The 72,089-nt window shown below is 42.4% G+C and overlaps 1 protein-coding gene and 1 non-coding gene across 3 annotated transcripts; one reads left to right on the forward strand and one right to left on the reverse strand.

The window, feature by feature from the left end:
• Positions 1–13,961: 13,961 nt before the first annotated feature.
• LOC144323023 (uncharacterized) lies at positions 13,962–59,570 on the reverse strand. Of its 2 annotated transcripts, XM_077913206.1 has the most exons (6): positions 58,280–59,570; positions 51,573–51,766; positions 20,006–20,138; positions 18,051–18,179; positions 14,878–14,993; positions 13,962–14,729 (listed from the first exon to the last, which is right to left on the reverse strand). In XM_077913206.1, the coding sequence occupies exons 3-6, from the start codon at positions 20,066–20,068 to the stop codon at positions 14,726–14,728; spliced, it is 312 nt and encodes a 103-aa protein (XP_077769332.1). In that variant the 5' UTR covers positions 20,069–20,138; positions 51,573–51,766; positions 58,280–59,570; the 3' UTR covers positions 13,962–14,725. The 2 variants fall into 2 exon arrangements, 1 of the variants encoding a protein (XP_077769332.1); XR_013388581.1 differs by lacking the exons at positions 13,962–14,729; positions 14,878–14,993; positions 18,051–18,179; positions 20,006–20,138 and adding an exon at positions 25,532–26,647 and having other exon boundaries at positions 58,280–59,551.
• LOC144324464 (U6 spliceosomal RNA) lies at positions 18,950–19,061 on the forward strand. Its single transcript, XR_013389970.1, has one exon. It is a non-coding gene; the product is annotated as a U6 spliceosomal RNA (small nuclear RNA).
• Positions 59,571–72,089: the final 12,519 nt, after the last annotated feature.

Raw genomic sequence — 72,089 nt, forward strand, 5'->3', positions numbered from 1 at the left:
GGAGGAGGGAGAAGCAGGCTCCCCATTGAGCAGGGAGCCCAACGCTGGACTTCATCCCAGGACCCCGGGATCATGACCTGAGCCAAAGGCAGACACTTAACTGACTGAGCCCCCCAGGCGCCCCTGAAATATACATTTTAAACAGGTGAATTTTATAGATCAATTATTCCTCAATAAAGCTGTTTAAAAAAATAGAACTCACCTAATGAGACCAAAACCTGGTTCTTCCCAGCAGGAAGACCTAAACCACTGTCTAGAGAAACATTTGCCATTCCTGAAATATGGGAAAATAAACTTAGCCCCTCTGATTTCAACCCAAGGCAGCAACCATGTCTTGGACTCAACCCACATTTGTAAGAAAAGAAAGGAAAGAAAGAAGAAAAAGAAAGAAAGAAAAAAAGAAAGAGAAAGAAAGAAAGAAAGAAAGAAAGAAAGAAAGAAAGAAAGAAAAAGAAGAAGAAGAAGAAGAAGAAGAAGAAGAAGAAGAAGAAGAAGAAAGAAAGAAAGAAAGAAAGAAAGAAAGAAAGAAAGAAAGAAAGAAAGAAAGAAAGAAAGGAAGGTATACATCCTGATAGAAGGTGAAAGAGGAGAAAGCATGTCCAGGGTTGGCTCACATGGGCTCATCACACATGCTCCCAAGCAATTCATGGCCAGGGTGGTGGCAGCAGCTCTAACTGTGTGGGATTTGCAGTCACCTCAGTGGCTACAGAGAAACATGATTGTACCCTAATAATAACTTTTTATTTTGTCATTATGAAGGTATATTGCCATAGCAGGAAGAGTGAAGTAATTTTACTCAAAAGTTTGTTAGCTTGATTAAACCATTTTAAATGTTTGGGTACCTCCATTTGTATTCAGGACAGACCAGTCTACTACACAAATTTAGCTGAGCTGAGACTACAATTTGAGATATGAACCCCATTTGCCACTGTCCCTGCAAGCCACCACCCTAGATCAAGTCCCCATGCTCTTCTTGCACCTAGATATTAGAATAACTTCCTCCTGCCACCCCACCTCCACCAGTCGGTTTTCCACCAGCACCTAAAGTGGTCCTTTTAAAACAGAATCAGGGGACGTCTGGGTGGCTCAGTGGTTGAGCATCTACCTTCCGCTCAGGTTGTGATCCTGGGGTCCTAGATCGAGTCCTGCATTGGGCTCCCCACAGGGAGCCTGCTTATCCCTCTGTCTGTGTCTCTGCCTCTCTCTGTCTCTGTCTCTCATGAATAAATATATAAAATACTAAAAAAAAAAAAAAAAAAAAAAAACATAAGCCAGACATGCAGATATACTCCTCTGCTCAAAGCCCTGAAATGGCTAAAGCCAGTGTCCTCACAACAGCATCAGGAGGTGCCCTCCTGCTCACTCACTCCACACATGCTTCTCTAATAGTCCTCAAACTCCCTGAGCAGGCTCCTCCTTGGAGCCTTTGTACCTGCTGTTCCCTCTGCTTTTTTTGTTGTTGTTGTTCCCTCTGCTTTTAATGCTTTCCCCCTGCCCCCCACCCCAGATGCTACAGGGCACGCTCCATCATTGATTTCAAGTCCTTGGTAAATATCTTCTTAGTGAGAATTGCCCTGACCACCCGTTCAGAATCAAACTCTAGTACCCCTTCCAACTTCCCCACTTTATTTTTCTTCCTACTACTTACCATCATTTATCACATTATTTAATTTACAGATTTATTTCATTATCTGTCTCCCCCTTGAGCGTGGAAGTTCCAGAAGGTCTGATCCATCCACTGTTGTATCCACAGCACCTAGAACAGTGCCTGGCACATAGTAGGTGCTGGAGAAATCTTCACTGAATGGATGAATAAATTAATAAGGAAGTAGTGCTTTGTCTCAAAAGTAGCAGCTCCAACATTTAAGGGCTAAGCAGAGATGAAAGAAACAGCCAAATCAAGAAGACCAGTTCAGGGGTGAGCAAACAAGGAGAGCCGATATCCTGGAAGGCAGGTGGGCAGGAGGACCTCCCAGCAGTGTCAAATGCCACAGAGAAGCAGAGCAAGAAAAGCTCTGAAATGCAAGGCTGAGTACAAGGATTACAAGGATCTTCTGGCTTCTAGATCTCCCAATGAAACTTGCTACAGAAATATTAAGTGGAAAAAAAAAAAAAAGAAATATTAAGTGGCATTTTGGTTATCGCGACTATTAATCATACTATTACTAATTTCTCCAGTAAGAAGATCTGAACAATCTTATAGTAATATTGGCAAACAGTAGTGCGATCCTTATGTCACTTTTTGCATCTTTCTATTAACAGCTGTAGAATGCCCAGTTTCGTGGTGATTCCAAGAAGCAAGCTTAGGTCCCAGAACACACATCTTATTATGGCACCATATATATATTTATTTATTATGATCACCACTAAGTGTGGCTGGGAACACTGCAGAGCACTGTTAGATATTGTGTTCCTTCTGTGTCCCTGTTAGCTTAGGGCAGGGGTAACTTGGAGTCATAAAGCGCCTGAGCTGAACAACCATAAACAGTGATTGGAAAGTTCCTGTGTGTCAGGCACTAATTGAGTTGCTTTCTGCTTTTACATGATAAATACAATAGTTTTCAGGACAAGCTAGTGGGGAAATATTGTTATTCCAGCGTATGGCAAGAGCACAGGCCCTGAAGTCACACAGCCTGGGTTTTCATTCCCATCCTGCTTCTTAACCAGCCATGTGGCCTCAGATGTGCTTTTTAATCTCCCTGAGTTCTATAATAACATCTATCTTGTAGGAATAAAGTGAGGATGAAAACAAAAGAACACGTATAAAGTTCTCAACATGGTAGGTAGCCCACAACAGGCTCTCAGAAAATATTTGTTACAACTATTAGGGAAAATTGAACCTAAAAGAGCCTGGCTACATACTTTGCTCATAGTATTCTATCTAGTAAGTCAAGATTTGGATCCAGTCTTCTAGGCCCTAATATCATTCTTCCCCCATCTCATCACAGTTATCTCATCGTATTTTCCAGTGACAGGAGGACATCTCTATTGAATGTGAAAGTTACGCATCAAGCTGGGAGGGTCTTCTGCTTATGGTGATGTCTAGTGGGGCCTCAATCCTCTGGAACCTCTATTGGACTGGCACATCCAAAAGGGCTCACCCACATATCTGGCACCTGGACAGGGATAATGGGATACCGGGCTTATCAAAGATGCTGGGACAACCACAAAATACAGCGCCAAAGCACCAACTACCAACTTTTCAGGAAAAAGTCCTGCATACAAAACACGCACACATTTCTACCACCACCCATGTCTGCTTTATGACAACAAATAAGGTGTCAACTCCTTGAAATCAAAAACTAATCTGCATTGGTCTTTGCTGGATACCCAGAACTGTGACTAGGACATGGCACAAACTCAATAAATATTTGTGGATAAAGATAAGGGAAAGAGAGAGGGAAGAAAGGGAGAATAACTGGAAAGGAGAGGGAGAGAGGGAATGAGGAATGTCCTCCCAGGATTGTACGTTGGTATTAAAGAGATTGAAGGATGTGTTTCTTTGGACTGTGAGCCCTGCCTCTTGTGGGTGCACGTTGCACTTTGCAAACACAAAGACTATCTCCTTCCTCACCTGCCCCCCAGAGAAAAGGGCAGTATCTTACATGGACCTGCAGAAGCCGCCCGCTACCCTACCACTGTCACCATTTTCCGGCTCATCGATCAAAGAGGACAAGTACCAGAGCCTGGCCAGTCACCAAAAAGCACACTGTTGCCATCTCCTTGGGACCCTCCGGTGGACTCAGACTCAATCATATCAGAACCTCAGTTGATTCCAATGCACAGCCAAGATGCCAAGATTGAGAATAACAGCCACCTGTCTGGAGGACAGAGAACTCTTGATACATACACACACACACACACACACCTCAAAATCTAGCTCTTAGAGCCCACAGAGAAGTATACTTTTACTTCATCTGAACTCCTCTTAACATACCCTAGCTGTCCACCTTCTTCTCCACATTTTAATTTCCATTAGGTCTGTACTTATCATCTCTTCCGATTGTAAATTCCCAGAAGATTGGATTCTTGTTCCTCCAGCCTTTTGAGTACCTAAGAGCAGCTGGCATGGACTGATGCTCCACCCACTGCTGACTGTGGGAGAAAACAGCAGGCCTAAAGGAAGGCACTCTGAATGGAGGAGCTGGTCTCGCAGCAAATCCTACAAGGATTTTCCTATACAAGCTCTGCTTTTCTTCTCGGACTCCTTCTTTTCCTCTGCTCTGGCAGTGGGCTTTCCTACCCATTTCCTGGTTCTCTAGCAAAGGGGGGAGATCCTGGCTGAGAACCCAATTTCTCAGCATTGGGCTGTGTCAACCCTGCTGAGAGGCTGCTGCTTTAAATAAATGCATCTGGGCATTTCAGATTGGCAGTGCACACCCACCTTGATCCTTGCTACAGCTTCAGATCATTTGAACCAGCTCAGACTCCCACAGAGAGGCAGCTAATAAGCTAAAGGGAAAGGAGAATGTCTAACTGAATGGGGGGCAACGGGGATCCTAGCCAAAATTCCCCATCGAAGACACAAAAATCAATTTTGAATGGATTTGGACAGACAGTCCTGCCAGGACATTCCAGCGGCGTCTAAACACCAGCGGTGAACAAGAAGAATGTGTGTTGTTCTGCAGGATCGCCTGGGCTGCCAGGGAACTCGATACCTCCAGCTCCAGCCCCTGTCCCCAGGCTCTGACACCCCTCCCCCTTCCTGAGACCTTCTGGCTGCCCGAGTCACTTTAATGCATCATATTCTTCCTCAAGGAGCAAGTCTACTGCTAGCCTAAGGAGAGCTGGGTTCTTGCATTTTTGCTTCCTATTCAGCAGAGAAAATGAGTGGAGGTGCCACAGTTAGGCCCAGAGCAGGTGAATCAGGTAAAGCTCTTTGACTGAAAACTAAATCCACATGAAACCTAAGGAAACAGCTTTTTCCTCCCTCCCTCCCCCCACCCACTTCCAAGTCTTGTTAGCTGCAGCAGCTGAAGAACTGCCCCTACTCCCACCATCCTGCATGAATCATAGAAGCGTCACTATGCAAGGAATGGCAAATGTGCTTGCTCTACAATGAAGACTCCAATAGATGATAATGCCTGCTGGGAGCAGTCCTCCTGAGGCTCAGCGGAAAATTACAATTGATTAGTGATGTCTGCCATGTGCCTGGAGAGGAGTTATAGAGTGTTTGCCTTGTTTTTACCAACCACCAAGGGGAAGATCAAGGCTCTCCATTAATTAGGGAAAGAATTCCCATACAGTGGTGACTCTGGGGCTGCCGAGGTAGGTAGTATAGCTTGGGTGGGAGGTTGAAGCAAAGCTGGTTCTCTTCCGTGGGATGGGCTCTTCCTCTCTTTCCTTCTTAACTGAGGAAGTGAGATAACCGCCTTAGTCGGGGGCATCCTGCATCTCAGAGGACAAAGGCGGGAGGTGGAAGACAAGACGTAGGTGGCTCTGGGAAAACGAGCAAAGGGAATTCTCTAGACTGCCATTCTAGCTCCCTGGTCAGAAAAAAGCCACGAAAGAACAGGGCTTGGGCTCTGGTGAGAAATAACTGGTATTACCATGCTTCCCCCCCGCACAGACGTCTCTAGAATCCTAAGCAGGGTGGTGCGGGCAGCTGGATGAGGATTGAGGAATTGGAAGCATGATAATCCTTGTCCTCTCTCCTCTGCCATAGCCGTGTCCATGAGGAAGGTTCTTACTGCAAAGGAGATGGAAAGAAATGGTCATCTTATAGGGGTGGAGAGGGAGTTCTACTTTTAAACATTTTTCTTATTTATGCAAATCATACAAAAAAAAAAAACATGGTGTACAACCTACAAGCTGGGGAAAGTCTGGTTATAAGAGTCCAACCAAAAAAAACTTTTTTTCAAAGCCACAGTGAACCATAAATTGGAACTGAATTTCCAAAACAGCTTCTGTTTTGTTTGTTGGTTGGCTTGTTCTTTGCTTTTTAAAACAAAAACAATAACAAGAAGGCTGAACTGCAGTAACTTTGATGCTATCTGATAGCATTGGCCCTGCTCCGACAACCTCCCTGCTTGTCTGTGTCTGAGTAAAAATAAAATGCAAGTGTGTTATCTGGGGTAGGAAGAAGGGCATGCATTCCCATTATCACATTAACAGATTAGCTAGACTCCAAGAGCAGGCCCTGAGGAAACATGGACAGGATGTCCACATTTCTACAGGGAGGGAAGAGGGTCAGAAAAATCCTGATGGAAATAAAGAGTCTGGTACTTCAGCGAGGTGTTCTGAAGACAGGGGCTAGCAAGGCGACAATTGGCAGTAGGCTCGGTGAGGAAAGGGCAAAACTGGCCAAGAGATCTAAAAGGAGAAGTCCAGATGTGCCACTCAGGTGGCCCTTATGTCTCCATCTTATTTAGAACCAGCCCCAAAAGCCCAGTTCCTCAACTTGTCTCTGCCATGTCCGCATATAACCCATTGCTGCCGAAACTAACGACTCCTGGGATGGCCTGTTAAAAAGATACTGACTTGTCTCTTGATCAGGGATTCAATAGCTTTCCTTACTTAAAAAAAAAAAAAAATACATGTGGGATCTCCTGAGTGGCTCAGCAGTTGAGCACCTGCCTTTGGCTCAGGTCGTGATCCTGGGGTCCTGGGATCGAGTCCCATATTGGGCTCCCCACAGGAAGCCCGCTTCTCCCTCTGCCTAGTCTCTGCCTCTCCCTCTGTGTCTCTCATGAATAAATAAATAAAATCTTTTAAATAAATAAATAAAAATTCATGCACACACACACAGCAGGGGAATTTGACCCACTAAGACCCCGTAGAAAGACCTCTTTGGACAAAGTTTCAACCCAGGGTCTTTGGGCCTCCACAGGCTCCTGGGACTCCTGATGGGAGCTTTGCTGAGAACTTTCTTATGGTTTGGCAAGATTCTGTTTTCCTTCCATCAGGTATTTCCTACCTTACAAAAGGAAAAATTCTTAGCTTCTGTATTTAGAAATTTAATACCAAAAAAAAACAGAGCCCCGTACATGTGAAAGACAGAAAAACCCAGAAAACCATCCTCAGGAGGCACCTCCGCTTTGGTCAGTCAGTCGGCAAGATGTGTTGAGCATGTGGCTTTCTCTCTGCACCACACTGAGCAAGGCACGGACAGAGGAGCTGAAGGCTTGGCCCCTGAGGGCAACAAGCAAATTCCCTTCATTCAACAGAAACACACAGAGTACTTTCTATAAGCAAGGCATTGTGCTTTGGAAAAAGAAGTTCTATTAGACAAGGGCCCTATTTTCTGAAATATACACAAATCACTCTAGGAAGTGGAAAAATGTGGTAAGAGTTACAAGAGAGGTTTAGAGAAAGTGCTCAGGACCATGAGTTAAGAGGGGAATGAGCTTCCAGCTGAGGTAACCCAAAAAGACCCTGTGGAGAAGATGCCAGTTGAGTTAGGGATGGAAAGATTGACTACTCAGAGTAGATTTCTCTTGGAAATGAGGGAGAGAGGTGAAGTGATGCTAGAGCCACGATGCCAGGGTCCCAGTTCAGGCTCCCCTGTCACCCCATCAACGAGTTTCTGAGCCTCAGCTTTGCTCATCTGTGAATTAGGGCCAATAATATTTACCTCTTAGGAATAGATGAAAGGATTCAATGAGGTAATTCAGGAAAAAACTCTTGGCATAGAAAGTACTCAAGAGATATTACCCCATGATTCGCGTTTTAAAAGATGGGAATCATGAGGACTATACAAGATGGCTGATGGAAGTCTAGCTTGACAGTGGAGGAAAGGCTGGGTCACAGGTATACAACAAGAAGTTTTGATCTCCTCCCATAAGCACCATACTGAATGAGATAACTCAGAAGGAGCAATTCACAGAACCCAGGTCACACAGAGCAAAGTCATTGTCAAGGCTCTCCCCTGAGAGCCTGTCACAGGGGAACAAGAAGGTCCTTTGGCACAAATGTCACTATCAAAAAGGCCTCAGGTTTATATTTTTGTTATTACTTCCAACTGAGTTTATTCACAGAAATACAGAGAGCCACTGCCATCCATTGTGAACTTATATAAAAGTTTCATTCCATGAATGCTTGGGCATTTCTTTCCTTTTTTTTAAACCAGGTACCTCAAAAGATGGAAGTGGCCAGGCTCCACTTGACCTTTGAAAGGTCCAAGACAACTTTAGGTAGACTGAGGTCCCCAAACGAGTCCAGTCAGTGATGGGGAGTCCATTGAACAGCAACCTAAAGCAGCCATGCTCATAAGCTTCATTATATGTGGATTTGTGGAAATGAGACCACTAGGCTTACCTGCTCTTACAATAGCATAAGCAAGAGCACAGAGGCAAGAAGTCAGGTGCATGCAGAGGACAGATAATCATGAAGTCCGGTCAAATATGGAGCCCACGAAAGAAGGGAGAGACTCCAGGGCTGGGAACACAAGTGGCGACCAGATCTCGGAGGAAAGACTCAAAATTTATGCCAGCTTTTATTGGTGTTTGCTAATTTACACAACTAGCAGTGGAAGCAGAGTCATTTCTCAGTTCCTCAGTGGTCATCATTAATTCTGGGACAGCATTCTTTGTTTCCACCATCTCAAAAAGATCTGCCATCCCTTCATGTCTCTTCCTCTTCCTAGAAACTTCAGATGTTCCTTCCCATCTCCTAGATGTATTATTTGCTCAGATATCAAAGAATGAAATGCCTAAGGAGTGAAATCTGCCCATAGCCATTAAACCATTCATTGTGAAGACATCACCTGGTTTGACACCTTAGTCTTTTTAAAATTTACCAAACATCTTTCCATCTACACCATCTATTTGATCAAGTTTTATTTTTTTATCAAGTTTTAGATGTCAAGTTATAAAGAGTTTTTATTGTGAAAGGCAGTCTACAAGGTGTAACTCGGACTGCAATAGAGAATATTCTAGAATATTTCAATGGCTTGTGAAAACATGAGGCAGAATATTCAAATAAAATCCTTCCAGAAAACCTGGGATGAACAGTATGGAAGAGACATCCAGTTGCCTTCCAAACATCCATTCTCCCCTCAGAGGAAGGAAACAAGAGATTGTAATTGTTAGATTACCCACCCTCCTATATGGCTAAGCCTCTGTCCAAGAAACGTTGGTCAAAGTGTTGTATAGGATTTCCAGAAAGGTCTACTAAAGAAGCTGACTGGGATGGAGCCCATATCCTCCTGCCCTTCCGCTTTCTTTCCTTCTTCCAAGTAGAAGTACACATGTACATGACCAAAATACCAACAGCCATCCTAGGCCATGAAACAACCTTGAGGTTGAAAGTCATACAGTGACAGATGGTAGTTAGAAAGATAAAAGGTGCTGGATCTCTGGTGACCATGACACAACCATGTTAGTCCTGGACTACCTACCACTTGATTTCTTTTACAAGAAGAAATAAACTTCTGTGTTTTAAATACTGTCTTTTCTTTACTATGCATCTGTCTCAAATCCTAACTAATACAGATGGTCACTGTAGTTGTTTATACCCAACCACGTGAGAGAGGACACTCCCAAGCCCCATCCTCCCTACTTGTCAAACGTCTTTGCCAACCTACTCCTGCAATAAATACCTAGAACCAGCCAGCCCCTGAGAGGATAGATGAGAAAATATGGGGACTAATTCAGATGGTACCTGGTTCTTTGGCAAAATTCACCTTTTAGATACTTCTTCTCCCAGAAAAACATTCATGATCCCCAAATCCAAACAAGGTCTCTATTTAAGTATCTCCTTAAGCACCTACTATAACATCCCCCTATAACATGTGATTCAGATAACAATCACCTGTCAAGAGGCCAAGAGTAGAGTGGAAAAAGAAGGAATCATGGCCTGGAAGCGCTCTCAAGGGCCGGTGGTAGAGAAAAGGCCTATAAGCCAGTTATTTTGGTGTAACGTGTGAGTGACAAAATAGAGATATGTCCAAGAAGCTTCGGGAGCACAGAGAGAAGTGGTTGATATCACCTTGGCTGGGCGTTTTTGGGGAGATACCAACTGAGCTGAACATTGGAGAAAAATAGTCTCTTAAGTCATATTCTCCAGAAGGAAAGCCTGAGATAGGGATCCATGTCCAAGCAATTTACGGAGGATCGTGACCTTAGAAGAAGCCTGTAGAGTATTGAAGGAAGTTGGAAAGCACAAGGGAAGAAGAGCAAAGATGTGGATCAGTCCAGTATCAGCCTGATCCCACAGGGAGCTCTGGATTGTGAGCAGCTCACCAGGGTGAAAAGTAGCCCTCCTTGAAGTCAGGAGGTTGGGCTCTTGTAACCCAGTAGCATTTAGTCAAAGGCTGCTGGCTGGAGGGTATGACCCTCAAGGCATTTCCCTTCTGGGATACTCTCCAATCAAGGGCAAGTCTCTAGAAAAGAGAACAGCAATGGGCTCTCACAGCCACTGGGTGTGGGCGGGTGCACCAGCCAGCAAAAAAAAAAGATCAACTGCATCTATTGAGGTTGGAAATTAATCTAGGCTGGAGGAGGAGCATAAGCAAAAAGCACCCAAGTCCTGCTAGCTGTGCGTGTGGGCTGGGAGGTGGTCTAAGCTATCCTTACTAGATCATAGACTATGAGGCAGAGGGGGGCGGATAAGGCCAGGGAAATTGGCAGAACCAGATCACAGATGATTTCTTCGCCATGCTACAAGATTCTGAGTGCATTCCCTATTAATAATAATGACACCAACATGAAAAATAAGCCCATTATTTCTTTCTTTTTTTTATTTAAGTATAGATGACACACAGTGTTGCATTAGTTTCAGGTATACAACTTAGTGATTTGACAAGTTTACAGATTATACTATGTTCACCACAAATGTAGCTGCCATCTGTCGCACACACTGCTATTATATGGTTGATTGTATTCCTTATGCTCTGCTTTTTATTCCCATGACTTACTCATTCCATAACTGGAAATCTGTATCTCCCTGTCTCCTTCATCCATTTTGCCCAACTCCGCCCCTTGCCTGGTAATCATCAGTTTGTTTGTATTTATAATTCTGATTCTGCTTTTTGTTTATTGGTTTTTTTAGATTCCATATATGAGTGTAATCATATGGTATTTGTCTTTCTCAGTCTGACTTATTTCACTTAGTATGATACCCTCTAGGTCCGCCCATGTTGTCTTAAATGGTGCAAATCTCATCCTTTTTATGGCTGTGTAATATTCCATTGTGTTCCATTTTTTCCTTATCCATTTGTCTATTAATGGACACCTAGGTTTCTTCCATATCTTGGCTATTATAAATAATACTGTAATAAACATAGAGGTGTATATATCTTTTCAAGTTAGTGTTTTCATTTTTCCTGGGCAAATAAATACCCAACAGTGGAATTACTGGATCCTGTGGTATTTTTAATTTTTTGAGGCACTCCATACTATTTTCCACAGTGGATGCACCAAAGGAACAACAAGGGTTCCTTTTTCTCCACATCCTCGCCAACACTTGTTTCTTGTGATTTGATTTTAGCCATTCTGACAGGTGTGAAGTGATATCTCATTTTGATTTGCATTTTCCTGACAACGAGCAATGTTTGACCACGTTTTCTCATGTCTGTTGGCCATCTGGATGTCTTTGGAAAAATACTATTCTGGTCCTCTGACATTTTTAAATCAGATTATGTGCTGTTAGTTTTTTTGTTTTGTTTTGTTTTGTTTTGTTTTGTTTTGTTCTAGTGTTGAGTTAAGTTCTTTATATTTTGGATATTAACCCCTTATCAAATATGTCATTTGCAGATATCTTCCCCCATTTGGTACATCATCTTTGTTTTCTTTTTTTTTTTTTTTTTTTGTATATGTTTTCATTGGAGTTCGATTTGCCAACATAGAGCATAACACCCAGTGTTCATTCCATCAAGTGCCCCCCTCAGTGCCCATCACCCAGTCACCCCATCCCCCGCCCACCTCCCTTCCTACATCTTTTGTTTTTATTGGTGGTTTCCTTTGCTGTGCAAAAGCTTTTCATTTTTATTAAGTCCAGATAGTTTATTTTGGCTTTGGTTTTCTTTTTATATTGACCAGATAAATGTGGGTTTATTTCTAGGTTCTCTATTCTATTCAATTGATCTATGTATCTATTTTTGTGCCAGTACCATACTGTTTTGATTACTATAGCTTTGTAGTATAACTTGAAATCCAGAATTGTGTTACCTCTAGTTTTGTTCTTCTTTCTCAAGATTGTTTTGGCTGTGTGGGGTCTTCTGTGGTCTCATACAGATTTTAGTATTATTTGTTCTAGTTTTGTGAAAAATGCTGTTAGTATTTGGATAGGGATTGCATTGAATCTGTAGATCACTTTGAGGGGTATGGACATTTTGACAGTATTAATTATTCCAATCCATGAGCATGGAATATCTTTCCATTTGTTTGTGTCATCTTCAGTTTCTTTCATCAGTGTTTTAGTTTTCAGAGTGCAGATCTTTCACTTCTTTGGTTAAGTCTATTCCCAGGTATTTTATTCTTTCTAGTGTAGTCGTAATGTTGTTGTTGTTGTTGTTGTTTTATTTCTTTTTCCGTGACTTCATTGTTAGTGTATAGAAATGCTACCAATTTCTGGGTATTCATTTTTTATCCTGTCCCTTTATTTAATTTATCTATTATTCATTTCATGGTTAGTGTGTCCCAATATCTGAGGGCCTTACATTTTTTTTTCAATTCTATGACATCATATAGGGCAAGTAGTAGGAAAAAAAATGAAGTAATTTGTCTGACAGCATACAAATAATAGAGCAAGGATTGGAACCCACCACCAAACATATACTCATATTGCCATAATGCAAAGAAATGATGCATCCAGATCTGCACTGCAAATATTGCACTGGGCCACCCTGTACTATCCTTGATAACTCCTCACTAACATATATTTCTGGCTGCTTCTTGCTCTTGCATTTTTCCACTAGAAAAAAAAACTTTAACCCTCGGATTATGGCCCACTAGGTCCTACTTCCAGCTACTAAAGCATCCCTTGATGATATCCTTTCCCCCCAGCCTCCATCCTCCAGGGTCCCTTGACAAATCCTCTCCACATCTTATGAGAGCCATCCTGGAATCCCACCTTCCCACTAATCAGTTGCTAGGCCCATCCCAGGTAGATCTGACTCTGGGCTTCTCCCAGCATTGCCTGTCTGGCTGAACCATCCTACTCTTTGGCCTTCTCTATTCAAGAGCAGAACAGAACAAGATGTTTAGAGAACCCAAATGGAGAGGACAGACTTCCAAAGGCCTGGTCAGACAATCAATAATGGCCGGGGCTTTGACTGTCTAATGACAGAAATTCAGCAGGTGGAATAGCCTATAGCATATACTGTAGGGCTACAAAGTAGTTACTTCTGATGAAGGGAGGCAAAGGGACAAAAAGCCCATAGACGTGGCTGTCAGTTACTATCAGTGTTCTATTTTCCATGATTGTAGTATTATTTAAAATAAATTACTATGTTAATCAAAAGAGGGCCTTGCACATGAGCCAACAATGAAACTGTGTCATGGACCAAGGATTAGAATGAATCTAGTTTGTGCTCCTGGGTCAGATATGCCTCTATCTCAACAAGGCAAAAATTACTACTCAATTAATGAGTTCCCACAAGGAAAGTTGTTCTTAAGATATGACTGGAAAGGATCACAAGCAGAAGGAGAAGTTTCCCTGCAGTGCTGGTATGTTCTTTGTCTTTATCCGATGCTGGTTCCTTGGATAGGTTCACTTTCTGAAAAGTCCATGAACTATATACTCATGATATAACTGTCTGTGTGTATCATTTTTTTCAAAGAATTGAAAAAAACTTTTTTTAACTGCCCTACCTGTACATAAAATCCAGCGGACCCAATATGCATATATAAGAGCACCCCAGAACAAGACTGGAAGTACATATTGCCTTTTGGTGAATTCCTTCAGGAAATAGGCTAGAAGCCTGTGCCAAGCTGAGCCATATTGGAGCCCAAAGCAAAAGGAAAAATCAATAATATTGATTTGGGTTTTTTTTTAATTTTTATTTATTTATGATAGTCACAGAGAGAGAGAGAGAGAGAGGCAGAGACACAGGCAGAGGGAGAAGCAGGCTCCATGCACCGTGAGCCTGATGTGGGATTCGATCCCGGGTCTCCAGGATCACACCCTGGGCCAAAGGCAGGCGCCAAACCGCTGCGCCACCCAGGGATCCCTTGATTTGGGTTTTATTTAAATTTTTTGTATTTTGTTCATCATGGACTTTTTCCACCTTAATTTTTATTTTAGAAAAACATTCCATTAAAATGTTTTTTATCTTGATTACTGAACTTCTCGGCACCAATTTAAATTTTGTACCATCCTAGTCCCAGTCCCAGTGGTAACCAGAAACAGCTCATCATTGATTCTGGCTCATCAAAAACCCAAATTCCATCTTCCCCATGGAAATGTCCCACACAACCAAAAGCACAAAAATAACAACTCTGAAAATGACAGCTTCCTTAACAATAACATCAGCCTGTCCATTGATGTAGTCTATACATTACTTGCACATTAATTTCATTTATCCTCACAGTAAGCTTGATGAAGACATCAGTAATATCTCATTTGTAAGTAAAATGAGGCTTTGCCTTGGTAGGAAACTATCCTTTCCAAGATTATTTTGAGCAGGGACAGTGTATAAACTGATCTCTCTATAATTACCAGTGTCTAGGACAACGTCTTACAGTTCAAAGGGTCAGATTGCATGCCTCCAAATCCTGGATCCATCATTTCCTAGATGGCTGTGTGACCTTGAGTAAATTACTGAATTTTTCTAAGCTTCATTTTGTCATCTGCAATAGAAAGATAAGAATAATTAATTCCCTGTGAGGATTATATAAGATTATCCATACAATGTACTTAGCAATGTGTTTGGTACAGAGCAGGTACTTAATAAATGTTAACTATTTTTGCATGCAGTACAGACTTGGAAATACTCACAGAAAGGACCAACTGTCACGATAAACTTTTGGTTGGGGGCACCTTTCAACTGCCATCAAATCACCCTGAGATGGGAGCTTCCACTGGAATCTACTATCAGAAAAATTATCTGAATCCTGGAAATAGACAAAAGAGATTATTGAGGGTTTTTTCAGTGCAGTGCTGATCTTGACTTTCTATTTCCAGAGCTATTTTACAACTCTGTAAGGGCACAGGTTAACGTGTAGAATTTTGAATGGTGGAGATGCAAGTAATTTAAGGCCAGGAAGCAGATACCCCATAGATTGTGATGTATGGCCCTACTGGACTTGAACCCAGCAATTTGTGTGTGTGTGTGTAATATAATTATTCTATGTCAAATATATATATGTACATATATTAGATATTCTATATACTTATTATATTATTTGAGAATCTGGGGATATACACATAAATATGTGTATATATTATATATTTATTATTTATTATTATATACCATAATTATATATAGCATAGTATTTATTATATAACAATTGTATTTATATAACACATACTGTTATAACATAATTATGTCATATATATAATATACATACATATATAAATATATACATATATTATACATACATGTATTTTATACACACATGTGTGCATATATCCCAAGCTTTTCAAATGCTCTTTGGACAGGTTTCAACATATTACTGGTTCTTTAATTAATTAATGAGTTGAATAAAATCTTTGACATGTATTTCTTTTGTATTTGCATGAGTCTTTTTTTGTTGTTTTTAGAGTCATGATTTTTTTAATCTTTTGAAAAATATACTTTAATACCATACACAGAGACAAGGCTTCCTCTGGGGGCCCCAAAACAGTCCTTTAAGGAAGCCATGTGATTCCAGGCTGATCAGAAACATCCCAGCAACACATTTTAAATTGAACTGGCTCCCTGCCTCAGGCACAGACAGTGTGGGAGCTTTAGGACTTCACTCCCGAGCTCCACTGAGGATCTTTCCTCCCCGGTTTCCAAAGAGGGCTCCAGGTCCGAGCAAAGACTGGACCTGCCCCCTCTAGGGCTTACCAAGTATTTGGCAAAGTGCAGAGATAACATTCTGTGCAAATTTCCTCACATTGTTCTGCCTGGCTCTGAATGCTCCCAGATGGGATACTCTAGAGATAAATGACGGGAAAAGGATGGAGGACTTGGGTCTCCCCCTCCACACATCCCAGGCATTCCCATTATTACCTTCCAGCCACTCAGGATGAATGTGACCTTGTCTCACCTTCTTATTCTGCTACTTTCTGGCAACAGCTAGAATTAGAAAATCTCTTACCTCCTTTGGAATCCCAATGAAGATACTCTCCTACTGGAGTCAGAATAAAACCTTAGTGCTGCAGGATAGGGCTTGTGGTAATAGGCAACTGTCTCTGAGTGTTTCCTTTGTGGGGTGCAGCAGTGAGAATGAATGGGGGAGCCATATTCTGGTATCCTCTTCTCTCAGCCTTCAATCTGCTTCCAACCAGGACTTCCTAGTTTCCTTTCTGCTCCAACCCTATCCCCAGATCCCTTCCTAATTGCCAGAGAAAACTTCTGATCAAAGCAAAGAGAAAAAAAAGAACCATCATACCTTAGCCTTAATTTTTAAAAATCATTCACTCGGGATCCCTGGGTGGCGCAGCGGTTTGGCGCCTGCCTTTGGCCCAGGGCGCGATCCTGGAGACCCGGGATCGAATCCCACGTCAGGCTCCCAGTGCATGGAGCCTGCTTCTCCCTCTGCCTGTGTCTCTGCCTCTCTCTCTCTCTCTGTGACTATCATAAATAAATAAAAATTAAAATTAAAAAAAAAATCATTCACTCAACAGATATTTATTGAGTTCTTTGTACTTGCCAGATATTGTGCTAGGGGCTTGGGTCACAAGAAATCCCAGCTATTCCTGGAGTTTATATCCCGTGGGTAAGGAGGGAGATATAAATCCCTAAATAAATAATACCATTACAGATTGCCATGAGTGCTATGAACTAAATATCAGGGGTGTGGGGACATCTCCCCCAGATAGGGTTGTTGGGGAAGAGTTCTCCAAGAAAGAGATATTTGAGCTCAGGTGTAGACAATGAGGGAAAAGCTAGGCTGGGGAAAGTGTGGAGGGAGAGAATAGAGGGACCAGCAACCAGTGTCATGGTGTGTGAAGAGTCTGGTATGTGTGAGGAGTACTGAGGGCTAGCCAGTCCCCAAGATGGCCCCCAGTGAGTCTCATCTCCTAATACTCATGCCTTTATGCAACTCCCCCACACAGTGAGTTAAGCTGGTCTATGTGGCCAATGAAAAGTTGCAAAACTGAACGATTGTACCTTCCAAGCCTAGATCATGAAGGGCATTGCAGATTCTGTTATGCTCTCTTGGATCACTCAAGCAGCATTATGATATGAAGCGATCCACATGGCAAGGACCTGAGGCCTCCTTCAAAAAAGCAAAGTGAATCAGCCACCATGGAAGCAGGTGCTCCAGTCAAAACTCCAGATGACTGCAGCCTCATGAGACACCCTGAACCAAAGCCATCCAGCTACAACATTTCTCAGGTCCTTATCCACCGAAACTGTATAAAGTATTAAATGTTGATTGCTGTCATTTATGTGAGCCCTGGGTAATTGGTTACACAGCACTAGTTAACTAACATAGCCACCCAAATGTGGTGAGCCAGGCAGAGGGTGGTGGGAGATGAAGGCAGAACAGTTAACCATGGCCAGATCACATGGTGGCTGGGGGCTACAGTGAGAGTGTGGATTTTATTCTAATTTTGATGGAAATTTAAGGTATGTTTTACACAGAAGACCAGTGTGATCTAATTTGTGTTTCATAAACAGCATTGCATTATGGAGAATAGATTTTAAAGGGATAATAAAAGAAGCAAAGAGACCAATTGGGAAACTATAGCATTGCTCCAGGATGTTCAGAGAGATGAGGGTGGCTTGGACTGGGCAGGTGGCAGCAGAGACAGAGAGAAGGGGATCCATTCAAGATATATTCTGGAGGCAGAATTATAAGGACCTGTTGATAAACTGGATGCAGGAGATTAAGGAAAGGGAAGAATCAAGGCTGTATGAGTCAGGGTTCTCCAGAAAAACAGAACCAATGAGATAGATATGGACTTATAGATATAATGATATATAGAAAGAGAGTTATTATAAGGCATTGGCTCACATGGTTTTCGAGGCTAAGAGGTCCCACAATCTGCCATCTGTGAGCTGGAGGCCCAAAAAGCTGGATGTGTGGTTGGGAGCCCAGAGAGCTGCAGACCTGGTGAGTGGATTCCAGTCTGAATCTCAAGGCCTAGAAAGCAGGAGTGATGACAGCAGGAGGTCAGTGTCCCACTCAAGTACAAGGCACAGCACAGACTCAACCTTTCTCCACGTTCTGTAATATTCAGGCCTTCAGTGGACGAGATGGTGCCCACCCACATTGGGGAAAGCCATCTACTTTACTCAAGTCAACACTAACTCAAATGCTGATCACTTCTGGAAAAAACACCCTCATAGAAACACCCAGAAATAATGTTTAGCCAGATAATGTTGTATCCTGCAGCCCAGTCAGATTGAAACATAAACTTAACTATCACAAAGATGACACCCAGGTTTTCAGTTTGAGTAACTGGATGGAAGGTGGTGCCATTTACTGAAATGGAGGACACGCAGAGGAGTGGGTTTGGAGGTAACTGAATCAAAAGCAAAAGCGTAGCTCCTCTCCCAGTTTTGTTTTGTTGTTGTTGTTTTTTTTTTTTTTTTTACATTTGAGAGCCTTTGGTACCACATGGGTATAACTATACAGACATGACATTAGATACACCTTATCAGCTGAGTTTTATTCAGTAGCCTTCCTTCAGCTACTTGGACACTTGCACTGTTCAAGATCTGCTTGCCCTTTGCTCATCAACAGGCAGTTGATGCCACAGTCCAGAGTGACCACAGGGCTGTTTTGGCAATTGTACACTTAGCACACATTTCACTGAGTTTTCCCCCTCAGAATCCTGGGAGTCTGCTCATTTATAAAGGACACAATCTTGTCCCTTAAGCCTGGTGATATCAACCTCTCCAGAGAGTGTGGTGCTTGCTTCAGCAGCATATAGACTAAGATTGGAACAACACAGAGATAGATCAGTATGGCCCTTGCACAAGAATGACATGTAACCTCTCCAGAGAGTATAGTATGATTCTTTGCTTTAATTGATTTCTTTTGCCCCTACTGTTCTGTTTGAATTTCTTTATTTGTTTGCACTAAAGATTGATTTGTTTAAAATTGGATATCATAAGCATAATTCAAAAGCAAAGTCTTAATTATGCTCTGTATAACAGATTAATGAAAACAAGTAAATAGTCATATTATAGAGAGTTATTGATGAAGGGCAATGCTTTGTCAGGCTAAATTAACAAATGAAGTAATGCCATACATTTTAATGGGATTTGGTGGTTGTGCTGTATTATTTGCTTTTGTTTTGTTTTTTAGCAGAATAGAGGTCAATCTGAGGGCATGCAATGAAAATATTTCTTCCCCACTAAAAGTAGTAGTGTGTTTCAACTCCGGATGATGTGCCCTATTATGAGGGATTTCAGAATAGAATTGCTCTTACCAAGTGGAGAACTGTGTTGGTTGTCAGAGGGTCTCAGTACAGGCAGCCCCTGGGTCAGGTCCTAAGGTCTGTCCCACCCTTCCTGACAGCACTCAGCCCGGCTGCTCTCCCCACTGCCTATTGAAGATGCCAGGCTAAATCTCACAACGTCAAGTCTCATAACAGCTATGCCTTGTTAGCCATGACTCCAACTCTGTCCCCACACTGTAAGTTCCAAGGAGCTTAGTGGCAACGAGTGAAGCTTATTACAATGGATCTCCCCAAGGACTTAGCACAGTGTCAGTAAATGCTGGCTGTTTCACTCAAAAGAAAGAGAGGGAAAGTTACATATATGAATGCAAATATAGATATGGATGATACACATACTTATGAATGGAAAAAAGACCAAAGAAAGTAAAATGAACCATTGGCAAAGGTTACGTCTGTGAAATAGGATGGCACTTGATTTTTTTTTTTTTTTTTTTTTTTTTGCTTTTCAGTATTTTCTACAATAAACATTTGTTCATTTAACAAATACTTTTTGTATGCTTACCACATTAGGCATTGTACTAGGCCCTGGGGGATATAAAGATGGAATAGACACAAAATACTTCATGTAAGCATGTCTGAAGGTAGTCTTTGGAAGTAGGGTAAGCTTTCCATAGGAAGTAACATTTCCATCAAACCTGGAAGACAAGAACTGCTATTACTTTTACAAGCATGTTAAAACTAAGGGTTTAAAAATTAGTATTGGCTGTTATTAGATGAATGGAATTGAACATGGAATGTGAATAATGAATGAATGCATGCATATATGAAAAATGAATATAAAATTTTCAAAAATCAGAAAAATCAAATGACTGTCCACTTACCACCAATTTGAGGATAAATCACAAGTTGGAAAACAATTGCCCAACTTTTAGCCCAGAGTCGTTCCTTCAGGTCCTTCCTACTCAAAAAGTGTGGTCCAAGGACCAGGGGCATCAGCATCACCCAGAACTTTTAGAAATTTAGAATCTCAGGCCCTAGCCCAAACCCACTGAATCAGAATCAGCATTTTAACCAGAACACAAATGAACTGTAGACACACTGAAGCTTGTGAAGGGTTGGCTTGTCATTCCCAGTCTCAAGTGCACATTAAAATCATCCTGGAGCTTATACAAATTTAATTGCCCAGGGTGGCTTGGTGTTTACACACACAAGTCCTGAGTCTCATTTCCAGTTTCTCTCATTTATTAACCATGTGGCCTTAGGCCAGGTGCATGGCACCTTGGTTTCTCCAATTACGCGGTAGCCAGCTACCTGGTTCCCAGGGCTTCCTGTCTCCGGGTATTTACGCTCTTCTACAACCCACTCCCCTGAAGTGTGGGCTAGGCTTCATATCTTGCTTCTAATGAAAAGAATCCAGCAAGAGTGATAGGATGTCATCTCCAACTTTAGGTAACAAAAGCTCCCATCTTGCTCATGCACTCACTCGGACGAAGCAAGTTGCCATATTATGAGCTGCCCACATGGCAAGGGACTGGGGCCCTGAGTCTGACAGCCACAGCAAACCGAATCCTGTCAAAAGCCACATGACCTAGTTCAAAAGTGAATTCTTCCTAATCAAGCCTTGAGGCCACAGCAGCCCTGGCCAACACCTTGATCACTGACTTACGAGAGATGCTGAGCCCGAGGACCAACCAAGCCACAAGTGGCTGCTGGATCCACAGAAACTGTGAGAAAATAAATAAATTTTGTTGCCATGAAATTTTAGCAACACATAGATAACTCAAATAACCTATAAAATGGTAATGATGTAGCACTCATTGATAGAGTTTTTGCTAGATTAAATAATTTCCAAGAAGTGCTTAGAACAGGGCCTGGTGTATAATAAATATGATTTACACTTTGCTATTAGGTATCATTAGAAAGCACTGATGCCCTGAGTACCTACTGAAGGATGTAAGCACTTTCTCTATCACTAAATGGCCCTAGTCCCCTCTGCTTTCTAAAAGTTTCCTTCTCTACTTTACTTGTCATTTAACTGTCCCTCCAAGTTGGTGTCACTGGGTCTGGCAGTTTTTCCTAACCCCAGTAATAACTAAGTAAATAAACTGTGTCTAATCTGCGATAGTCTGGGAAACCTGACAAATAAATGTGTTATTATTGTGCCTAAACCAAAAGTAAAGAGGCTCTGATTTAGTATCGGAAAAAGTTTTCCCATGATACAATTAAAGCCTTTTGGTTTGGTTTGTGTGTGTGTGTGTGTGTGTGTGTGTGTGTGTGTGTGTGTTTTAATCCAAAGTGTTTGCTACCATCTTTTTTGATGCCCAAAGACCCTGTTGTTTCAGTTTCTCAGCTATGTCATGGTCGGTGAGGCCACCAGATTTAGGAGACGTCCTCTCCTGTCTGCTGTGAGATGAGTACATTCTACACCAATGATGTCATTCATTGCATCTCTGATTCTCATCATGCCTAGGCTCACTTTCTCTTAGCCCCATCCAGAATGTGTTGATTTCAGTCAAACAACACCATTTGTTTGTAGTGCCTCAGTTTAATGAAATTTAATTGCTGCCATTTGCTGTCAAGAGTCCTAATTTGTGCACAGGGTTTAAGGGAGATGTGTTAGACAAGCCTCATCTGAGATCTGGAGAGTAAGTCGCATGCAAGTGCATGCGGGAGGAGAGAGAGGGCTGGAAGATGGTTTAAGGCGAAAGGAACAACTTGCATGGGTTTTTCGAGATGAAAGAAGTAAGGCAAGTCCGAGGGCCAGGAACAACCCAACGTGGCTGGAGTGCAATGCAGGAGGCAGAAAGTGCACTAGATATGAGAGGGACCAAAGCACACGGCCCTCACATACTGGCTAGGAATGTAGGCTTCGGTCTGAGGGTATCGGCATGACACTGAAGGGCATTATGACAGAGGTTGGCAAACTGTAGCTCTGAACCAAATCTGCCCTCCACCCATTTTGGTAAATACATTTTTACTGAAATAAAGCCATAGCCACTCATGTACACAGGATGTGTGTTCCTTTCACACTACAAACACAGTTGAGCAGCCATAACTGAGACAGCCCAGCCTGCAAAGACTAAGTTATGTACCATCTGATTCTTTACAGAATTTGCCAGTCCCTGTTTTAATCTAATGGGTTCTATGCTCAGACCTGCCTTCTGCACAGATTCTGGGTGCTGATCTAGAATGTGCTGACACGGGGGTGGATCTGCTGCTACACTTCCCTTCTTTGTACCTCAGCAGGCGCTAGCACACAATGAACTGTCCTCGTGTAAGAAAGATTAGGGGGAGGGCGAGGAGGAGGTTCATGGTTTGCATGGTCCACAGAGAGGTAAATTAGAGTCTACAGGAGCTGGTTACATTTTTAATAAACAAAGAGCATTTTGGAGAACAAGAGAGACAAAATAGAAATATGTTGTTTTCCTTTTGTTGATACATCAGAAAATATGGTGGCAAGTTAAGTACAAAAAAATCTAGAGCGGGTTAGTAGTTTAAAACAAAACAAAAACCAAAAAGCCATCCCCTTACCCCACCCCCAGGCCTGACGTCTATGTGTGCAAACACTCTCTCCTCGCGGATGGTCTCTAAGGCAGTACAAACCTGGGGGCGCTGTTCTGCAATCCAAGGAAGGAAAGTCCCAACCATGTGAGAAAAGACCCCACAGGTCCCAAATGCACAGTTGCTCAGGTTGCACCCCCGCTCGGGTTGACTTGGGAGCAGTGTTTGCTAAGAAAACAATTGTTATTCTCTAACTTTGGTTGGGAGTGGGGGGGGCGAGCTAGAAAACATGAAGCCAAGGGCAGTTGTTTCTCCAGGACAGCTGGCAGAGACCCAAAGTACAAAGTTGTCTACAAACTCTCGAATCAGTGTGAGACTTGAAAGAAAACTATGTGCTGGCAAAGTGGGCTGGCCCGCCTTGCCAGAGCGGAATTGAAACCATACCTCTACCTCATGCAGACATCACCCAGTGGAAGGATGTTCTTATAAATCCCAGCCTGGAGACCATCTCATCTGCAGCCCCTCCCTGTTCCCTTTCTCTTTCACTCCTCAAACCAGAAGAACTTAATAAAAACAGAAGGAACACATCTCTCCAGAGCTTCTCTGAGCTGAAAGAAGTAGAGAAATAAAAATACACAGGATGGGGCACTTGAGTAGCTCAGTCGGTTGAGCGTCTGCCTTCCGCTAGGGTCATGATCCCAGGGTCCTGGGATGGAGCCCTACGTGAGGCTCTTTGCTCAGCAGAGAGTCTGCTTCTCCCTCTCCCAGTCCTCCTGCTTGTGCTCTTGTGTGCTCTCTCCTTTCTCTCTCTCTCTCTCTCTGTCAAATAAATAAATAAAATCTTTTTAAAAAAATACACAGAGGATGAATATAACCTCTGTGCTCATTTCTGATTGGCTTCCAGGGGACTCCGCCATTGTGGCCTATTTGATCAGGGCCACAGTGTGCGATGCAAACCCATGGGCATGGGGGTAGGGCTCCACAGTGCCTGCAGCACCACGAGGCCCTGATCTAGCTGCCTTTACCTGAGCCACTCTTCCTGGTTTCTAGCACACGAATTCCACGCGGATTTATGAAAATCTGACCTCAGTCCAGAGAAACTCTCAAATTAGCCCAGAGAGAACACAAATAATTACACCCTGGATTACTATACTTGCATTGAAAACCAAAAATGCATCACAGCCACGGAAGTAGAGAAAACATTTTTCTTGTCTGGGATAGACTCCATTGTTTCTACTGTTTCCTGAATCTGGCTGGGCATTCAGGGTTCTCCATAATTTGACACAACTCTCTCTCCACTTTCTCCCTGTCACTCCCTTACACAAACACTGTCACACAGATTTTGTCCTTCATTCATGCCACAGAGACCCCAGCTCCCATCTTTGCTCTGGCTTGCATGTACATTAACCTCAGCCGGTCCCTCCACATCTTCCTGATACTTCAGCAAAAAGCAGGAAGCACCAATGTATCTACAAAGAGGTAGTGTTCCTCCACAAAGCCCATTTTTCAATCCATCTCAGAGCCAGGAATTTCATTTGGTAAATACAGGGGAGTATTTTTGGCCAAAGCATTTTTGCCTCCTGCACTGTCTCAAAGGGAACATGATGTTAAGTCTTCTTCAGAGTCCAATGATATTGCTAGAAATTGGTGGTCTTTTCTATATATTTTATCTTCTTCCTGGTAGTATCATTTTGCTACAAGTTACCAAAAGAAGGGAATTTTTTCAAAAAATGTTGCTGCAAACAAGACTGAAGTCTGTATTTTAGTTCACTCCAAAGTGAAAGCATAAATTGACTTACTACCTAAAAATTTAATCTTAATTGGGAAGATTCAGGTGATGAGCTATGTGGATTGTCTCTATAAAAAGAAAAATAGAGTCCAGAAAATTTGTCAACATATATGTGTTTGTCAGACTGAACTTTCTGTAAAAATTAACATTCCATTTAATGTTCTGATTAAAGTTCAACCAAAAAAAAAAAACTAGAATAAATTATAACATTAGCTCTTATCAGATTAGCAACAATAAAGGTCAATAATGAATATTACTTTAAGCAAGAACCTAGCACTCCTTCAGTGGCCATTTGAAAGCATTGCTCCCTCCCTCCTTCTTGAAATGTACTCTTCTCCTAACTTCAACCCCCTAGTGTTCCTACTTCTCCTCTGGCTTCTTTTTATTTTACTTTTAGGCTCATCCACTTCTACCCAACCATTAAATAATGGAGATCTTTAAGAATCCACTCTGGGCCCTCTTTTTTCCTTCCCCTGTGTATTTTCCCTTGAGGTGATGGCGTACATGCTCCAAGGTACAGATGATATCTCTAAATTGATAGCACTTGTAGTGGATTGAATAGTAGTCCAAAAGGGTAAGTCCAATCCTACACAGTATCTATAATGTGACCTTATTTGGAAATAGATTCTTTGCAAATATGATCAAGGTAAAGATTTCAAGATGAGATCATCCTGTATTTAATTTGGACCCTAAATCCAATGATGGGTGACCTTGTAAGTAACAGAAAAGGAGAAGATACAGAGCCACCCAGAGAGGAGAGCCATGTGAAGACAGATTGTAGTCATGCAGCCCTAAGCCAAGAATTGCCAGCAGCTACCGGAAGCTAGAAGAGAAACATGAATTAGATTCTCCCTCGGAGGTTCCAGAGGGAACCAACTCTGCCAACACCTTGATTTTGGACTTCTGGCCTCCAGAACTATGAGAGAATACATTTCTGTTGTTTGAGCAGCCAGATTTGTGGTAATTTGTTACAGCAGCCCTAAAAACTAATAGAGTGCCCAAATATGTGGCTAAGTTCTCTGGCCTCACCCTGAATTCCAGACAAATATCTGTACCTGCCAACTTTATGTCTCAGAAGAACCTGGACTCAATGTGTCCCTGATGTAATCCAACATCTTATCCACCTGTCTGAGCCAGGGCTCTCCAGAGAAATAGAACCAACAGGATATACAGTTGACCCTTGAACAACATGGATTTGAACCACATGGGTCTACTTATATGTGGATCTTTTTAATAAATACAGTACTATAAATGTACTTTTCTTCCTTATGATTTTCATGATAACATCTGCTTTTCATGTCTTCTGCCCATTTTTTGACTGAATTTTTTTTTGTTTTTTGGATGTTGAGTTTGATAAGTTCTTTTTTTAAGATTTTATTTATTTATTCATGAGAGACACAGAGACAGAGAGAGAGGCAGAGACACAGGCAGAGGGAGAAGCAGGCTTCATGCAAGGAGCCTGATGTGGGACTCAATCCTGGGTCTCCAGGATCATGCCCTGGGCTGAAGACGGCGCTAAACTGCTGGGCCACCAGGGCTGCTGAGTTTGATAAGTTCTTTGTAGATCTTGGATACTAGCCCTTTATCTGATATGTCATTTGCAAATATCTTCTCCCATTCTGTGGGTTGTCTTTTAATTTTGTTGACTGTTTCCTTTGCTGTGCAAAAGCTATTTATGTTGATGAAGTCCCAATAGCTCATTTTTGCTTTTGTTTCCCTTGTCTTTGGAGATGTGTCAAATAAGAAGTTGTTGTGGCCAAGGTAAAAGAGATTGCTGCCTGCGCTCTCCTCTAGGATTTTGATGGATTTCTGTCTCAAATTTAGGTCTTTCATCCATCTTGAGTTTATCTTTGTGTATGGTATAAGAGAATGGTCCAATTTCATTCTTCCACATGTTGCTGTCCAATTCTACCCCTGAAACAAATAGTACAGTATTTGTTAACTAAATTGAATTTAAACTAAAAATCTAGAAATCTTTAAAAATAACATCTGCTTTTCTATAGCTTACTTTATTGTAAGAAGACAGTATAGAATATGTATAACATACAAAATATGTGTTAATCAACTGTTTATTTTATTGGCAAGGCTTCTAGTCAACAGTAAGCTATTAGTAAATAAATTTTGGAGAAGAACTAAAAGTTATACATGAAAATAAATAAATAAATAAAATAAAAGTTATACATGGATTTTTTACTGCCCAAGAGGTTGGCACCCCGACCCTGAATTTTTCAAGGGTCAACTGTATATAGATATACATGAGTAGGTTTATTATAGGAATTGCCCACCCACCCCCACCCCACCCCCCATAGTTATGGAGGCCAAGAAGTTCCACAACCTGTTGTCTGCAAGCTGGAGAACCAAGAAAGCTGGTGGTATAATTCAGCCTGAGGCCAAAGGCCTAAGAACTAGAGAAGGAGGACCCGGGGGGAAAACCGGTATATAAGTGCCAGAGTCTGAAGACCTGAGAGCCAGGAGCTTCAATGTTCAAGGTCAGGAGAAGATGAACATCCCAGTTCAAGAAGAGAGAGGGAATTTGCCCTTCCGTTGCCTTTTTATTCCATTCAAGCTCCAAACAGATTGGATAGTGCCCATCCACCTTGGTGAAGACAGATCTCTTTATTCAACCTACTGAATCAAATGCTAATATCTTTCAGAAACACCTTCACAGACATGCTTAAAAATAATGCCTTGCCAGCTATCTGGGCATCCCTTAGCCCAGGCAGGATGGCGCACAAAATTAACCATCACAAGTCCACCCCTTGCAACTTGACACCTATATGTATCTCCTTAAACAAAATAAAGACATTAACAAGGTCATAATTCTGTCTAACAGGACTCAAGTGTCCTATGTAGCCACAAATGCACTAACCCCTTCCCCGGAAGAGAAGGTAACTGATGTTTACTCTTTTTTTGACATCCTATAAACTTAAATTAGTATGGTTTAAATTTAAGTTAAATTTACTTAAATACTATGATATAAAGTCAGTGTATCTTATGTTACATGATGAGGGAGCAAGAGAGGAAAGAAATCAAAGATATTACTTAATATATGTACATAGACATAAAATAAGGAGGAAACATGCCAATTACAGTCCTTATATTTATAACTACCTTCTTCTACTATCCATTCTGTATCCCCTTTGCCTTCAGCAAGTACCTCAGCTGGTTGTAGTTCTTTACCTGGTTGGATGACACAAAGCTTCGTTCTTGAAGGATCTGAGCCATTACTAGTGCTGTCTGAATTGGGTTGTAGTTTTCCACTGACCTTAACTTAATCACAAGACATAGTGAGACTAGGAGATACCTTAAGGGATCTTCTGTATTCCAAACATATCCTCCTTACTTTTCCTGTGGAAGAGTAACCCAACCTCCCCTTGGTAATTGGGATCAACCACCAATCAGCACAGTAATTCTCTTTCTTGACTGTTGATTCAGAGGCACTGGGTAGGAGTCCAAAGTGGCCAGGTGGCAATTATAACTTCCAGTTCAGTGGGGTCATTGTTGTGTCTCTTGGTGGAACTAAGTCCTCTAGGCCAGCAGAACATAAAGTCACAGGAAAAAGGGAGACAAAATTTTGCTCATTTCAGTGCTCCTACAGGAGATCAGGCCCACCTAGAGGCTCTGAGGGAATTCAAATCCCTAAGCTGATCCTTTCCTATCACTACTTTGTCAATGACATTAGGAACAATCAACCAACATTATTATATTCCTCAGTTTCCTGTAAATGTTTGAAAGTATCATGTACAGAGGCCCTACCTACTAATACCATCACCTTCAGAGGTTAGGATTTCAACATATAAATGGGGGAGGTAGGTAGGGGGGCCAGAATATGAAAACAGTAGCACTGCCACAATTTAGTGTCCTTCTGTGTCCTCAACTCTGTGGGCAGTGCCAATATCAATCCAGTTCCATAAGCCAGTTCTCTGAATGTCACCAATGACACTGCCCTCAATCATGTCCCTGTAATCAATCTCCAAACCCACGCAATTTTATACCCTACCTATCTCTTGAGTATACACATTTATGTCTGGTTTTACTGCCACCACCTCAGTCCAGTGAGCCATCAGTTCTCACCTGGACCACTGAAGCAATCTTCTAACTCATCTCCCTGCATCAAGTCCTATCCTACAATTTACTCACAGCCCAGCAGCTAAAGTAATCTCCTCAAAACATAAATCAGGTCACATCATGGTCTTGCCACAACCTCTCAAAGGCCTCATATGTTCCAGTTCTCACCTCAGCCTACAAAGCCTGGCCTGGCCCCCAACTACTTTTCCAGCCATATCTCATACCATTTTCCCCTAGCTCCCTGAGCTCCTGCTAAATCAGCAATTTTTTCTAGAAACTTCCATACACAGCAGTTAAGAGACTGTGTAGCAAACACTCCTACATTCAAATCCTGCTTTGTCCTGTTCTAGTAGTGTGACTTGGAGCAACTTACTTAATCTTTGTGTGTGTGTGTGTGTGTGTGTGTGTGTGTGTGTGTGTGGTGAGGCAGGAGGAGAGGTGGAGGGGATAGTCTGTTTCTTCATTTGGAAAATGGTGATAACAGTAAATCAGAATTTATAAAGCTGCTGTAAGTATGAAGTGACCAAATTCATATAAGTCATATAGCATAGCATCAGGTACATTCTTTTTTTTCAAGACAGGAAGATAGAGTGAGTAGTGGGGGAAGAGGCAGAGGGAAAGTGAGGGAGAAAGAATCCCAAGCAGACTCCCTGCTGAGGGCAGAGCTCAACAAGGGGCTTGATCCCTCAACCCTGAGATCATGACCTGAGCTGAAATCAAGAGTTGGATGCTTAACCAACCAAGCCACCCAGGTGCCCCTCCCATTCATCCTTCAAACATTACCTTCAAGAAGCCTTCACCAACTACCAGCTTGGCCTGGGATCCCCTGTTATAGGACTACATGGCCTATACTCATCCCTAGCTCTTATTATACTAAGTGCTAAGTTTTACCACTTACAACTCCTCCCTTACCAAAGCAATCCTTTATCCAATGACAAAAACATGCAAACCTGGAATTCCTTCTTATGGGACTTTTTTTTAATGACCATCTGTTTGTTTGGGTTTTTTTTTTTTTTTTGGATGGTATAATAAATACATTGAGAGAAATTTGCAAAGTGAGTGGCAATGCAGTGATTCATTCAGCAGGTGATGGCGGGTTGCAGCAGCTATGATGTTGCATCACAAATAATGTCATATCAGTTCCCTCTTCACCATGTAAACAGATGGTGTGGGTCATAATGACAGATAAAAAATAATCCCCTAAAGTACTTCTCTATAATAATCTCATAGTGGGCTATAGGTGACTTACCAATGGACAAGAGACAGTACAGATGTACTGAGAGAGTAATTTGAAAATACAAGGCAAATGCAAATACAGAATATGAATATTATGTTCAAGAGCTTTAAATATCCTCTCCTTAAGATCTTCAGAGACTCCCATCAGCAGATTTTCCTCCAAACTATACTTTCAGCAGAATGTGTAAAAACCAAGGACACTGACAACAAAATGGCAATAATGTTAGACTCTCCCTGCCAGCAATGACTGTTTTTATTTCTGTATCCCCAACATTTAGTTTAGAGTCAGTATCATGGTAAATGTTCAACAAGTGTTTATTGGTAGAATGACTGGATGTTTTCAGATACTGATTAACGACACAACTGTTCTGTACACAGAGCCCACAAGAAGTATTGCTCACAAGTATTTTAACCTGAAGACACCAATCAACATGTAATACTATTCCTATGTGGTGGTTTGGGCTCCCAGAAGCCAAACTCCCTGATTTCCTCTGGGGTGTCTCTCCCCCTCCACTCTCACTCTTTATGTACCCCTGGAACATGAAAGTGAGTATCCATCTCTGGCTACAATATCAGACGTGTGACCCAAACCTGGCCAATCGAAACATCATACTCTCCTGGGATGTGATGACTCACTCACTGGTTCAGAGATGGGCATGTGATCCAAGCTGTGGCAATTAGTCCAATAAGAGATCATCCTGAGACTTTGGTTTAGACAACCAAGAAAGAGTTACTGAGAGCTACACTCTTTTCCACTGGTTTTGGGTAAGTAAAGTTGCAAGACAGGAATGGCCTGAGGCCTGAAGGTTTCTGGCAGTTAAGTGAACCCAGAAGAAGAATAACCAAAAGGAGAAAAACCAGGTTTTAGTAATATTTTTGGAGCCCCTAGGTCTAGCTGTACCTGAACTCACCTTGCTCCAGGATTTTTGCCTTGTGACCCAACAGTGGTTTTCTTCACTTAAACTAGCTTGAGTTGGATTTTCTGCCACTTGCAGCAAAGAAGGCCATGACTAAAACTCTCTTCTGAACATATATGAATTTTTTGATGTTCAGAAGCTGAGAACTCCAACTTTATACTGAGCAGTTAATGATGCAGGTCTCAGGACACTGTAGTAGGAGTTACAAGCTTACAAAGGTGACGTGAAAATCCAGACGGTTGTACAATACAAGAGCTACAGTGATGTCTGTGAAAGTTTCCAAGGACTCAAACAGTTAAATGTATCTGAAATTCAAACATTCTTGGAGTGAACTCACATTTAACTGGAATTGAGAATGCATACAGTTGCCCCTGTTTCCATTGTAACACCAAATTAGTCCTTATTCATTGGCCTTATTTATTTTCACTCACTTACTGCCATTAGATATTTGTCCTGGCATTTTAGTCAGGAAGACGTTAGCTGGGCCTAATTGCTCAGACTGTATTTAACAGACGGCCTGTGCTATCAGATAGCTCTGGAAAGAAAACAATAGCAGGCTTAACATGCAACTCGAGGAATGCCAGGTATGTAGTCATAAAATCGAATCATTTCAGAGCCTTAGATGAGCTGCTAATCGTCTCTGTGGCCTGAAACGTTAAGTGCCGCCAGAGCCAGCTAATGAAAGGCTAAACTCATTTCCAACTGCTAAAAGGTATTTTTGAAAAGATAAAAATCATGACTCTCATACAAATATAAAATGAACACGTCAAAGATTCTATGTGATTCATCAATTAATGAGGGCAGCCTAAGGTGCTAAACTGGTTCAAAGGAGAAGTCAAAGAGCAGACACATATGCAGACAATCATAAGTGCTGACTGCATTTCAGAAATGCTTAGATGCATTTGCTAAGAGATGCAATGCTGGTTTCCTCCACCAGACATTCATTTGTACTGAATGTGGACAAGAATCTTTTACATTACTATGGGGTTTTTTTCAACTTGCAGAGTTAAAGGTGCAGATACAATTAAGGAACTCAAACTTAAGAACTGGATAGTGCCCAGTATTCCATAGGATACTCAGGAATCCCTCCCTCACTTCACCAAAGATTTGTGCAATTTTTCCTCTCAGTATAGGACATTTTCACTAAACTAATATATATGACACATGTTTCTGAGCATTTTTGTGATTTTTGAAAAACCTCCCTGAGCCTCAGCTTCCTCTCTTGAAAAAAGGAAATTGTAATATTCATTTTGTAGAGAGTGGTAAAGATGAAGTGCAATCGTGTCTGGGAAATGCCCTAGAACCTCACTAGATACCCAGCATCTAGCGGCGTTGGGAAGAATTTGGGCTTCCATAGAGAACTATGCACAGTCTAGAGCATATCCTTCTGGGTCATTGGATTCTGATTCTACGGGGGCTCTGCAGCTTTCATTGCCTTTGAGTTTTTCTATGGCCCTGTAAAATGTAGATAACCAATAGCAATGCAAGTAATTTTTGCCTATAGACATGCAAACAAATTCTGTCCCATGGAGGGATAACCAAATCCTCTCTTTAAAAAGCCACTTCTGCAGCCAGTTGCAAAATTCATTTCATTATTTCTAATCTGTCAAAGTGTCTGCATTCTAACTTCTCCTTTAAAGCAATAATAACATCCATCAAAAGCTGCCTTCCCAAATGTCACCAACACAACGTCATGAGAAGACGAAGCTGAATTTATTGCTTACTACAGTAAAGGAGATTACCACCTGGCAAAACTGTGGCAGGGTCTCTGAAGAAGGAAGGGAAAGTCAGCATTTATTAAGAATTGGAGTTAGATATAAAGGGGGTTGTCAAAACAAGGGTCTGATTAGTATTGGGAAAGGTGGTGGAACAGAAGTCCAGGATTGGTGGACATAGCAAAGTGAGGACCTCAAAGCAAAAGATTTGAAGAATCTTCAGGAAGTTCTGTAATGAACAGTCAGAGTATTTCTGGGCAGCAAATTCCTGGAAGAGTAAAGTCATGTTTATGAAGACTGAGGAAGAGCCCAAAACCAGGTTAATGTAAAGAGTAAAGTGTGGTTTTGTTCTCAATGCCCATGCTGGGTTTAAGGGTAGGCAGATCAGTTCTCAGCACCTCCTGAGGACATTCTTCAGCCTGCACTGAAGAATAGATCATTAATATCTAGGGGTGTAATAACCCAGATCGTTGCAACTGCTCTTTGAGGTGTCATAACTGCATTTCAAAATTCCATCAATAGTTCTACTCAACTTTCCCGTAGTGGTTGTTTCAATCTCCAAAACTGTCAGATTTTCCAGTTCTTTCTGCTGGCCTTTTGCTATATCATTTGCTGGGTTAATGGCTGAACAACATTTACAATTCTATAGATCACTCAGAACACAGATGAGTACTAACTGAAGTGATTATGATCAGAGTTCACTGTCCATTTCTGGTATTTATTTATTTATTTATTTATTTATTTATTTATTTATTTATAAAGAGAAAGCCCGTGCACTTGAAAGTAAGTAGGAAGAGGGGCAGAAGGAAACAATCTTTAAGCAGACTCCTTGCTGAGCACAGAGCCCAATGTGGGGCTCGATCCTATGACTCATGAGATCATGACCTAAGCAGAAACCAAGCTGCTCAATTGACTGAGCCACTTATCATCCACTTCTGAGCCAGGACACCCAGATTAAGCTAAGAGAACAATCTACCTCCCAGTATGAAAATCCACAGAACCAGTTATGGAATCTTTAACCAAATTACCTAAATAACTGATTTCCTTGTTTACTTCTCAGATATTTTTAGTAGCATTAAAGATCCAAGAGAAGTCTGCAGGAATCTAAGTATGATATTCTTCCTCTAAAACAGAATACATTCCTCCTTGAGGCAGCTTTGTTCTAAACAACCGCAAGTGCAATTTCATAATCCTCTTAAAGGAGGAGATCTATGATGTAGGGGGAAACAAACTTTTCCTCCACTCTTTTAGGTTCAGTAAGGGGGCCTGCTAATTAAACTGACAAAAGACAAATTAACAAGAGAAAAAGCATACCAATGTGGTTTGATATTAGTATATCTATTTTTCCATGCGTGGAGGTCTTCATAGAAAAGAAATGAAAGGGACACCTGGGTGGCTCAGTGGTTTAGAGCCTGCCTCCGGCCCAGGGCGTGATCCTAGAGTCCTGGGATCAAGTCCCACATGGGGTTCACTGCATGAAGTCTGCTTCTCCCTCTGCCTGTGTCTCTGCATCTCTCTCTCTCTCTCTCTCTCTCTTTCTCTCTCATGAATAAATAAATAATCTTTAAAAAAGAAAGAAAAGAAAGAAAAGGAAGGAAGAAAGAAAGAAAGAAAGAAAGAAAGAAAGAAAGAGAAAAAAGAGAGAAAGAAAGAGAGAAAGAAGAAAGAAAGAAAGAAAGAAAGAAAAAAAGAAAGAAAGAAAGAAAGAAAGAAAGAAAGAAAGAAAGAAAGAAAGAAAGAAAAGAAGTGAAGACCTTAAAAAAAGTGGTTAGACCTGAGAGCTTATATACCCTCTTAACAAAAGGTGATAAATTATGGGGAAGTGACAGGACAAAGGAAAGGGGGTTGGGAAGGAACAGTAAATTGTGAAAATAAATAAATAAAAAATAAGGCTTGCTTGGTAAGGCTTGTTATGCAGATAAGAGTTGGTCTCCTCTTCTTAGCATGGAAGATGGGATCACCTTTACAAATAAAAATGTACGTCCTCTTCACAAAAGGAAATCTGTGCACTGATTTTAGGCAGAAAGGGGGAGGGCAGAGAGTTCTCTCTGTGTCTGCTATTTCTCAATTGCCTTCATCTCAAAATTATTCTTGTGCCAAAGTGGCATATTTGGGGGTAGCATATGCTGATCCCTTTAAGTGGCTTTAGTGGTGTTGTATAAATTGCCTGCTCTTCTCTCAACCATAGCATGCTGGATTTCCCCCAACTTTCCAAGCTTCTTATTAAGCATGAAATGAAGAGACCTTGGGCAAGTCAAATCCAGAATTCCCCTGAAGTACTAAGAGATCTCCTCTTTCTCCAGAGGACAAGCCACTGGGCCAATAAATAAATAAATAAGCTTTTATATTGTAAGTAAATGCAATAAACAGTAAAGCAAGGAAACAAGCCCATCAAAATTGAGCAAACTTTGCTGAAGTTCTTAACACATTTTATAGCTTTTCAGATTCCCTTGCACATACTATAATCTTTTTCCCTTAACAATACCACACCTCATTATCTTGCATACAAACTTGTACCTCTCTGCCAAGATTGCTATAGTGGAGACTAAATTCGATCAATTTCTTTAATTTCAGGTATATTTAATTACAACTTTTAACCAAAGAAACTTCTGTTTCACAGAGAGAACTGGAGAAAGCAGGAATAGGAGTGTGGATACTTGTTGACTACCCCACATCAGCATTTTAGCACACCAGCAGAATTTGTGAATACATATAACACAACTTTCTACAGCCATACACATCCTTTATACAGTTTCTCAACATGGCAAAAATGAGCACATCCATTAACAGGTCCCAAGATAGCATACAAAAATTAGAAGCAAACGTATATCCACGTGAAATTAGGTTTAGTGACCAGTTTCAATATTCTCTCTTACTTAGAAATGATCTAGCCATTCAATGAATACCCATTAACTCAGATTAATATCACTCCTAAAGGTCTTGGAAATGAATCTTCCAGGTGACATATTGTAAAATATAATCACTGTTGCAATTAAATTTTCAGAATAAATCAACACAAATTTTTATTTTTCATAAATATAAGTGTTAAGTAGAAGTAATGCTAGTTTATTTGGTGAGTACAGTGAACCTGTGTAGGTTTAAGAACATACCCACGTAGAATAAAATCATAAGCTCCTATTATGCTTTACCACTATAAAGCAGAGAAGACAGTTATTTTTTATTAAACTAAAAATAATAAACAATTTAAAATGCAAAATTATATTTAATGTTTTTGAACTTAGCCTCTTAAACCATTTGGGTTAAATTTCTATAAGAATATTCTTTTGGAGGCACCTGGGTGACTCAGGTCATGATCCTGGGATCCTGGGATTGAGTCCCGCATCAGGTTCCCCACAGGGAGCCTGCTTGTCCCTCTGCCTATGTCTCTGCCTCTGTGTGTCTCTCATATATAAAAAAAATTTTTAAATCTTAAAAAAAAAACAAGAATACTCTTTTTAACATATTTAAAGTTATTAGATCAATTTCCTTAATTTCTGGGCAGCCCGGGTGGCTAAGCAGTTTAGCGCCGCCTTTAGCCCAGGGCATAATCCTGGAGACCTGGAATCGAGTCCCACATCGGGCTCCCTGCATGGAGCCTGCTTCTCCCTCTGCCTGTGCCTCTGCCTATCTCTCTTTCTGCATCTCTCATGAATAAATAAGTAAAATCTTTTTTAAAAATTTAATTTCTGGGATTTTTTTAATATTCAATTGATACCATCCTTATTTGAAATAAACCAATCAGAAGAGCTCCTTTAATCTTTAAAGAAATTTCTGCTCAACAGATCCCTTTGAGCACCTCATCAATCAATCATTTCATCTGTTACATATTTTCTCTGCTTTCTTAACCAAGACAGGGCAATTCTTTCCCAAAGTATTTTGTTTACGATATCTATAACTATCTTCATCAAGAGACTCCTTCCTTTGGAGCTGAATGACTGAGATGAGAGCATCTAGATGTTTTATCTGTAAGGCTATACATTTATTCTGGTTTCTACTTCGTTTTTACCATTTTCAAATTGCTCAGCAAGTATTGGAGTTCTGGAAGTAGGGTTATTTCCTACTCGGGTTCATGCTTTTGTATTCAATACTCAATTTCTGGCTTAATATCATTTATAAAAAGTGAAGGTCACATCTGCTTCTAGATCTTCTTTCAAATGCTGTCTAAAGGTCAAATGGGCCTATCCCTGGAGTCTCCACACTTCTCATCCTCTCTTTACTTGAGACTGAACTAGAATCTTATCTACTTTCATAACGCAGATTTGAGTGATAGACTCCAAAAGACCTTATCCAATGTGCAGAGTTTCTCTGACCCCCTCCAATTTCCTATGAAATTCAGGGTCCCTTAAATTATTATTGAGAGCTTCCAATCATGCTGTAATTACACATTCACAAAAGTATTCTAAGTTCCTCTGTAAATTTCTCCTGTCCTGACCGGGCTCTCAGCTCAGAGTGAGACCAAAGCTTGAATTCAAAGGAAGGGGGCTTGTCAGTTTTGAAGGAGGTTTACTTTTAAAAGACAACTGAGCTTAAGAGAGTGCGGCAGGCCAGGAGAGAAGAGGAGAAAATGAGAGGGAAGACAGAGGCAGGGGGAATGGCAGAGTACAGAACTGGGGGAAGCAAGTAGGACGAAGGCTATTATTAGGTTCACATTGTGATTTAGGAGGATCTAAAAGAGAGACAGCATTCAGTTTTTCTTTTCCTTTGGCCAAAGAATCTCTTAAGGAGATTTTGGAAACTGAATGTTTTGGAATGCTTCTTTATGCCAGTTGAGAAATGAGGGCAGTTGGAAGTTGCAAGTTTGGTCCTTGTTTGAACTGAACTTCTTAGTCTCCAGGGCCAGCTTAAGGAAAGAGTTTATTTGAGAGTCAGCACCCATCCCCTTCCTAATTGATTTCCTCTTACTGATGGACAACAAAAATGACAAGGACAGAGAGAGACAGATTTCCACCAATGATATATGCATTTTTTCAAATGTAGATACCTAAGGAGAGTTTCTTAATCCTAGGAAATGAAATAAACTCAACATCTTTGAGTTAGATGAAAGAGATCTAAGTTTCTAACCAATGCAAGATCTACTTACCTCCCTATCATCACTGTCAGAAAGTCTCCAGGCAGAAGGCTCAAAGGACCTAAGAAGGACTTTCTGCTTCCTATTCATGGGCATTGGCCATGGCAGGGAGATCTCGCTCCTAACTGGATCTCGGGAGGAACCTCCAAATCTGCCTAAAACTGTCTCCCCAAATTTCACCAACACAACCTCTTGATATGTCAAAGCTGAGCTTGCTGCTTTCTAGTCTTAAGAGGGAGTACCACCTCACAAACCTTTGGCAGTGTCTCAGAGAAGGAAATGCAAAGTCAGAATTTATTCAGATTTGAATGTTTGACTTAAGGAAGATCTTTCAAAGTCCTGGTGAGGATTGAGTAAGGATCATGAAACAACAGCCCAGGATTTTTTAAGATTGTATTTATTTACTTGTTTGTTAGAGAGCGAGAGAGCATGAGTAGGGGGGAGGGGCAGAGACAGATGGAGAAGCAGACTGCCCACTGAGCAGGGAGCCTGAAATGGAGCTCCATCCCAGGATCCTGGGATCATGACCTGAACCAAAGGCAAAGCTTCACCGAATGAGTCACCAGGTGCCCCAACAGTCCAGGATTGATAGAAATAGCAATATGAGAATTTAAAGGCAAGGAATTCAAAGAACCTTAGGATGGGTTTTTAAGAAAGTTCTACAATTAACCAAACCGTTCTCTTGGGCAGCAGACTCCTGGGGGAAGAAGTCATGCAAATGAAAGCAGGGAAATAGCACAAAGTCATTTTAATATAGACAGTGACCCGTGGCTTCGGTTTCTGGTGTCCAATCTAATTACAAGGGTGGGAGGTCTCAGTTCTCCCATTGCTTCTGTCACTCTTACTTAATTTATGAGTTAAATAAAATCATTTTCATGCATTATTTTATATCTACATGAAAGTCATTGTTGCAGGAATTCTCTGGCTTAGTGCCAGCAGTTCTTACCACTTGGAAGAATGAAGAAGTAGATCAGACAAAGACTGGTGGGCAGCAAAGCAAAGTTTATTGAGCAAGAATATAAACGTCCGGAAGAGGGAGGGAGCCTGAGAAGGTTGCCTTGGAGTTTCTACGTTTAGGGTTTTTTCTTTTGTGGAACTCTCTTAAGCAATCAGGGTACACTGAGTCATGCCAATTAGGGCTTGGGTCACATATCTGACTACCTATTAGGTTAATGTCTATGTGCTGATGGTCTTTTTTGCTGACATCTGGGGGCTTATGTCTTAACTGCCTCTTGCCCTTGATGGTGACAAATGCTTTGTGGTTAATTGTCTTATTTTAGGACATTTTGCAGAAGTCATTTCTGCAAAGGCTGCAAAGCAGAGTGTTAGTGCAGTCCTGTCTAAGCTGTAAAACATGATGTTAGTGCTGTTTTATTTTAGCTGCCCTGACTCCATATTTTCTTGTTGGGGACCCTAACCCTGACTACCTAACTGTCCAACTCATTCCTAACATCATGATTTTATCTCTTTTGAAAATCATCTTTAACAATAGATACTCACTGATGGTAGTTGGAATTCTCATTATTTATATAAAACTCAAAGAAATGAGTGGACACAAATCACTGTGTCCATTGCATATACAGGTCCAATCAGTGCTCACATATGTGATGTGTTCTACCCTTTATAAACCTCCAAAATTGTCTAGGTATTAAAAACTTCATATTGTTCCACATTCCACATCCTTTTTGGCTTCCAAGTAAAATAGTACATCCTCAGTCTGTCATATGTCTATAGCAGGGGTTTTAACCTTTTTTTATGCCATGGATCCCTTTGATAACCAGCAAGGTCTATGGGTCCCTTCTCAAAATTCTGTTTTTAAATGCGTGGAAAAGAAAAAATAATACTGTAGGATTTTTTTTTTTAATTATATTGAGGAGCTGAGGAGCACCTGGGTTTAACACAGCTGGTTACACAACTGACTCTTGATTTCATCTCAGGTCAGATCTCAGGGTTGTAAGATGGAGCCTGTGTTGGATTCAGCACTCAGTAGGGAGTCTGTTTGAGAGTCTTTCCCTCTTCCCACCTTCCAATGTGTATGCACATGGTCTCTCTCTCTCTCTCTCACTCTCTCTCTCAAAAATAAATAAATATTTTTTTAAAAAAGATTTTAAACTTCAAAAAACAATTATATTGAAATATTATCAAAATGATTTTATTTAGGAGCACCTGGGTGGCTCAGTCAGTTAAGTATCTGCCCTCGGCTCAGGTCGTGATGAGCCTAGGATAAGCCCCATGTTGCCCCAGGCTTCAGTCTCCCTGCTCAGTGGGGAGTCTGCTTCTCTCTCTCCCTCTGCTCCTTCTCCTGCTCATGCTCTCTCTCTCTCACTTTCTCAAATAAATAATTTTTTAAAAAATATTTTATTTAAAAATTTGCAATATAGGAATATAAGCAAATCTTTCTTAACCCATTAAATAGCATGTTACAGTAATAAATCAGATAACTTATAAAGCACATAGGATATTCTAAGATAACTGCAAAAGTGTAGTGTGATATAAAAATGTCTGAAGTTCTTTAAAATACAACTATGGTTTGTCATCTGTATTCTTAATTAAAAGATGCACTAAATTTCAGTAAGAGGTGAGTAATAATCAAGATGCATTTTTTTCTTCCCAGTCAAGTTCATAGACCTCTTAACTCTACCCACAGACTTTTAGGAATCCCAAACTCTACCTGGGAACACTTGCTCTGTAGTCATAGACACCCATGGGAAATTTCCACAGGATTTAAAAAAATCAATTTAATGTTAGTCAGATAGAAACCACGTTGCAAAGTAGTAAATACAATATAACTTCATTACTGTAAAAAACAAAAATACAATGTGCCAAGTGCTTGTATCAGGAAAGGAAAGATGTGGAGAAATATATAGGAACTGGTCACTCAGTTGGACAAGCAGAAGTAGAGAAGACAGTTGACATTTTCTTGTTATAGTTGAACATTGTTCAATGTCTTAAAATAAAGATATCCTCTTACAGTTATTGTGGACTAAAGTATGTCCCCCAAAATCCATATGCTGAAACCTTAACTCCCAAAGTGACTGTATTTGGAGATAGGGCCTTGAAAGAGATAATTAAGGTTAAATTACGTCATAAAAGTGAGCACCTAACCCAATAGGACTGGTATCCTTAAAAGAAGAGGAAGAAACCCTAGGTAGCTTGCCCCCCCTCCTCTCTCCTCTCCTCTCTCCTCCCTCCTCCTCCTCCTCCTCCTCCTCCTCCTCCTCCTCCTCCTCCTCCTTCTTCTTCTTCTTCTTCTTCTTCTTCTTCTTCTCTCTCTCTCTCTCTCTCTCTCTCTCTCTCTCTCTCTCCCTTTTTCTCTCTCTCTGCTCAAACACAGAAGAAGCCATTTCAGGACACAACAAGAAGTGAGCCATGTGCAAGCCACCAGACACCAATCCTGCTGGCACTTTAATCTTGAAGCTCCAGCCCCTAGAGCCGTTAGAAACTAGATTTCTGTTGTTTAAGCCACCAGCCTAAGGTATTTTGTTACAGCAGCCTGAGAAACCCTATACAGCAGTTGGGGAGAAGAACATCATTTTTTAAATAGCTGATTTGAAATCCAAACCAAGAGCATTGATTTGTAATAAAAACAGTTATGTCCTGTGGTCAGGATGGCTTTGGTATCCTTAGAGGAAGCTCCCAGGAGCTAGTCCAGCAGAGCCATTGCCACCTGTACCCCTACCCTATCTCTTATATTAAAGTCAGGATCTCACAAAGCTGTGTGACACTCCCAACAACAGAGGCTCCCAACAGGATTCTGACACATTTTCCAGTTCATCTTCACATCAGGAGGTCATGAGCCTTACTGACTACAGCCTAGTCATTTCAAAATCAGTAGATTTTTCCCAGCAAAGAGAAAAAGTGCAAAAACTATTCCCAGCAAAGGGAATAGTGGAACCAACCATCTATTCTGTGGTATCTTGTAATCTTTGGGTGGTCTCCCCTCCCCACCAAACTCCTGGCTTCCTGGCCCTAAGTACTCCTGACTTAAGATATCTTGAAAATCACCAGAAACAGAGTCCTGTAGATCATGCATGAAGCCTTATCTTTCCTGGTTATGCTTTTATTTCAGAGGTCACCCATCCACAGCACTCTAGGAGGCTCATGGCATTAATGAATCCCTTGCTGAATTTACAGTAGCAGCTCTCAGCCTACACATTAGTGCCACTTAGACAGAGATCAGATTTCCTTTTTTAAGTGAAGACTTCAATAGCTCGCAGATCAGCCAGCTGAACTCTATGCTAACAATTTGAAGGGTGGGGGGTCTTATGGAGCCGAAAATAAAAAGCCAAATTCCACCACAACACTTTTCACATTTTGAAATGTTCCCTAAGCTCATTTGAAAAATAATTTCTATTTGCTTTATGAAAAAAAATGGAAGGTCTTGGCTCTAGGTTAAACAGAGAATGCTTCTTAGGATAGTTGCAAAAGTGTTTGATCAGTTGTTTGCAATTAAACTATTACTTACTAGCTGAGAGACATGAAAGTTCATTTCTCTGAACATCACTTTTTCATCTATAAAAAGAGAATGGAAGCACATGGTCTGGCCACCTCCCAGGATTGTTATAAGAATCAAATGAGGGATCCCTGGGTGGCGCAGTGGTTTAGCGCCTGCCTTTGGCCCAGGGCGTGATCCTGGAGACCCGGGATCGAATCCCACATCGGGCTCCCAGTGCATGGAGCCTGCTTCTCCCTCTGCCTGTGTCTCTGCCTCTCTCTCTCTCTGTGTGACTATCATAAAAAAAAAAAAAAAAAGAATCAAATGAGATGATAATCTATGTGAAAACGCTATTGGTGCTGGGGATGTTGTTTAAGACTCAGATGAACTATTTTGTTGGTAAATGCAATGACTGTTTTAATAAATTTTGGGAATTTGGGGAAATATGTCAAATTAGTAATGGTTGAACATGAACTCAAAACACCTAAGTTTCTGATAAAACTGGTACTGGGTCTCTTTAAAATCAGGTCTGCTTGCAGGTATTAAAGGTGAATGGACACAATTAATGAGCTGGAGAAATGAACCCTGTCAGATTTTCTTTCCAGAAAGAGAGGGGTGGAAAACAGCCTTTAAGAAAATAAGTGGGTCCTTGTTCACAGCAATTCCAAAGCTTCCTGGGCCTTTGTGCAAGTCAGGAGTAGGCATATTTCATATTCACAGTAGGCTGGAGGGGGCATGATTTGAAAACACGTTCAGAGAGGTAGACAGGACCTCTTGTTGAGAATCCACTTTGGTCCTTGGGAATGGTATATGGGTAAGTTTGGATGTGTATACAGCATTTGGAGGGAGGGAAAGGTCCCAGCAAATAGCAGCTGGCCAATCAGAGGACGGAAAGAATCAAGGCTACAACTCACACTGTTGTGGAGACTTCCAACAATACTTCATTTGAAAAAAAAAAAAAAACAATACTTCATTTGGGTGCCCAGGATTATCAAGGACTTTGCCATGAGGCTTAGAGTCTCCAGACTCAGCCAATCCTATAACACTCTCCCCCAGACTATACCAGAAACAATGGTGAAGGACAACTGTGGACTCACCAGAGCAGCAACACTCTGAACAATTTATCTTAATAACTCAGACTTAGGAAATGGCCCACTGGAGAAGAGGGATCAATCCCATGGGTAGAAAGAGATTTTCTTGGAAGTCAGACATAGAGCACACAACAGAGGAAGAATGTACTCGCAGAGGTCTTGACCTGGGAAAAAGAGATAGAGATACCCACAAGAGACCAACAGCATGTAAAGAGTCTGAAATCCCTGGGGGCTTTTCCTTAGGATGGAAATATTAATAATTAGCACATAATTTAAATTTTCTTCCTCTTAGTTTCCCTCAATCCTGCACTGCAATCTGACACTCGCATAGAGCCCCGATGGGTCAAGCTGCTGTAAAATAAAGGAGAGGGCAGGGATATGATGCATTGCTTGCCCACTTTCCCCCTTCTGCTGCCTTTGCAAAGACACAGCAATATCCTAGCAAGGGCACTGTGTCTTGTTGCTCAGGCAGGAACCAGCATGACCGGGATCAGGAGAAGAACACAGGGTGCTAGTAGACAACTCAGAGCAGATAAGGGACAATCTGTCCCTATTGCTACCCTATCTTCTTTCCCAAAAATCCTTAAAGGAGATAATACTTTAAGGTAGAGAGAAAACTAAAATTTGGTTTTCATGCTATTTTTTTTTCAATATTTTGTTTTATTTATTCATGAGACACACAGAGAGAGAGAGGCAGAGACACAGGCAGAGGGAGAAGCAGGCTCCCTGCAGGGAGCCTGATGTAGGACTCGATCCCAGGAGCAGAAGGCAGACGCTCAACCACTGAGCCACCCAGGTCTCCCTATTTTCAAGTTATTTGAGAAATCTTTAAGAAGTTTAACACCTTTGGTAGCTAATAAATGCTTTCTAAAGTCTTTGGCTTCTTCATGAAAAGTTGTCTACACAGTCATGGGATAAAAGGACTATGTGACAGCAATTCACGTAGACCCCAAGCCTGTCCTAAGAAGTATATCTTCTCCCTCACTAATGCACATGCATGCATGCACACATACCACACATACATCACACACACACACACACACCAGACAGCAGAACCCAGGATTTATATATCCTGTCCAGCTTTCTGGCTGGAGAACTCAACTGAGGAATTCATTGCAAGGATCCTCACCTTGTGTGAGGTCAAATACTCAGTCTATCAGGTTGTGTGATTGCGTAACTCAACTCCCTGATATGGGTTTGCTGGGTATGTCACTTGGGAACTGGGTTAGGATTATACCTATATATGCACCAGGTGGTATTGTTAGGTAAGGGTTGGTAGCATCCAAATCCATAGCAGATATCTGATAATATTTATTGACAATATTGTTAATGCTGAGGACCTTGATCGCAGTATGTCTGATCTTGAGATAAACTCCAAGATATATACACAGGAGAAGCCAAAAGTCCACCAGTATCACCAGGAAACAAGAATACGGGTCTAGCCAACTGTGAGGAAGCTTCCATGTACCAATCTTAGGTACAGATAAACTAATTTGAAATTTGGCTTTAATATTTGGAAACTGAATGTTTTCAAAATAATTTATTTCTTAACTAAATTAAGACAAATGGCTTTAAACTTCTTTGTGTTTGTGTACCTGTATACAGGTACAACATGTTATCCCCACTCAAAGGACAACAATAACTTGGTAATTTCTAGCTTGAGCCAAGTAATTCATCAAGTAAATGTAGATCCTGATATTGATAAAGCCAGTAGTCACAAAATGGTGGCATTGAATGGGCATTTTTACAATAGAAGAACACATCTCCAGGACTCTCAGCAGCAAAAAAACCAAATGCCTTCGTTGGGCAAGAAGTAAATGACCTTGTAATTTCCTGTAATTATTGCCCTAGTGTGGACCTGAGTAGGCCTCTTTCCTTCCAACCAGGTGGACTCTTGTTTCAGCCCAACATTCTCCAGCCCTCACAACTGAATTCAATTCTATTCCATTTTTTTATTGAGGTTATGCTAGGTATAGGATTCATACCTGAGGCTACAAAGATAATGCTGATAGTAGTAAATGCCATCTTATCATATTCATTTTGCAGACAAGCAAACTGATACTCAGGGAGGGGACTTCAGCTGCAGCAAAGAAATAATGGCCGAAGTAGGATATAGAAAAGGGCTATGTGATCCACAGAGTCCATGTCATGGCCAGCACTGCCTAATCATCCTAATCTGGAGGATGTGCACTCTTGTTCTCCATCTACAGAAGACATGACTATAGCATCTTCTACATACCCTGAACCATGAGCATCACCCCTAGAGTGAGGTCTGTCCTGTGTCCCCTTCCCACTTTGCCCTGCCTCCTCTTCTCAGCCATACATTCCAATTCTCTTGGACAGTGGGAGGGCTGGCCCCAACCCCAAGCTGAGCTTGCCCGACTCTAGCCAGCTTCCTGCCAAGATTTCAGCCTCCTGTTCCCCCAGAGTTCAGGTCCCTCGTGCCTGACTTTGAGGCAGCACGGAGCAGTTCAGAAGTGCTTACACATAGGCTCCCTTCTCTGTGGCTCAGTTTCCTTATCTATAAAATGGAAGTAATATTATCCCTCCTAAGGTTGAATGAAATCATCTATGTAAAGTGTTCAGCACAGGGCATGTCTCTTGGGGGCTCCCATCTGCCTGTGTCTCTCAAGATTGTGCTTGGCCAAGAAGATTAGACCACCCTCCTCGCATAGCATTAAGGGAGCTTCACTTGGATTTGTCTGATCCTTGGATGCTATACACTGTCAGGTCCAGGGCCCACCTCTGAAACCAAGACAATTTCTTCAGCCTACATCCTATCAGCCTAGGAGGCAGGGCTCTACTTTCCCTCCTGACAGCCTTGGCTGAGGCCCTAGCATGCCCACTCTGGTTGCCACACTTCAGAACAGCACTGTTCAACAGAATTTTCTGGGGTGATGGAATTCTTCTATATTTGTGCTGCCCAAAATGGATGCCAATGGCCATAAGTGGCTATTAGAACTAGAAATGTGATAAGTACAATTAAGGAACAGAAATTTATAACTCTTTTTCATTAATTTTAACTTAGGAGCATCTGGGTGGCTCATCAGCCAGGCATCTACCTTTGGCTCAGGCCATGATCCCAAGGTTGTGGGATCAAGACCCACATAGGGCTCCCTGCTTCTCCCTCTCCCTCTGCTGCTCCCCTTGCTTGTGCACTCTCTCTCTCTCTCTCTCTCTCTGTCAAATAAATAAATAAAATCTTTTAAAAAATTAATTTTAACTTAAATCACCACATGTGGCTGGGGCTAATGACTATCATATTATCATATTGGACAGTGCAGGTGTAATGCATGTGCAACCAGGTGTGCTCCCTATGTCTCTGCTCCCAGACATTACTTCACTTCACATAAGGTTGCTTAGCCACTCATGGTCAAGTCCAGCCCCACAGGTAATTCACCACACGCTCATTGGTTCCTGTAGATGAGCCTATATTTGTGTCTAGTACATTTGCCTCTGCCTGGAGAAATCCACCTCCCAGGTACAATGCCTTCTAGGGGTCACTGGAAGGTGAAGAGGAAACAGACAAGCAATCTAGCAGTGGGCCTGTAGCAGCCAGAGCTGAGAAGGGGGTGTATATAATTACATATCCCAGAGCCGGTGAGGATTAGAAGTGCTACAGAAGTGAATGTCAGGCAACATGATATTCCACAGGTGTGAAAGTAGCATTTCTATAGGGTTGGCCAACACTCTCTAAATCAAAAATATCTGCTGCTGAAGAAAAAAAATAATAAGAGTGAAGTGAATCATAAGCTGGAGTAAAATAGGAAAGACCACATAGGGTAGTCAAGACAGGAGACCATACACTGCTCTAAAGGTTAGATCCTTTATCAAAGAAACATGATTTAAATAAAAAATAGACATTGGAAAAAGCAAAATAGATTTTACAGATGAGGAAACTGAGGCTTAGAAAGGTTATTTACCCAAGTTCAGGCAGCTTAGAAGACATGTAAACCAAGCTATGACCCCAGGCAGTAGGACTGAGATCCTCATCTTCAATGACCCAGTTCACAAGAGGGGTCACCATGCACACAGCAGAAAAGGTCTTTTAAATGATCGAGACATCAAGTGAATGTGGAAAGGAATGAAATCAAAGCAATTTTAGTACCTAATGGATGTAGCAGACCCAAGAGCAGAAGTGAGATTCAGGAATGCGGATCTGATTTAAGATTCAAGATGATGAGTAGGGTTTTGATGTGTTAACTATAAACTGCAGGGAGATAACTATGTGAAAATGATCAAAAGTCTCTCAAAGTCAACCAGAGACATGGGACTAAATCTACGGGGAGTTTAGGGCTGGGGATAAAAATATAAATTAGGGGATTGTTACAAAGTGAACAAAATCTCAAAAAAAAGAGAACATAAAGAGAAAGCAGCAATGTCCAAAGTGTCCCCAGATAGGAGACATTGGCAGAAAACTGACACTAATTTTCCAGCACGTATCACTTTGCCAGGAGTTGTGCCAATCATTAATATGCCTCCTCATCCACACAACGCATAGCTTCTTGGAGAAGAGCTATGAGAGCAAACGCTTGTCTTCTGCCCCCTAATATCTATTCTCTCTTTCTCTAAACAACACCCAACAGTTTACACTCAGGATTTTTTTTTAATTGGAGTTCAATTTGCCAGCATATAGCATAACACCCAGTGCGCATCCCCCCAAGTACCCTCCTTCAGTGCCCGTCACCCAGTCACTCCAACCCCCCACCTACCTCCCTTTCCATTACCCCTTGTTCATTTCCCAGAGTTATGTTTCTCTCATGTTTTGTCACCCTCACTGATATTTCCATTCATTTTCTCTCCTTTCCCTTTATTCCTTTTCACTATTTTTTATATTCCCCAAATAAATGAGACCATATAATGTTTGTCCTCCTCCAGTTGAGTTATTTCACTCAGTATAATACCCTCCAGTTCCATCCATGTCAAAGCAAATGGTGGGTATTTGTCGTTTCTAATGGCTAAGTAAAATTCCATTGTATACATAGACCACATCTTCTTTATCCATTTATCTTTCGATAGACACCGAGGCTCCTTCCACAATTTGGCTGTTGTGGACATTGCTGCTAGAAACATCGGGGTGCAGGTGTCCCGGCGTTTCACTGTATCTGTATCTTTGAGGTAAATCCCCAGCAGTGCAATTGCTGGGTCATAGGGCAGTTTTATTTTTAACTCTTTGAGGAACCTCCACAGTTTTCCAGAGTGGCTGCACCAGTTCACATTCCCACCAACAGTGCAAGAGGGTTCTCCTTTCTCCACATCCTCTCCAACATTTGTTGTTTCCTGTCTTGTTGATTTTCCCCATTCTCACTGGTGTGAGGTGGTATCTCTTTGTGGTTTTGATTTGTATTTCCTTGATGGCCAGTGACACAGAGCATTTTCTCATGTGCTTGTTGGCCATGTCTATGTCTTCCTCTGTGAAATGTCTGTTCATGTCTTTTGCCCATTTCATGATTGGATTGTTTGTTTCTTTGCTGTTGAGTTTAATAAGTTCTTTTTTTTTTTTAATTTTTATTTATTTATGATAGTCACACACACAGAGAGAGAGAGGCAGAGACACAGGCAGAGGGAGAAGCAGGCTCCATGCACCGGGAGCCCGACGTGGGATTCGATCCCGGGTCTCCAAGATCGCGCCCTGGGCCAAAGGCAGGCGCCAAACCGCTGCGCCACCAGGGATCCCTAATAAGTTCTTTATAGATCTTGGATACTAGCCCTCACTCGAGATTATGCTCCTCCCACGTTCAGCCTAAGGCATCCAGGGGAGCTCCATTCTGCAAGGTTGGGTCATGTGGTCTAGCCTAAGCCAGTCAGCACCTCCCACTCTGCTACCCTTAGTGATTGGTTCAGGCACAGGTGCAAGACCCAGTCATCTTCAGGGAGCTCCAGGGAGCCTTTGCCAGGAAGGCTGGGATGGAGGCAGACAGGCTTTCCTTTGGGATGCAAACCTGGGGTGTGCAGTGCATGGAGGCCTACAGCCATCTCGCTACCACTTGAAGTCCAAGATGGAGTCAAAACTGGAGAATCAAAAAGGAACAGAAGAAATTGGGTCCTGATATGGCCTTTTAGTCATGGATCAAAACATGCCTAAAATGGGAATCAGGGGCCTCTCCATTTAATGTAAGCCAGTGAATTCTGTTTGGGATGAGTTTCCTAGCCTTAGCAACAGAAGGATTCCTACCTGATACAGAAATGATCCCTATTTTCTAGCTGAGGTAAACAAGGCTCCAAAAGATGAGCTAACTTGCACAAGTTTACAGGTTTATTAACCTAACCACGCCAGGATCTGAAGTCACTTCTTCACTTCAGCTTGCTAAAAGGAGCTGCTGGGGATTAGTAATTGACCCCAATGTGATAAACACGTGAAAAAACAAAGACCAGAAAGAGAGGAGTGAAGCAAGGCCAGAGAGTGGAGAACATTGTAAATGATTCCACTGTAACAAGATTCAGTGATTTACATACATTAACTCATTTACTTTTCACAACCACCTGTGATTTAGGTACAATTTATATTCCCATTTACCCTTGAGAAAACCAGGTCACAAGAGGTTAAGTGACTTGCCAAATTCACATAAATTGTGAGAGGTAGAATTCAGATTTGAATGCAGTATCTGTCTCTTAACCATTAAGCTTTACTTCCACTCAAGCCCATCAGTTTTTGACTTAAAACTTACCTGTCATCTATGAGCTATAATAAAAAACGTGCTAGAAACAGGAATGTAAATAGGTATGGCCTTTGGAGGCAACTCAACAGAATCTGTCAAAATTTTAAACACTCGCCCCCTGTAATCTGGCAATTCCATTTTTTGGCATCCATCCTAGTGGAGGACTTGCAGATATGGACAACAAGACACATAGAACAGTCTTGCAGCACTGCTTTTGAAAGAGGGAAATTGGAAAGAGTCTAAATGTCCATCGAGACTAGATTTCTTAAATTAATTCTGACAAATCCATACAATGGATTACCATCAAGTCATTGTAAAGAACAAGGTCAATTTTTATGTGTGGCATGGGAAATTCTCCAGAGTACAGGGTTAGGCAAAAAGGGCAAATTGCAGAATGCTCTGTACAGAATGAGGCAGGGATTTAAACATTTAGGTTGAAAACAACAAAAAACAGAACAGTACTTTCGCATACGAAGCAAGGCTCCATGGCAAATAGCTGTGGGGGTTTCTGGGTTTAATGACGGCAAATGATGGTCCCTGGAGACTCCTAAGAGGCCAGGTAGTAGATGTTACAATTAATCACCAAGAGCCAAAAGAGTCACAGATGTGCTTGGTGTATAGGAAGTGCCAGGATTTTAGAGAAACTGGAAGGATATCCTGCAGAATAACATGGTGGCAAACGAGGAAGGACTTCTGGGGGATGTGGCATAGAATATGGAATAATGCTCATCTCCACACTGACCCTTGGCTCCTGACTTTTCAAAAGGTTGTCCTCATCCCACAGAGAGCTGGCCCTGTGGTCGTTGAAAGCCACTCAGCTTGTTAGGAATCAGATACTGGATGATGTGCCGTGCAAGTCCAGAGATCTTTCACTCTCATCTTGGTCCACTCTGAATCATTGATCCTCCAGTTGCTTTCCAAGGGTTTTCAAAGGGGGTCTTAATCTCTGACACAAACTGTACAAACAAATCAGGGACACGTCACCAGATTCCAGGGGTCCCCAAGACAGGCCCAAAGACAGGGCACGTGGGTTGTTCTCAATAAGAGGCTTTTGTCTTGCATGCTCTCAGAAAGTTCCGCCTGGGTTTTTTTTATTTTAAAGTCTGAGTATTTTTCTACATTCTGTTTCATTGCAGCTGCCCACCCATAAATTTATGTATTTTTTTATTCGGCCCCTTCTCCCATGCCATGGCATCTCAGTGGTACATTCTAGCCCTTTGCATAATTTGCTGTTGTCTGCCCTTAGTTTGGGAGGCTAAGGACCGCAGCGCGGAGGGGAGCCGCATTCCTGCGGGGATGCCGCCCTCTGCAGGCCACCGCCGGGCACCGCACATTAGGAGGGAGGCCCGACCAGAATCCAGGCAAAGGACAGCAGCTCCGTTTTGACTATTACACGGCTCATCTCATTTAATTCCCACAAAAGCCCCTGACATCACACAGCTCACAAGTTGCAAAAACAAGATCTGAGTCCAAGCGCTCTGCACCCACTACCTGTCCTGCCAGCCCCTATTTTATGCTGACTCCAAAGAGGGACGTTAGCTCACTTTTTAAGCAGCTGAAGCATGACAGGCATCTTATATACATGGCCTCATTTAATCCATCTGTCAGCCAGAGGTCACTGCAGTTATTGAAAAAACCTCATTTGCTTACCTGTGGTCTTGTGACCAGTAAGTCGGCTCTCTCTGGGTCCAACGTGTTGGCTTTGTCCCGGTGTCACTCCCTTCAGAAGGCCGTCGCTCAAGGAGGGCACAGGTGCCCGACAGCCTTCAGCTGCTACACCTTCAGAATTGGGCAGCCTTTGCCCAAGGCCACAGCTCTCCTGAGAGGGGAGGGGGCGTGGGGACCTGTTGGGTGAGGACAGGAGAATCGGAGAGAGAAATGTTTAATTTGTTTATTGTTTTTGAAAAATCACTAACCTCAGTGCACTCCAGCAACAGCCTGGGCTGCATCACACCTATAGGCTGGTCTGCATTTGTGGCACACAGAACGGGTATGCAGACTTGCAGTTGCTGCATTTTGTCTCTATGCACTCCGGCCCAGGGATGACTTTCTGACACACTGCATACTGCTTAATTACATTTTACTTTCCTACTTTTGTCCTTTATAAAAGTTATATTGTTTTATAAATGTAAAATGGTGCATCTGCTATGAAAAATAATATGGAAGCTCCTCAGAAAGTTAAACATAGAGGGTCAACTGAGTGGCTCAGTTTGATGAAGCGTCAGACTCGATTTTGCTCAGGTCATGATCTCTGGGTCCTGAAATCTGGCTCCTCAATGGACTCCGCACTCAGCCGGGAGTCTGCTGGAGATTCCCTCCCTCTCTCTGCTCCCCATCCATTTGCACACATGCAAGCTCTCTCTCTCACTCATAAATAAATAAATAAAATCTTTTTTTTAATTTAAAAAAAATTTTTAATTAAACATGCAATTACCCATGATCCAGTAATTCCACTTCTTGCTATATACCCAAAAGAATTGCAAACAGATATTTGTACATCTGTATTCATAGGAACACTGATTCACAATCACTAAACGGTGGAACAGCCCAAGGGTCCAGCAGCACTTGAATGGATAAACAAAACCTGGGATATACATACAATTGAATATTATTTAGCCTTAAAAAGGAAGGAAATCTTGACATATGCTACAGCATGGTTGAATGTTGAAGACTTAAGCTAAGTGAAATAAACCAGTCACAAAAGGACAAATCCTATATAGGGTATCTGGAGTGGTCAAATTCACAAAATAGATACAAAGTAGAATGGCTGGGCAGGAAGGTAATGGGAGTCAGTGTTATTCATAAGTATTGAGTTCCAGTTTGGGGAGATGGAAAGTTCTGAAGATGGACGGTGGTGATGGTTGCACACCCATGTCCTTAATGCCACTAAACTGTACTTAAAAATGGTTAAAACAATAAATTTTATGTTATGTATATTTTATTACAATTTAAAAAAGAGTTCTGCATTTTATTGGTTCTTATGTGTGTATCAGCAGGATAGTAAAGAGGGCATTTCCAAATATTTGTTTTTAAAAGGAAACATTACATGCAGAACAAGGTATCTAGAGTCTTACCCTTAGTGTTTTACAGCATATTTTATTTTGTCTGGAGACTTTCTGGCACCCTTTGAAATATGTGGAGACACCTAAGCATCACTAATGAAGGGCTGGGGATGGTGGGGGCACAGAATGGAAAACCCTGAGGGCCTAAGAAAATGTACATTTGAGCTTGTGGGGATTGGGACTGAGGGAAGAGCTACCCAGGGTCAATTTAACTTGGACCTGAGCTAGCACGTCTGGGACTACATTTTATGTTTATGGAGCTTCTCACACTTTGTGATGCAAAAGCACTCCGCACATGGAGTCCGTTCCCAGGAGGTGGCTACGGCAGAGTGGAAGAGGAACTAATGGAGTCTTTTGGGATTTGGCCACTGAAGCACTGTCAATGTGACATAGGGCAAATGTCTTAACTTCTTTGCATCCCATTCACCTCAGTTTATAATACAGGGATAATATTTGCCCATCTTATTATGAATACCTCTTATTTCCCGGACATCTACCATGGGCTAGGTATTTGGCAGACATTTAATCTTTTTATCATTAATCATTTGATCTTCACCTGTGAGATAGGCCTCTTATGTTACTAATTAGGATGCCAGAACGGATGGCATTGGTCCCCCAGCCATGTCGTGGCTCATTGGAGGGCATCTACATGGCTTCCTGGGTCTCTCTGGCTGCTGGAGTCTTCTCTGCCCACAAAGAGAGTTAGAGCCCCAGGAGCAACCCTCAACCAATGAAGGATGGGAGTTGGTGGATAAACACCCCAGCACCTGCCCTCTGCAGTAGAACAATCCAAGGATGTCTATCCTATACAGGCTCTCAGAGTCCCCGTGGGACTGAGACCCACTATAAGCCTTCCTCCCTCCCTGCCTCACATCCCCCCACCACCCCACCATCTATGCTTTCTGAAATCAGTTCCCAAATAAATTACTTGAACTCAAATACTTGTCTCAGGACCTCCTTTAGGGGGAACCCAAAGTAAAACAGCAACTGAGTTACTTGCCTATAATCTCATAGTTAGAAAACTCAACCAAGCCGCACTTGACAACCCACTCCCTCTGAACCCAGAGTCCCTCTGCCTTTGGAAGGGTGGGCACTTAAGTGAGCCAACACAGATGAAGACGGGAGCATGCTACAAAGTAAGTGATCCCAGTGCTTTCATTTGATGACCATGTTAGTCCTGTGAGGTAGATAAACAGGTTCATTTCATGCCCACTTTACAGGAAACTGAGGTTTGGAGGCTTGCACAAAGTGACTGGCAAATAAGTGACAAATGGCAAGATGATTCTGTGCTCTTCCAGGTCCATTCACCATGTGCTCAGAAGGCTACCACTATTTGACTTCATCTCCCAGGCCCCTCACCCTGCGGCTTCTGTTGCATTCAGCCAATGGAAGCCGTGGGAAGGAAGAGAGAAGAGGAGATATTAAAGCCCTACCCTCTCTGATGGCTGTCATGTGACAGTGGCTGCACTCCTCCACCTGAGCCATGGCTCTTCCCCAACCACTCAAAGGAGAAAGAAGAAAAGAAAAGAGGAGAAAAGAAAAGAGAAGAGACTTGAGAGAGAAGGAAGGAAGGAAGGAAGACAGAGAGAAGGAGCCTTGACAGAGGAAGGAAGGAGGGAAGGAAGGTGGGAGGAAACATTTGGACTTGCCTAGGTTTCATTAGAAATCTAGAATCCTGGAAAAGAGGGGAGGAAATGATCTGAGTTTGCTAAGACCCCAGAGCGCTTGGCAAGCGCCAGTCTGCCATGTGCCCATACCAGGGCTCCAGCTCTCAGCAGGTGTGGGCGGCCACACCGCCTTCCTGGCCACTCAGCGTGTGCCAGGCTTCTGGCCTGGCGTTCCAGGAGTTCCGCATCCTCAGCCCACACCCCTGTAAGTCTATACACGATCCCTTCATTATACTCCCTTCAATTCATCCCGCTGAGGTGCCACTCTCCTTGTTGCTGGGACTCTGACCGACCCTAGGGGTTTAGCAACCAAAAAGAGGAAGAGAAAAAATAAAGGATTAAGGAACGAACAGCACTCTCCGCTGCGCGAAGTCTTCTGCATTCATGATCCTCACAATAAGGCGGGGAGGTGGGTATTATCCAGATTCCCATTTCGCAGACCTGCGTGTTAGTCAGTTAGGAAACCAACAGTCCGTCCTCTCTTCTCTTCAGCACAAACACCACACTGTTCTCCAGCCTGACTCGCCGTTACTGGAAATAACTGTTGGGGCCGGAGCCCTCCTACCTTGCCCTGGGCACGTCAGGAAACCCAGAACACCCTGCCTGTGGCCCTTTGTGGCAAAGGAGCATTCCATGAATGGCAACTGCCAGCCTTTCCCTTCTGTGAGGGAGGCAGGGTTGTATGTGAATGTGTGATGCCTGGCAGGGAGCCAAGAATAAGAGCAGGAAATGGGGGCCCGAGGGAGATGCTGCCATGAACGCGCAGGGAAGGGGGCAGGATAAACAGAGGACTTGCAATTCTGCAAAGCACTCGAGAGGCCGCTGGGTTAGGGACAGCCCTGGGGAGAGCTGGGGGTATCAGGACAAGGGGGAGACGGCTTGGCAGGTCGGGAGACTAAGTGCTGGTGGAACAATTAGAGGGCGGGGCAAATGAGTAGGAAACCACAGAATAATGTGAAACCCAAAAGCAGGCATCTGAAATGTGAGAGAAAGAAAAAGAAAAAGAAAAAAAGAAAGAAAGAAAGAAGAAAGAAAGAAAGAAAGAAAGAAAGAAAGAAAGAAAGAAAGAAAGAAAGAAATTATAAGGCAAAACATAGGCAAGCAGAGTGTATGCTTAGTAGCTGAAAATATTTAAAACAACATTTTGGAATGAGAAACATATGGAATAAAAGGCAGCTGTCACTTGAGTTAGCACCTTGAGAAGTGTGACTTGTCCCCGGGGGGATCTGGAGGAGGGAAGAGTCCGGAAGAGCGAGTTCGGAATGCTGAACGAAGCTGTGGAGCTGAATGGGCACAGAGGGGCTTCCCCTGTGTTTGACAGTTAGGAACAAGCTCAGAAAGTCGAGATTTCATGAGGCCCGTTAAGGATGTACAAACTATATTCTCCCAATTCTCCTCCTATCTATGGCTTACTCATTGTAAATGATTTCTAGCTATTTAGCATCCACAATCCAGGAACTTCACGTAGATTATCCCAAATTCTCCCAACAACCCGCAGGTGCTATTATTGTCCCATTTTACAGGCTTGGAAACTGAGGCAGAGAATGTGCATAACTTGCCCAAGGTCATATACACAGCTGGCAAGAGGCTGAGTAAGGAAGTAAACCCAGGTCACCATTTTTCCAGGCAAATCCCATTACCCCAGGGAGCAGCCCAAAACCTAGGCTTTCTAGATGCTTCCAATCCTGTTTTCAGAAGGGAAAACAGAACATGGGAGAGGGGATTGACACACAGAGGAAGTGATGGAACTCGAGCGGAGTTCTGTGGGGTCTGAGAAGAGAAAGCCTTCAGACAACTGAATCGAGTGCCTCCATCTAAACGCCAGAGGATCCTTCTAATCTCACAGCCAGGGCAGGAGGGTAGCACATTTTTTGAGCACAGGAGCATATATTCCTACCATCCATATATTCATTTGCCCGTTCAACAAACATTTTTCAAGGGCCAAGAGCCACATACCATGAAAATATTTTTTCAATAAACACCTGGAAGGTGCTTGATTTGCGTTTCCTTTGGATTTGATCTTTCTTTTTCATCTGCGTGTGTTTCCATCTACTTCACTGAATCAGGTCCTCAAATGCTCCTTCAAAACCTCAGTTCAACTAATAATCAGCATACAGCTATCTTTAGAACATTTATGATCAAATAACAGTCCTTGGCTTTTTCCAGTTGTAATTGTGTTTTCTGTTCAGTAATACTGGCAGCTCTGGAAACATGTATTTTCTTTAGCAAATATGAATAGTGAAGGCCTCTTAGATTCCCTTTTTCTGAGCTAAGGAGGGTAATTGAAAGGGTGCCTTGTGAAGGCTCTGAAAAAAACATGGGTTTGACAAGAGTTTTATTAGAAATCTAGAAACCGGGGCTGGGGGAGGCAAGGAGGAGAATAAAATCATAAAAATTTGCCAAATCCTAAGACACTTTCCCCATTTGGTCAGACTAAGTGCCAGGTTCCTGATGGCCTACTCATCAATAAACTTTTTCTGGGTCATATATGATCCCTAAAACATAGTGGCTGAAAACAATAAACACAGCATGGCTCACGATCCCAACCCTGTGTCTGCCAGGTGGTGGTCTGGGCCTCTTTGGCCAGGCCTGGTTGCTCTAGGATGCCACACACATTCCCACATTGGAAACTCACTTGTGCTGAGAGGGGCCTCTCTCCTCTCAGGGGGGCTAGCCTAGGCTTCTTCACAAACCACTGGAAGGTTCTCAACAGCAATTGAGGCAAACCCCAAAAGACAAGCCCTTTTCAAGACTCTTCCTTCACGTACTCCTGTCCCATTGCCCAAAGCCAGACATGAAGCCAAGTCAGGTTCAAGAGGTGCAAAAACCGACTCAACTTCTTAATGGGTAGATCTACAAAATATTATGGTCATTTTGTTTTCTTATTCCCTCAGCTGCTGAGAGTTTTGCTGGCTGAGGACCCTCAACTGTCAGCCCATTCCAGAAATTGCTCCCTGAAGAAAGCCACCTCACTCAAAGATTTTCCCCTCTTCCCAGAGGTAGCCTGCAGTGGTAACTGGAAAATACAGGGACATAACAGTGCAGCCCCTTGCCCAAACTTGAGACAAGTCCGAGGAGCCAGGTCAGCCTCAGAGCACCCACAGCTGTCAGCCAAAGCTTTCGTTGAACCCAAACTGCAACCAAAGGCTACTTTCTGTCCAATCTTGCTTCCCTCCCTCCCACAGCAGGTGTGGGTTCTGAGTACACTCCCCAGCAGACCTATTGCCATTTAATCTCCATCCCAGTGGCTGCTAAGGGGGGACATCTGGGACTGCATATCCTGCCTGCCCACAGGCAGTGAGAACCCCGTTACCTTTGATATCAGGATGTTTCAGTCCCTGACAAAGCTGGAGGTAAAACTGGTAAAAATCACCACGCACAGTGAACCAGAATGGGATCCTGGTGGAAGAAAGGGTACTAATGGGTGCCACATATCAGGCTTTTGAAAAATACGGAGAAAAAAGGTGAAAATAGTCATTATAAAGTTAATGGAACTAAATAGCTATTGCTGGAGAACTATGTATGCTTTGAAAATAGACAACAAAAGTCTGAGAATAACTAAAAATCAACTAAAACCTAGGTACAAAAGCACAAGAACCTCTTTAGCACCATATAAAGAAATGCTCACCTTACTGCAGCCAGAGATTGGAGCAGGGGTGGAGGAAACCTGGGTGGCTCAGCGGTTGAGTGTGTGCCTTTGGTTCAGGTCATGAATTCGGGCTCCTGCGATGAGTCCCACATCAGCCTCCTCGCAGGGGGTCTGCTTCGTCTCTACCTCTCTCTGTGTGTCTCTCATGAATAAATAAATAAAATCTAAAAAAAAGAAAAAACAAAGATTGGAACTCAAAACTGGAAGGAGTTTTGGCTCCCAATGCCTTTGTGAAGAAGAGCCACTATGTCAGCTTAGATTTTTACATGAGAAAAAAGATAAATCTCTACCTGATTTAATATATCATTATTTGGGTTCTATTTCATATTAGTCCAAGCTATACCCTGCTTAGACTGAATGTGTGAGTTTCCCAAAATTCAACTGCTGAAGTCTAATCCCCAGTGTGATGGTATTAGAAGGTGGGACTTTGGTGATACCTGGGTGGCTCAGTCATGCCTGACTTTTGATTTCAGCTCTGGTCTTGATCTCAGGTCATGAGTTCAAGCCTCTGGCTCTGGTGTGGAGGGAAAGAAAGAAAGAAGGGAAGAAAGAAAGAAAAGGAAGGAAGGAAGGAAGGAAGGAAGGAAGGAAGGAAGGAAGGAAGGAAAGAAGGAAAGAAGGACTTTGGAGAAGTGCTTAGGTAATGAGGATGGGACTCTTGGGAGTGGAAGTAATGTCTTTACAAGAGCCAAGAGAGCTCCCTCACTCCTTCCAACATGTGGTAACATAGGCAAGGCAACAGTCTGAAACCCAGAAGAGGGCCCTCACCAGAGCTTGTTCATGATCTTGATCTTGGACTGCCAAACTCTAGAACTGTCAGAAATGAATTTCTGTTGTTGATAAACCACCTCATTTATAATATTTTGTTAGAGCAGCCCAAATGGACTGACACACCCTAACTATCAGCCCCCACCTTACTTCACATCAACCAAAAAAGAACAGAGCTGGGGCTTCCAGTCTGGGAGGGATGTAGCTCTGACAACTTCAGCCCCCACGCACATGGACAAGTGCTAAGAGGCATACACGTGTGCCCACAAGGCGGCTGGCTGGAAAGCACTGTAGAAGGTCCACAAAATCTTCTGTTCCCTGAATGTCTAAAAGGTTTACAAGTAGACTTTCTTTGCTCCTTAGAGAATCCATGCCTTAGTCACACCTGTTTAAGAAATGTGCGACGTGACTTGTTTGTTCAGCTTACTACCTCACAGCTATTCCTCCGGGTGACATCTGCTCTTCTACAAGAGCCTTTCTTCTGTGGACTTGGGCAAAGTTTGCCAGGGGGAGACACAAGACCCCGCCAGTCACTGGCTGGTGGAGAAAGGAAAGCGGGGGGGGGGGGGGGGCATTTGCCAGGTCATCCCAAAGAAAAAATGACAAGCCATCTGAGAAGTGGAAAGGGGAGTTAATAAGGACCCTCGTTATCAGCTTTATGGTTGCTACAGCTGAAGTAGAGACCAGCAGGGGTATGAAGCCGAAAGTACTGCTCCACTCTTTCCCTCCTGCATTCAGTTTACACACCCGGTCTTAGGTATAACTGCAGATTTCCTTACACCCCCCACCCCTGCAACACCACTACCCCCCAACACACCACCAAACACAGGCAACCCCTGCCAGATGCCAGACCTGCCCTGAGCTGCATACTCACAGAGGAGGCAGGGGCAAACCGAACACACACACATTGTGGACAAAGTCCATCTCTGAGAGAGAGAGAGAGTTCAAAAGGGGCTATATTATATACACTCACTCTCCCTGGTCTCATTCTCACCAATGATATATGTTCCTCCTCCCCCTGGGGGAAAGATTAGTGAAAGGAGTGGAGATTGGGACATAAATGTATGAAAAGAGCTCCCTTCCCCACCAGAAGTCATCAGGGGATGAAGCAGGTATTAAAGAAATCCAGTCATAGCACTAGCCCTGGATAAGGAGGTTAAGATTTTTAAAAACATTCATATCTACCATTTGTTGACCACTCACTCTGTGCCAGATATTGTGCTAAATAAACAAATAGCCTAAAAAAACATGGGCTCAGTCTGGGCTCCAGTCAACGTGCTGAAGGGAGAGAAGATATTAAAAGGACACAGGAGGCAAGTTGAAGAGGCTTCCACTGGCCAAAGATGGAATAGTTTGATCATGAATAAATATAATAACTGAAATGGATTGGAACCTATGAAATACATTTAATCTATGAGTTTTATTTTTTTAAGATTTTATTTATGAGAGACACAGAGTGAGAGGCAGAGACACAAGCAGAGGGAGAAGCAGGCTCCACAAAGGGAGCCCTATCTGGGACTCGATCCTGGGACTCCAGGATCAGGCCCTGGGCTGAAGGCAGTGCTAAACCACTGAGCCGCCCACACTGCTCTAATCTATGGGTTTTAATGATACTTCTCAGAAAACCCTAATTGCTCACTGTTGGATGATGCCAGTGAACTAATTCCATATTCATAAAGATGGTAAAAAAAGAAAAAGTATCAAGCATTTATCTAATTTTTCTATGTGGACTATGCCTTTGGGTAACCAAATAGCAGATGAAGTGAAGTTTCTTTTTTTAAAATGTATTCTACCTAATAAATGAAGAAGGAAATATAGAATTCAAAAGCAAACCATTTTTGCAAGCCCTAATATTAATAAACATCTTCACTGAGCACCAGCAGCTGCTACTTCCACAAAAAAAGACAACCAGACATGTGCCTCTGGTGGAGGAACACAGCACCACCTATGAAGTGGTCTTGCCAAGAGAAATCAAATCTAACACTACCAAGACTTTCTAACCAAATACTAATTCACACAGGAATGTCCCATTAGTGAGTCCCAACCATGAAACTCGACGAGACAAACAATCCAATTAAGAAATAAGTTGCAAGGGGGGGTACCTGGGTACTTAGCTCAGTAGTTTTGGCTCAAGTCATGATCTCAGAGTGGTGAGATCAAGTCCTGCATCAGGCTCCTTGCTCAGTGGAGAGTCTGCTTGAAGATTCTCTCCCTCTTCCCCTCCTCCCACCTCCCCTCAAATAAATAAATAAATAGACCCTTTTTAAGAAAGAAAGAAGTTACAAGGAAAAAATAAAGATGGAAACAAAAATCTAGAGATTTCATCAACAAACCACAATACATGGACCTTATTTGGATGCTGACTCAAATAAACTATTAATGCAAAAAAATATTTAAAACATTTATGAGACAACTGGAAATATAAACTTTGGCTGGATTATTTGATAATATTAAGGAATCATTATTAGCGTATTTAGGTGTGATAATGAGATTGTGGTTGTGTTAAAAGCAAACAGTTCTGATATTTTAGAGATGGACACTGAAATATTTATAGATGTCATGATATGACCTGGAATTTGCTTCAAAATAATATTGTGGGAGATTAGGTGGAAGTACATTTAAAGCTCTCGTTTCTTCGGAGATGTTGTGCTTAGAAGACCTATCGAGGGTAGAAAGAGCTAGATTGAAGTCACCGAGTATAAGTGTATTATTATGTAAGTATTTCTTCACTTTGGTTATTAATTGGTTTAAATATTTGGCAGCTCCCACATTCGGGGCATATATATTGAGGATTGTTAAGTCCTCTTGTTGGATAGATCCTTTAAGTATGAGATAGTGTCCCTCTTCATCTCTCACTACAGTCTTCGGGATAAACTTTAGTTTATCTAATATAAGGATGGCTACCCCTGCTTTCTTTTGAGGACCATTCGAATGGTAAATGGTTCTCCAACCTTTTATTTTCAGGTTGTATGTGTCCTTCTGTCTAAAATGAGTCTCTTGTAGACAGCAAATAGATGGGTCCTGCTTTTTTATCCAGTCTGAAACCCTGCGCCTTTTGATGGGGTCCTTAAGCCCGTTCACATTCAGAGTTACTATTGAGAGATATGAGTTTAGTGTCATCATGATATCTATTCAGTCCTTGTTTTTGTGGATTGTTGCACTGAACTTCTTCTTAAAGGGGAATTTTAAGAGTCCCCCTTAAAATTTCTTGCAGAGCTGGTTTGGAGGTCACATGTTCTTTCAGTTCCTGCCTGTCTTGGAAGCTCTTTATCTCTCCTTCCATTTTGAATGAGAGCCTTGCTGGATAAAGTATTCTTGGTTGCATGTTCTTCTCATTTAGGACCCTGAATATATCCTGCCAGCCCTTTCTGGCCTGCCAGGTCTCTGTGGAGAGGTCTGCTGTTACCCTAATACTCCTCCCCATAAAAGTCAGGGCTTTCTTGTCTCTTGCTGCTTTAAGGATCTTCTCTTTGTCCTTGGAATTTGCAAGCTTCACTATTAAATGTTGAGGTGTTGAACAGTTTTTATTGATTTTAGTGGGGGGGATCTCTCTATTTCCTGGATCTGAATGCCTGTTTCCCTTCCCAGATTAGGAAAGTTTTCAGCTAGGATTTGTTCAAATACATATTCTGGCCCTCTGTCTCTTTCGGCACCCTCAGGAACCCCAATTAAACGTAGGTTTTTCTTCCTCAGGCCGTCGTTTATTTCCCTTAATCTGTCTTCATGGTCTTTTAATTGTCTGTCTTTTTTCCTCAGTTTCCCTCTTTGCAGTCAACTTGTCTTCTATGTCACTCACCCCGTTCTTCCACCTCGTTAACCCTGGTCGTTAGGACTTCTAGTTTGGATTGCATCTCATTCAATTGATTTTTAATTTCTGCCTTATTGGATCTAAATTCTGCAGTCATGAAGTCTCTTGAGTCCTTTATGCTTTTTTCTAGAGCCACCAGGAGCTGTATAATAGTGCTTCTGAACTGGCTTTCTGACATTGAATTGTAATCCAGATTTTGTAACTCTGTGGGAGAGAGGACTGTTTCTGATTCTTTCTTTTGAGGTGAGGTTTTCCTTCTAGTCATTTTGCTCAGTGCAGAGTGGCCAAAAACAAGTTGTATTGGGAAAAGGAGAAAAAGAGAGAGAAAGAAGGAAAGAAAAGAGAAAAAGAAAAAAGGAAGAAAAAAAGGAAAAAAGAGAAGAAAAAGAGAAAGAAAAAGAAAGAAAGGGGAAAAAAGGGTGGGGGAAGCAATCAGAAATCAAAAAGAAAGAAGAAAAAAAAAAAAAAACCCACAGGGGAGTATCTTCTGATTCTCTATACTTTAAGTCCCTTGACTTCCCCTGGAACTGGTCCGTCTAGCTGGTCTTCTGGGGGAGGGGCCTGTTGTGCTGATTTTCAGGTGTGAGCACTTGGGGGAGCTGCTGTGCCCCTGCCTGGTGCAGGGCTCAGTGGGGGTTGTTTACCCCGTGAGGCCCCAGGAGGAACAGCCCCAGTGGCGGGGCCAGCCCTGGAGCCCTGGATTCAGCCCCCGCAGGAACTCCGGAGCTCTCCGTCTGCAGGGCCTGGAGGCTCCGGGGCGGGGCCGCTGATCTGCTCAGCTCGGGGCAGGAGCGTCCTCGCTGTCCTGGGCCCTCCCGGCCTCTGCCTGTCCCGGGGGGAGGCCGGATCCTGTGCTGTGTCCCGGCGCCCAGTGCTCCGGACCCTGCGCTGTTGGATTCGCGCTCCCGCCCGCAGCCCCCTCCGCGGAGCCGCCCCCGAGCCCCCCCGAGCTGCTCCGGGTCCCGCCGTGCACGCTGCAGCCCTTAGGGAGCTCCGCGCACTCTCCCGGGGCGCAGGTGTCTGTTAGTGTCCCGGGGAGCCTGAGGGCATCCTCGCCCTCCTGGGTCCTGCTCCAACTCCCTGCGGGCTCCTTTCCGCCCGGGAAGGCTGGTGCAGCTCCTGCTTCTCCGGGACGGGGCTCTCCTGTCCTGGGGACACTCGCCCCGGCCTCAGCCGGGCTCCTCGCGGGGCCCCTCCCCCTTGGAGGCCTTTTGTGTCTTTATTTCTTTTTCCCCGTCTTCCTACCTTGATAGAAGCGCGAATTCTTCTCACTGTAGCATTCCAGCTGGTCTCTCTTTAAATCTCAGGCCGAATTCGTAGATTTTCAGGATAATTTGAAGGTTATCTAGGTAATTTGGTGGGGACAGGTGATTTGGGGACCCTACTCTTCCGCCGTCTTGCCCCTCCTCCTAAGTGGAAGTACAGACAAAGTCATTTTGGCCATAATTTGATCATTGTTGAAGCCAGGCAATGGTACATGAAGGTTAGATTAATTATATGACTCTCAATATTTTTGTTGAATGTTTGAAATTTTCCACAATAAAAGCTAAAAGAAACATATGCAAAGGGGCCTGATATGGTGGGTAAGTAGGTCATAGCAGAAAGAGATTGTGCTTCACAGCCTTATGTTTGGATTGGGGCAGGACCTCAGCCAGTGGCTGGGGCCCCAGGAAATAGGAAAGTAGCATTTGGCAAATGATCGGGCTTACTGAGGGGCTCTAACTACAGCATTAAAACTGGAGACCAGGCGCACCCAGGTGGCTGAGTCAATTAAGCATCGGACTCTTGATATCAGCTTGATCAGCTTGCTATCAGGTCTTGATCTTAGGGTCGTGAGTTCAAGCCCCATGCTGAGCTCCACACTGGGCATGGAGCCTACTTTAAAAACAAAAACAAAAAAACCTTGAGTGCAATCCAAAGAACAAGGCAGGGACATCAGCAGAAGGACCTAGCGAGAGGTGGGGGGAGACTGGCATGGTAGACACATAGACACTTGCTGCTTATGGTTGCCAGACTAATTTCCAGACCCCACCCGCTGGCAGACACAGGGCACTCAATGTACTGCCAACACTGTGTAGATTGACTCCAGAACTGGGTGGGACTGAGCTTGCCGGCAAAGGTCCCCTATGCCTACAGTTGAGCTCGGCAGAATAAAGGCAGCCAGTGATACCTGCAATGCCTCAACCCATGAGACAATTTTAGGATCTAATGGGGAGGTACATAACAGAAAGGTTTGATTGCCTACCTTCTCTTTCTGGGAAAAGTTCTCAGTCTCTATGTGGTTTAGACCACAATGTGGGAACTACATGACCCCACCCCTCTGGCCACAGTTGACTGATCCAAGAATGCACACCTAACCCAAAGAGGAAAAAATTCATAGACTGAACATAGTCCATCATATTCTTCCTCAAGAATTTGAACAAGTAAACTAAGAAACCAAGATTAAGAACTTCCAACCACACCATCAGACAGTAGAACCACCAAACTTCTAAGGTCATCACAATGGACTGAATTTTTCTGTCCTCTGAAAAGCCATGGTGAAACCTAAGCCCCCAATATGATAGTGTTTAATGGTGGGCCATGGGACATAATGAGGTCATGAAGGTGGAACTCTCACAAATAGGATCCATGCTCTTAAAAGGGACCCCAGAGAGTCCCCTCACCTCTCGCTGCTATGTGAGGACACAAAGACAAGTTGACAGCCTGTAATCTGGAAGGGAGTCCTCACCAGAACCTGACCATGCCCACACCCTGAGCTCAGACTGGCAACCTCCAGAATGGTAAAAAATAAACCTTCACTGTTTGTAAGCCTCCCAGTCCATGGTATTCTATTACAGCAGCCTGAACAGACTCAGGCAGACACAGTACATATGTGGGCTTGCCTCTAATTTACCTGTGTGACTTGAGGCAAGTTAATGTGAGGGTAATGTGCATTGCATGAAGATAAAATGAAAATATTTATAAAATGCTTAAATAGTACAAGTTCAATAACTATGGGCCATCTTGAATATTACTAGCAGGGTTAATACCACCCTTGGCTATGACCACGTTTGGCCACGTGAGAGCAAAGGAAGCTAGTCACAAGGGACAAAGATTATAGTACAGATTGAGCACTGCTCAGTACCAGGCACTGTGCTAAGGGCTTGATAGTGGTAGCCCACTAAAACCTCACACCAACCCCAGAGTCTGGCAACGTTCACTTCACTAATGAGGAAACTGAGGCACAAACTGATTTGCCAAAGATTTAGGAAGTGGTGACATTTTGCTCCTGAGTCTACACCCTTAACCACTCTGGGACAACTTCATGATGAAAATAAGCAAGCTGAGGCTTAGAGAAGATAATGCAGCCCCAAAAAGTGGAGTAGAGGGAACCCTGCACTTCCTGAAAGCCAGAGAGTGTGACTTGTGATCGTGATGTCCAACCCTAGGTCTCAAGAGGCCTAAGCATCTTTGCTTTCCAGTGAAATGACCTGGTGTAGCTCCTGGGTGATCGCCCCTGATTTGAGTGAGATTTTCTGTTGAGTTCTGACTAAAACAACAGGAATCCTGATGTACTTCAGTCACCCACATGAGATCTTGTATACCAAACCTCTGCCTAAGTGGTTCTGGTGCCAGGAAAAACATCGTGAAATGGGTACTACAACTCAAATGTCTGGTTATTCTAGTGGCAGCTCATCCCACCCTTGCCCCATCTAACAGCTGCTTCTATATGGCATCCCTGTTACCAAGAATAAACCCTCTACTCCCCTGCACAAAGAAGGCCTTGTCCGAGAGAATGGTCAACACGTGACCAGAACAAGATGTAGTGTGGATAATTCTCTTTTGAGAAAACATCCCTTCAGGCACAAGTCACAAAATAAACAGAGACAGGGCAAAACCACTAACAAGAGGGAAACTGGAAAGCTAAAATGTTAAGGACAGAGCAAAAGAGCTTTTTAAATGAGACCAGACTAAAAAATAAAGACCTTCTCCTTCCCCTTGCCTGTTTTTCCACCCATCACCTCCAACCCTCAAATTTTTTCAAAAGCCATTAAAAAAAAACTATAAATTTTTCCATCTGAGACAAAAGTTGTTAAATGGAAAGAGAAAATATAGCAGAGAATACCAATTGTCAAATATCTGAAGCTAACTGGTAGACTTTCGGTTTCATCCAGAGAAACCCCCAGCCCCACACCCATACCCAAGAATCAACAACTGGGAAACTGTAAAACTGTTCATAAAACTTGAAAAGCCAACATGGATTAAAGAAGACAAAAAAGAATAATCCTCTTTAAATAAGGCAACAGCTAAGTGTAGCAAAAGCATTCCACCTGAGTGGGAAGCACTATAATTTCAAAATTGGAGAGCTCTGGGACCACAGATGCTCTGGGACCCCAATGGCAAAAAGAAGACAAGTGCTCGATAAATGTACAGCCTGTGAGCCATGGAGAGGGCTCAGTTACACGGATGCACACCTAAGAGCCATGTAAAGGAGAAGAGGACAAGAATTCAGGAATTCAAACAAGGAAATAGGACAGTATATTCATAGCCATTACAGATTACCCCAAAATTTAGCAGTTTAAAACAATAACAAATATTTATTATCTCACTCAGTTCCTAAGCTGCCACTTAGCAGCTAATGACCTTGAACAAATTACTTAGCTTCTCTAGGCCTCAGTTTCTTCATCTGTATAATGAGGGTGATAAAAGTAGCACCCACCTCAGAGGATGGCTGTGAAGATTTATGCAGTGGCAAACTGGGCACATTCCATAGATGTTCAGTATCATTTTATAATGTAATTATATAATTAATTTTTTTATTATCATGACATGATTACAAATCAGGAAAACCAAAATTCTACCCAAAGCTTAAGCAGTGTATGTGACTATGAGTTCTCTGGAAACCTTAAAAACAAAATGGAAGCACACACACAGTTAACATACCACAAGAGGATGGAGTGAATGAAGCCTCCTTTATATGGAGATCCCTGGACAAAGGTAGAATTTGTGCACTGACCTGTGTTGTGGTGGTCACTGTAATCCTGCTTGAAGTGATCAATGTGTACATTCCCCATTGTGGAAAGCATAGCTTTGCTTGATGTTGGGTGACCTGCTAAAATAAGAGTTCCAGAAACCCTCTGTGGAGGGTGGGGCCAACAAGTAGTCTCCATTCTATCAACCTCAACTTTCCAGAAGGCATAGCAGAAGTGGCCTCCTAGTGTTATGGTTAAACACACCAGCATTGGAATGTCACTGGCTTGGAGTCAATTCTTCCCACATGCACAGGCTAAATGCACAGCCTTGGACAAATCACTTCAACCGCTGGAGCCTCATCTGCTCCATCTGCACCATAGTAGTAGTGGTCCTCACCACAGAGGTTTGTGGAGAATTCAGTGAGATAATACACCATGTTGCACAGTGCCTGACCCAGAGTAAACACCGAGTAAAGGGTGGCTCTTATTTTCACTGGAAGACACAAGAGAATTTTAACACAGAAAACTTATCTAGCCCAACAAACAAGGGTATCAAAAGCAGAGAATTCCAAGATCGGTTGGAGATTACAACCTGCACTCTCCTCACATTAAAAAAATGTCCAGATGGTGAGGCTAGGGTGTGACAAAATGCTGATCCCAAAGAACATAATATTCCCAATCATCAAAAGTGAACAACTTAGGCAAATATTTCTGGGTGTTCATTAGAACTCGACAGGGAACTGCCGAAATTCCAGGAGGAAGGACACAAGTTCATCAAAGTGTTCACAAGTCTGCCAAATGCCTTTTCCAACAGCTTTACTCTCAACCACACATCCTTAGTTGAAAGAACACCATTTATAATAAATTTATTTTTATTGGTGTTCACTTTGTCAACATACAGAATAACACCCAGTGTTCATCCCGTCAAGTGCACACCTCAGTACCCGCCACCCAGTCACCCCCACCACCCACCCACCTCCCCTTCCACCACCCCTAGTTCGTTTCCCAAAGTTAGGAGCCTTTCATGTTCTGTCTCCCTTTCTGATATTTCCCACTTATTTTTTCTCCTCCCCCCCCCCTTTTCTTTTCAATAAATTTATTTTTTATTGGTGTTCAATTTGTCAACATACAGAATAACACCCATTTTAAAAGCCATCTGAGAAGGCTCTGGCCAAGAAAGGAAAGTCACTTTCCATGGATAAGCAAAGAAGAATCTCCTCCCTGCATCCAAAGCCTCCCACTTCTCCTTTCATCAATTAGCAAAAATACTATCTTTGTCTCAAAGCCAAAATGAACTGCTTCTCGTCATGTGACTTTCACCAGTGATTGAGCAAAACCAACACCTAAGTCCCCTTCAGGTGTACTCTTCCAAGAGATGGGCTCCAAGGCTACATTCAATACTGAAAATTAAACTCCCAATGCTACATCTTGGAAAAGGAATTAATCAGTATTACAGAATGATCTTCCCAGACTGAATCTCTGTCTGAAACAGAGAATGGCAAAAAGAAGACAAGTACTTGATAAATGCACAGCCCATGAACCATGGAAGGGCTCAGTTACACAGATGCACACCTAAGAGCCATGCAAAGGAGAAGAGGACAAGAATTCGGGAATTCAAACAAGGAAATAGGACAGTATACTCATCGCCATTACAGATTACCCCAAAATTTAGTAGTTTAAAACAATAACAAATATTTATTATTTCACTCAGTTCCTATGGGTCCAGAACCCTGGAGCACCCTAGCTGGGTAGTTCTAATTTACCTGCACCCATGGCTTTCTGCCCCAGGCTATAGTGACCTCTTCCTCCAAGCACCCCCAACCCCAACCTAGAGTTCAAAGCAGAGGTCCATCTCCCAAGAGCAGTGCTTGGTTGTCTGTATGTCTGGTTGGTTAGTTGCTGTTGTTTTGTTTGGTGTTTCATTTTGTATTTCCCATATTCCATGTTTTCCTCTGTGATTTTTCCAGAATTGATTGGAGGTTGGCTTTCACAAGAAGAGCTTGAAGGCTGTGATAATTCTCCATCTTGGAAGGATCTGGGATCTCTTATAAAACTTTATATACACAATATAGACCCTCTTACCTATATGATTCCAGAGACTGTCAATCAAAAAGATGACTAGGGGATCCCTGGGTGGCTCAGTGGTTTAGCGCCTGCCTTCGGCCCAGGGCATGATCCTGGAGTACCGGATCGAGTCCCACGTCGGGCTCATGCGTGGAGCCTGCTTCTCCTTCTGCCTGTGACTGCTTCTCTCTCTCTCTCTCTCATTAATAAATAAATAAAATCTTTAAAAAAGATGACTAAACTAAGGAATCATTTTTCTAATGATGCCTACATACTTTGAGTATTTAAATTTAAAAATCAAAAAACACACAAAAATTCCTGAGATGTTCTGCTACTGCTACTGAGGGGAAACCAGTTCATTTCTTTCTATTGTTGAAAAAGAAAAAGAAAAAAAAAAACTAACATAATGTGGTGGTGTTTGAGCCAAGGATTTTTCCTTGAATATTGATCTGCTGGTTGAAGCTTCATTTTTTCCTTCTGGCATAAATCACAGCCGTTTAGCATTATCTAAGTTATCCTATTTCTGTTTCCTTAAAATGGAATAAGAACTTAAAGATGCTTGTAGGAAGTCTAATGGAAGAATCCTTCCAAATGTTTAAGTTTTTCGATACCACAATAGTTTATAGTTTTAACAGCAGTTTTTTGAAGCATCTCATTTATATTTTGTGAAACATCCGATCGCATTTTCACAAAAACAACACCCATCTGCAGCCATGTTTCATCAGTTTTTGACATTTGTAAGATGTTCATTGGTAATCTATTGCATTAAATATAATCAGCCGAATCAGTTTGGAACCAAACATGGATCCCTCTTGGTAAAAACACAATGATGCAGGAGAAGAAGAATTTTGTTGTGTAGAGGAGTCCGGTAGCCACAACTAGTTAGTGGACCTATAGCATCATTCGGTTGGTTTTAGAGACGGAATAAAAGAATGTAGATACAGTCCCTAGAGCAAAACCATTAAGTAGACATCAGGTAGCAGAGGATCTACATTACATCTACCAAGACATGACTTGGTAACCAGTTAATAAGTTAGAGATCTCTGGGCACCTGGGTGGTTCAGTTGGTTAAGTGTCTGCCTTAGGCTCAGGTCATGATCCCCAGGTCCTAGAATCGAGCCCCACATCAGGCTCTCTGATCACCAGGGAATCTGCTTCTCTCTCTCCCTCTGTGTGCTCTCTCTCTCTCTCAAATAAATCAATAAAATCTTAAAAAAAAAAAAAAAAAGCTAGAGATCTCAATTCAAGACAGTCACTCCTGCAATATAAATACTTATCCCCTATGATTCAAGTACTTTGGGAGAAAATGATATGTTAGGTTACTGTCTTCCAGAAACAACTTAAGTCAAATATCAGGGGTTGCCCTGCCCATTTGTGAGAACTGAAAGCCAACTTCATCTGCATCATAACAATGTTGGTTTTCCCTTTCTCCTCCGATCCTATAAGTTCCCATCAACTGGTACAAGATTCTCACCCTGGTTACTCAAATAACATCACATTGCTGCTAAGCTACACTGGACATGTTGCTTCCCTGCCTGGAGCAGGCATCACACAGGGAGAGCAAGCTTCTCTCCTGAGAAGCAAAGTGATAAGAACACGGGTCCACACACTGGCTGCACAGCTTGCTACATATATGATCTTGAGCAAGAAACTTAAGCTCTCTGAGCTTTCATTTCTCCATATTTAGTGAGGATTCATTTGTTCAGCAAAGCTTTTCTAGGTGCCTGCCACTTGTCATGCCTTGTATGAGGTCGGGACATCCATAATGAACAGACATAGCTCCTGACATTGTTAAGCTTACATTCCCATAGGGGAGACATACATAATTCCCAAACTGAAGTATGTGCCCCCAGAGAAAATCACAGAACATTATATGAGAGTATCAGAGGGACTAATTTAGCCTGGAGAGGTCATGGATAATAATCATATTTACCTCATGGATTCTTGTGAGGATTAAGTGAGATCGGGAGCCTGAGTAGTACCTGGCACATGGCCAGGGCCCTGTAAATGGTCATTACTTCTGTTAATTCAGTGCCATCAGATGTCAGCCTTGGGGGATTGACAAGTGTACAAATGCCACGTTTCCCACTCAACATGGCATTCCTGCCCTGCATTTCTGTGCCTCACTCTACCTCAGAGCTAACTGGCAATGGGAAATGAACTCTTCTTGGAGAGAAAGCAAATGGAAGGGACAGTA

This window comes from Canis aureus, chromosome 11 (genome assembly GCF_053574225.1).
Source record: "Canis aureus isolate CA01 chromosome 11, VMU_Caureus_v.1.0, whole genome shotgun sequence".
Lineage (NCBI taxonomy): Eukaryota > Metazoa > Chordata > Mammalia > Carnivora > Canidae > Canis > Canis aureus.

Excerpts from the sequence above, each read along its gene's own strand:
- LOC144323023 (XM_077913206.1), bottom strand. The coding sequence starts at position 20,068 with ATGAAGTATTTTGTGTCTATTCCATCTTTATATCCCCCAGGGCCTAGT. Across the intron at positions 18,180-20,005 it reads CTAGTACAATGCCTAATGTG|GCCTTGAGATTCAGACTGGA; the intron begins GTAAGCATACAA and ends CCTGCTTTCTAG. Across the intron at positions 14,994-18,050 it reads CTCTTAGCCTCGAAAACCAT|GATTCAGATAATTTTTCTGA; the intron begins GTGAGCCAATGC and ends GTCTATTTCCAG.